This window comes from Natator depressus, chromosome 8, assembly GCF_965152275.1.
Source record: "Natator depressus isolate rNatDep1 chromosome 8, rNatDep2.hap1, whole genome shotgun sequence".
In the NCBI taxonomy this organism is placed as follows: domain Eukaryota; kingdom Metazoa; phylum Chordata; order Testudines; family Cheloniidae; genus Natator; species Natator depressus.
This window is the reverse complement of record NC_134241.1, coordinates 100,989,360-101,061,448: the sequence shown is the minus strand read 5'-3', so window position 1 is coordinate 101,061,448 and position 72,089 is coordinate 100,989,360. Positions and strand designations below refer to the sequence as shown.

General features: G+C 47.4%; 1 protein-coding gene across 11 annotated transcripts; it reads right to left on the bottom strand.

The window, feature by feature from the left end:
* Positions 1 to 18,166: 18,166 nt before the first annotated feature.
* TMEM275 (transmembrane protein 275) lies at positions 18,167 to 55,993 on the bottom strand. Of its 11 annotated transcripts, none has more exons than XR_012640612.1 (3): positions 38,448 to 38,913; positions 26,662 to 27,483; positions 18,167 to 26,219 (listed from the first exon to the last, which is right to left on the bottom strand). XR_012640612.1 is itself a non-coding variant. In XM_074961804.1 (3 exons), the coding sequence occupies exon 2, from the start codon at positions 27,390 to 27,392 to the stop codon at positions 26,844 to 26,846; it is 549 nt and encodes a 182-aa protein (XP_074817905.1). In that variant the 5' UTR covers positions 27,393 to 27,483; positions 38,448 to 38,917; the 3' UTR covers positions 18,167 to 26,219; positions 26,815 to 26,843. The 11 variants fall into 11 exon arrangements, 8 of the variants coding, with proteins under 8 accessions (XP_074817905.1, XP_074817907.1, XP_074817903.1 ...); XR_012640613.1 differs by having other exon boundaries at positions 18,167 to 26,216; XR_012640614.1 differs by having other exon boundaries at positions 26,678 to 27,483.
* Positions 55,994 to 72,089: the final 16,096 nt, after the last annotated feature.

The window sequence follows — 72,089 nt, the reverse complement described above, 5'->3', positions numbered from 1 at the left end:
GCTGGCAATGCTCCTATTTATACAGCCCAAAATGCCATTAGCCTTCTTGGGCACACTGCTGACTCATATCCAGCTTCTCACATCCAGCTTAAACACAGACAACAATGCGGGTCGTTAAAGAGGCTCCGATCCCAGTCTTTGACTCAGACTCCTGCTATGTATTCGATTGTGATGCTAATAAAGCAAAATCCTTTACACCAGGTATTTCATCCAGTAAACTGATATTCTGCAACTAGCAATTAAGGCAGCTCATTAGCGGGTGTACTGTAAAAAGGGGAGGGGAGGCACCGAATTTAGCCTAGAAAACTTTTTCAATGGTCTTACTTCGTTAATCGTTATCTTGATGACTCACTGTCACTGTCCTCAATGCTTCCAGAGCTCCACTGAGAAAACTGACAGCTCAACCAACGGGAGCTTTGCAGCTAATGATGGTTTGACATTTCGATTTACAACAGTGTCCAGAGCATCTCGAAAGACAGCTTTCCCTTTGCGCGGCTGCTCCTTGCACATTTCCACTCTGTGCCCCTCATCGATAGCCAGACGGCTGCTACTTTCAAGGGGTGTGAGGGCACAAGATGGACCAGGACCCCGTGGTGGTAGGCCCTACGATAATGTAATTAATAATAAGTGGGTAGTTATACACACACAAACATTCTCTCTATAGGTCTACGTTTCAAAAGCTCTCAGGCCGGCTCTTCAAGCATTCAGCACCCACAGTTAAGGTCTGATTTTCCAAAGAGCTTAGCACACAATGCAAAATCTAGTCCCAACTGTGCGTGCTGAGTTTTGTTGAAAATTCCAGCCATAAATTTTAGTCAATAGGCCAGATTTATCATAGAATATCAGGGTTGGAAGGGACCTCAGGAGGTCATCTAGTCCAAACCCCTGCTCAAAGCAAGACCAATCCCCAACTTTTGCCCCAATCACTAAATGGCCCCCTCAAGGAGTGAACTCACAACTGTGGGTTTAGCAGGCCAATGCTCAAACCACTGAGCTATCCTTGATGTGACCTCAGTGAAGTTACCACCGGGAGGGATTTGACCTTATGAGTTTACCCCAGCTGACTTTCCTCCTTTTACCAACACGTAACTTTCATCACCATTTATAGCATCTCTGAGTTTCACTTTCTGTTTGTTACAGATTCGGCTTCCTAGAATTTGATGCCAGAAGAAGTGAGCATTAGATCAGCGAGTCTGACCTCCTGCCTAACACAGACCCTGAAGTTTCACCCAGATTACCCCGGACTGAATAAGGTGCAGAGTTTTAACCGTGAGGGTAATTAGTTAACCCTTGCAACAATTTACCAAGCATCATGGCGGATTAACCAACATCAGCCATTTTTAAATCAGGACTGGATTTTTTTTTCCCCCTATAAAGGTCTGTAGTTCATTCAGGGAAGTTCTCTGGCCTGTGTTACACAGGAGATCAAAGCAGATGATCATAGTGGTCCCTTTTTGCTTTGGGATCGACTAATCTATATTGAGTCCAAAGACTTCAGTTAAATTAAAGCATTGCAGTCAGCAACTCATGGGAGGGACACAAATGGGGGGCACCAGGTAAAGGGGGGGCTTGGCAATCATGCCTTATTTCAAGGTAGAATTTGTCTAACTTCACCTTCCAGCCACTGAATCTTGTTATCACAGGTGCCGGCTTCTAATTTTACCCGGGAGTGCTCCACTCCTGCTCAGCCCCAGGCCCTACCTCTGCTCCACCCCCGCCTCCACTCCACCTCTTCCCCCAAGGGCGCACCCCCACCCTGCCTCTTCTCCACCCTCTCCCCTGAGCATGCCCCATCCCCGCTTCTCCCCCTCCCTCCCAGTGCCTCCTGCACACCGTGGAACAGCTGTTCTGCCACATGGAGGAGGTGCTGGGAGGGAGGGGCAGGAGTTGATCGGCAAGGGTCACAGGGGGTGGGAGTGGGGCGGGGAGAGAGGGGAGCTTGGCTGCCGGTGGGTGCTGAGTACCCGCTAATTTTTCTCCGTGGGTGCTCCATCTTGCTTGTTATACTTTTGTAGGCAAGCAGTTATCTTCTCAACATGCAAAGTACCTAGGCACAGAGGTCAAGCTGCTTCTCAACTCTCTCTTCAATAACTAAATGTTGAGCTTCTAAGCTTCACCTCACAGATTCATGGACTCCGAGGCCAGCAGGGACCACTGTGATCATCTAGTCTGATCTCCCTGTGTAACACAGGCCAGAGAACTCCCCCACAACAATTCCTGGAGCAGATCCTTTAGAAAAACATCCAGACTTGGTTGAAAAATTGCCAGTGATGGAGACTATACCACGCCCTTGGTAAATTGTTCTAATGGTAAATTACTCTCACTATTTAAAATGTACACCTTATTTCCAGTCTGAACTTGTCTACCTTCAACTTCCAGCTACTGCCTTGTGTGATTCCTTTCTCTGCTAGATTGAAGAGCCCATTATTACATATTTGTTCCCCATCTAGGCACTTAGAGGCTTATCAAGTTACCCCTTAACGTGGGCAGCGGGTATCATAGGCTGAAGGAGTCTGAGCCTCCCCAAACAGCCAGGTGTGGCCCTGCCCACACTCCGCCACCAGTCCCCCTCCTGCTCCCTGCTCTGCGGGAGGCTCTTCCCCTGGCCATGGCCCCCTCTGGGACTGGTGCTGGGATGGGCTGCACTTCCCGCCCTCCCAGCGCTCTGGGGCCAGGGACAGTGACGGGGAAGCACTGCCATCCTCCCGGTGCTCCGGGGCCAGGGCCGTGCTGCCTGGCCTCCTGGCGCTCCGGAACTGAGAGCGCTAGCCTGGAGCAGGGGCCAGCAGCCACAGTGGGGGGGCTTTGAGCTCTGGCAGGGGGTGCAGAAGGGGTGGGGCTGGAGGGCTAGCATCCCCAAGCCAGCGGTTCTCCCACCGCCCATGCCCCTTAATCTTCTTGAATGGTGAGCACCAGAATTGTGCACAGGATTCCAGCAGCTGTCGCACCCGTGCCAAATACAGATGTAAAATAACCTCTCTACTCCTACTTGAGGTTCCCCTGTTTATGCATCCCTGGATCACATGAGCTTTTTTGGTCACAGCATCACTCTGGCAGGTTCACGTTCAGCTAATTATGTACCATGACCCCCAAATCTTTTTCAGAGTCACCACTTCCCAGGATAGAGTCCCCCATCTCGTAAGTATGGCCTATACTTTTCTCCTGGAGGTATACATTTACATTTAGCTGTATTAAAACACAAATTGTTTGCTTGCACTCACTTTACTAAGCGATCCGGATCTCTCTCAATCAGTGATCTGTCCTCTTCATTATTTATCACTCTCCCAATTTTGGGGTCATTTGCAAACTATCAGTGATGAATTTAAGTTTTCTTTCAGGTCATTAATAAAAATGGCTAATAGCATAGGGCCAAGAACAGATCCCTGAGGGCCCTCCCAGAAACATACCCACTCAGTGACAATTCCCCATATACAGTTACATTTTGAGACATATCAGTTAGCCAGTTTTTAATCCAGTGAAGGTGTGCCATGTTCATTTTCTGTTGTTTTAGGTTTGTAATCAAGCTGTCACTTGGTACCAAGTCAAATATCTCACAGAAGTTTCAGTATAACATTGTGTCAACCAAACTTATACATACTAGCTTTGAATGAGCTACCTGCTAAAAATAGTACCCTCCGTCCCTGCTTTCCAAAGCAATGGCTCCTCGCCTGCCGACATAACCTGTGTTCTTGGTTCCCAGATGTATTACCTTGCATTTGGCTGTGCTAAAAACACTTTCATAGAATCATAGAATCATAGAATATCAGGGTTGGAAGGGACCCCAGAAGGTCATCTAGTCCAACCCCCTGCTCGAAGCAGGACCAATTCCCAGTTAAATCATCCCAGCCAGGGCTTTGTCAAGCCTGACCTTAAAAACCTCTAAGGAAAGAGATTCTACCACCTCCCTAGGTAACGCATTCCAGTGTTTCACCACCCTCTTAGTGAAAAAGTTTTTCCTAATATCCAATCTAAACCTCCCCCATTGCAACTTGAGACCATTACTCCTCGTTCTGTCATCTGCTACCATTGAGAACAGTCTAGAGCCATCCTCTTTGGAACCCCCTTTCAGGTAGTTGAAAGCAGCTATCAAATCCCCCCTCATTCTTCTCTTCCGCAGACTAAACAATCCCAGCTCCCTCAGCCTCTCTTCATAAGTCATGTGCTCTAGACCCCTAATCATTTTTGTTGCCCTTCGCTGGACTCTCTCCAATTTATCCACATCCTTCTTGTAGTGTGGGGCCCAAAACTGGACACAGTACTCCAGATGAGGCCTCACCAGTGTCGAATAGAGGGGAACGATCACGTCCCTCGATCTGCTCGCTATGCCCCTACTTATACATCCCAAAATGCCATTGGCCTTCTTGGCAACAAGGGCACACTGTTGACTCATATCCAGCTTCTCGTCCACTGTCACCCCTAGGTCCTTTTCCGCAGAACTGCTGCCTAGCCATTCGGTCCCTAGTCTGTAGCGGTGCATTGGATTCTTCCATCCTAAGTGCAGGACCCTGCACTTATCCTTATTGAACCTCATCAGATTTCTTTTGGCCCAATCCTCCAATTTGTCTAGGTCCTTCTGTATCCTATCCCTCCCCTCCAGCGTATCTACCACTCCTCCCAGTTTAGTATCATCCGCAAATTTGCTGAGAGTGCAATCCACACCATCCTCCAGATCATTTATGAAGATATTGAACAAAACCGGCCCCAGGACCGACCCCTGGGGCACTCCACTTGACACCGGCTGCCAACTAGACATGGAGCCATTTATCACTACCCGTTGAGCCCGACAATCTAGCCAGCTTTCTACCCACCTTATAGTGCATTCATCCAGCCCATACTTCCTTAACTTGCTGACAAGAATACTGTGGGAGACCGTGTCAAAAGCTTTGCTAAAGTCAAGAAACAATACATCCACTGCTTTCCCTTCATCCACAGAACCAGTAATCTCATCATAAAAGGCGATTAGATTAGTCAGGCATGACCTTCCCTTGGTGAACCCATGCTGACTGTTCCTGATCACTTTCCTCTCATGTAAGTGCTTCAGGATTGATTCTTTGAGGACCTGCTCCATGATTTTTCCAGGGACTGAGGTGAGGCTGACTGGCCTGTAGTTCCCAGGATCCTCCTTCTTCCCTTTTTTAAAGATTGGCACTACATTAGCCTTTTTCCAGTCATCCGGGACTTCCCCCGTTCGCCACGAGTTTTCAAAGATAATGGCCAAGGGCTCTGCAATCACAGCCGCCAATTCCTTCAGCACTCTCGGATGCAACTCGTCCGGCCCCATGGACTTGTGCACGTCCAGCTTTTCTAAATAGTCCCTAACCACCTCTATCTCCACAGAGGGCTGGCCATCTCTTCCCCATTCTGTGATGCCCAGCGCAGCAGTCTGGGAGCTGACCTTGTTAGTGAAAACAGAGGCAAAAAAAGCATTGAGTACATTAGCTTTTTCCACATCCTCTGTCACTAGGTTGCCTCCCTCATTCAGTAAGGGGCCCACACTTTCCTTGGCTTTCTTCTTGTTGCCAACATACCTGAAGAAACCCTTCTTGTTACTCTTGACATCTCTTGCTAGCTGCAGCTCCAGGTGCGATTTGGCCCTCCTGATATCTTTCCTACATGCCCGAGCAATATTTTTATACTCTTCCCTGGTCATATGTCCAACCTTCCACTTCTTGTAAGCTTCTTTTTTATGTTTAAGATCCGCTAGGATTTCACCATTAAGCCAAGCTGGTCGCCTGCCATATTTACTATTCTTTCGACTCATCGGGATGGTTTGTCCCTGTAACCTCAACAGGGATTCCTTGAAATACAGCCAGCTCTCCTGGACTCCCTTCCCCTTCATGTTAGTCCCCCAGGGGATCCTGGCCATCTGTTCCCTGAGGGAGTCGAAGTCTGCTTTCCTGAAGTCCAGGGTCCATATTCTTTGCTGGATTGTGCCCATTTAACCAGGCAATACAGCTCATTCTGTAACGGTAACATATTTACTACCCCACCACTCCTTAAGCCATCTTCTCATTTCACCAGCAAATAGTTTATATCATAGTCTAGATCGTTGATTAAAATATTAAATGGCACTGGATCAAGAACCAGTCCCTGGAGGACCCCACCAGAAACAGCCCTGTTCATGGATGTCTCCCCATTAACTGCTATATTTTGAGATCTGCCAGTGAGCCAGTTTTTAATCCAGCTAATGTGTGTCCAGTTAATTCCTTAGCTTGCAAGTATTTTTAATCAAAATGTCGTGTGATATTATATCAAATGCCTTGGAAACAATCTGAGCACACTATATTCACAAAGTTACATTTGTCCTCCAGACCTGTAGTCCTTAAAAAAATACGCCCGCCCCCGGGCCATACACACACACCAAGTTTGTTTGAAAAGACCTACCTCCCATGAAGCCATGTTGACTAGCATTCATTATATTTTTGGCCTCTAATTCTTTGTTGATGCAGTCCCAAAATCACCATTCCATTATTTTACCTGGCTTTATAGAGCCTTAAATACATCCAAGCATCACAAAAGCATTCCACATTAATAGAGCTTGACATGTTTAACAATGGAGCTTGCTTTAGACAATGTTCTCGATTTCAGCAATCACTTGGCTTCAGAATAACCGGCTACTTTCCTTTTCTCCTCTTCTCCTTTGCCACAAATTCCCTAAGCTCGTTATTCTTGGATGTCAGACCAGACTAATCGCTACAACCATGAAATCAAAGACAACTGTAACATTTCCAGTGAGGTGACTGTAGTCAGAGAAATTAATTCTTTCAGCAGACATCTCCTATTTAGACAAAATATGGTTTTAAAAATGAGAGCTGAGTTCTTAATTGTGTTGTCTGAAATCTCTCTCCATGTACTTAGGTGAGTCTTATCACTATCATATTTTAAGAGCATTGTCTCAGGAAAACAGGTTCGAGAGTAAACTCATTCATTTTCATGCAAAGAAAATCTGTCTCTGGGCGATTTACTGACCACTTCCAGTTCCCACCAGAGTGAGCAATGGGGGATGTAGCTGTTTTGTAGGTGTCAGAGCGTGGACTGGTATGTTTAAGAATTAGGACAGGTCAAACGTTTCCTGTTGAAACGGTTTTTCCTCAGAAAACTGGGGTTTTGACTACATTGTTTTTAACATTAGAAATGTCTACTTGCCACAGAAAATGTCAATTTTTCCAGTCGAAAAAACTAAAATTTTGGCATTCAAATCATAATTTTCCACAGAAAAATGTTGTTTCCGTCAATATTTTTCACAGGAAAAATATGTGGGCTCCCCCCCATCCCCAAACCAGCTCTAGTAAGTCTTTCAGTCCGTATAAGAACCCTCTGTCTTTATCGAATGGCAATAGCAGGAGTGGCAGATTTGTTATTACACACAGGGCTGGTAATGTTTTGCCTTAACCGCAAGTTCGACTTTCCTCTCACGTAATGGGGAATATTTGAGTTAGAGCAATTTCAGGCCAAGTTTAGATCAACAGTTCATAACCCTAAACATCTCCTGCCATCTGTCAAAAGGGCTGGTTGTGTTTCAAGTGAAATCTTCTCTAGGGAGATCGGGGCAAAGAGGCACAAGAGGTGGGTGCTATTGACTTGGGCTCCAGTCCTGCCCCCGTTTTGTGTCCATGGCTCACTTTATGTTGCCACACAAGTAATTACTCATGTGCATAAAGTGAAGCCACAGTTCTTGGTGCATGGCCTTAGGCAAGTCATTTAACAGGCACATGCCTCAGTTTCCCCATCTGTACAATGAGTCTGACAGTACCTACCTATACCAGTATTGGGAGGGATAACTGGTGTGGGAGGGTGGAGGGGAGGTTATGATTTAAAGCCACAGCCTGTGCGAGGAAAGGGTATTGACGGGTTTCTCTGCAGCAAGGTCTTCAGGGGCATTCAGGCTGACTCAGCTGCATTTCCTCCAGGGTGCCCATGAGTCAGCAGTGGCTCTGGCCCCTGATGTAAATAGCATTGTGGAAACTGTTGAAACCTAAGCTCTGGTTTAAACATATCCCTGCCTAGGTGACCGTGATAATGTGGTTGCCATGAGTCCGGTATCACACTGGATTAAATGGGAAGTGCAGTGGTGTCTTTGAGAGCCTGATTCTCCATCACTTGGCACCTCATGGAGTCATTCACTAACCTAAGAGAGGCAGTGTGGTCTAGTGCTTTGGGAGTCGAGACCTGGGTTCTAGTCTGGCTCTGCCACTGACCTGCTGTGCACATTCCTTCTCTGTGCCTCAGTTTCCTCTCCAACCTTTTGCCTGTCTTGCCAATGTAGAGTGTAAGTTCTTTGAGGGCAGGGACTGTCTTTGTTATGTGTCTGTACCTCGCCTAGCACAATGGGCCCCGGATCTCAATTGGGGCCTTTAGGTGCTACTGTAATCCACGTAATAATTTACACCTCTGCAAAGCAGATTTTAAAATGGTGTCACTGTGATGGAATACATCCCTGTATTCACACCCTACACATTATTGCAATAATCTTTGTACAAGGTATGCCTTGTGAGGTATCATTTGAAAACTCGTAACTTGCAGGTCAGTATTGTCAGAGGGCAATGTATGCAGCAGCATTATGTGTATAGTTATGAAATTCCCCTGTATAATGTTATTAGCCCATGTTCAAAACCCGCTTAGCCCTGCCCAGGCAAAAGGCGTCAGACAGATCTGTCTGGAACAAAGGAGTGTATTCCTGTCTTAATTTGCATTTAAACAGTAAACAAACAGGAAGGGGCAACAAAGGAAGCTCACACTCGAGAAAAAAAAACAGCAGGGGACATCCTTCCACTCAGATTCTGTGTGTCCTGGTTCTCAGCGGGAAATGCTTTTCAAAGAAAACTAAAAAACGATGACAAGGAGGGGCAAACACCCCAAGAGTCCCCCCACACTCTCCCTGTCCACCTCATTCTCTGCCACGTGAGAAGACAAAGGAAACAGCATGTTGGACTCTGGAGGAGAGTCCTGACCTGAAGAGTTTGGACAGTAAGACTCCTAGAAGCATGGGGTGAGAAACTTTGCTTGAATCTAATGGAGTTTAAGTTAGGGGTTAAAAGGTGTTTTATCTTCATTTTACTTGTAATCATTTCTGACTCTTATGCCTCATTACTTGGGCTCACTTAAAATGTCTCTGTAGGTAATAAACTTGTTTTATTGTTTTACCTAATCCCGTGTGTTTAAGTCAAAGTGTCTGGGTAAGTATTTAAGTAACAAGCTGTTGTGTATTTATACCCTTAAAGGAATAACAGACTTTATATATTTAGACTGTCCAGGAGAGAGCTGAGCAGTACTGGACATACATTTTGGGGGGCAAGATCTGTGACTGGGGGCATGTTGGGGTCACCCTGCGGTATAACCCAGGCTGGCAGGCTGCAGTTACACAAACACATCTGGGTGTGACCTGCATACTGGTGGCTGGGTGTGAGCAGTCCCGGTTGGAGGTTCCAGCTGCAAGGCATTGCAAGACAGCCCAGGTAACAGGGCAGGGGTGACACAGCCTCCCCCTAACTGGTCTGGATTGTACCCTAGTACGTCATGGTCACCTCCCCACAGCGGCTCCGCACGGGTACAAACAACTCATCAGAGTGCAAGACAGCGGAACGGCAGGGCCTATGTTCACTCAGAATGGTCAGAGCATCAAAAGGAAGAGGTAAATCAAGGACAGTAAGAGGGCTACCATCCCTTCACCCCAAGAAGAGGGTGGCAAAGAGGTTCCCCATCCCCAAAAGGGCAAAGGAAACGGCCACATGGGACCAGAGAACTGAAGCAGCGAGCGGAATGGTGAAACCGACTCAGCCGCTGTGGCGGAAGAGGAGCGGGAGGGTGGGCTTATCGGCAGAGGGCTGAACATATTGTCAGGAGGCTAAACAGCAGATGAGCGGGAGGGATGCCACGGAAAGAGAACAATTCCTAGAGCTAAATGAGTCAGGGAGAGAGAGCGGGACTTAGAACTCAGACTAAGCCTGCTGTTCGCCAAGTGAGGTCCATTCCCGTCTCCGAGGGGCCGATCCTCCTCTGCCTCCTTGAGTGTGCAGGGCCATTGAGCGGACCAGTAGACCATCTCAGGGGGGTAGAGGATCTACTCCTAGACGTGTTCTTCCTCTGCCCTAGAGGCAGCCATGGGAAAGGAGTAACTGCCCCCCGGGATTTATTCACCAAGCCTGACAGGAGGAACTGGACTCAGGATGCTGGTTTGGGGAGCAGCCCTGTCTCCTCTCTTTATGCATGTGTAACACATAGCAATGTCAACAGAAGCTGTGTGTCTTATGAGGCAAATCCAGAGCCCAGCACGCCGTGTGACTAGGCAAGGTAAATGAGTGAGGGGTAGAGGGAGGTGCATGGTGCACTGGACATGACCCCCGGTCCCCTGGAGCCAACTCCAGTGCCGTAGCCTCAAAACCTTCCCTTGCTCTCCCACAACGTTTCCAGCCATCACACCAGCCTCTCTCCAGCTAAGTGTGATGTCCTGGGTCTTGAACCCTGGCCTGGGAGTGCCCAGACAGCTGCCACATCCTGGCCTCCACCCAATGGCTCCTGAAGTGTGGTTGGCTGAGAAGCTACTGGGGCTACAGCCCCAGCCAAGGCACCGCACCGGGAGCTCTGATTGGAGGGTCGCTCGGCTCTACCGGTTGGTCCAACTATGCTATGTAAACCAGGAGGAGGAACAGGAGGTTTGTCTGAGCCACAAGGGGGTTTCCTGTTTGACTGCATTGGACCCTGCTTCGTACACCCAACCCTGTTCCTGGTTCCTGCTCTGCTTCTGGCTCCTGCCTTCACCCCTGTTCCCACGGTGCTCCTGCTCCATGCTTCATCCTTGCCTCTCCTCCCACCCTTACACCTCGCCTCCAATCCTCAGTGGCCAGTCCTGGCTCCAACCCCAACTTCTGACCTTGACCTTAACCCTTGGCTCTGGCATTTGGTATCTGAGCTTGGCTCGGACCCTCAGCTTCAATTCCTGGTTCAGACTCTGGCTCCACCCCGACTCTGGTAATTGGCAGTTAACTCTGGGGCTGACCCCTGGCTTCGTCCCCCAACCTGGACGCCTGCTCCACTCACGAGACCCAATTCCTGCCCTGACTATTAGGCCAGACCACTTACATCTTGGTCCGTAACACTAGGCCCCTCAGTAAGTCACTGCCAGTCTGGTAAAGCTGGGACAAGAAACCAGCGATCCAGGCTCCCCTTCCTTCTGTTTTCAGCACTAGACACAAGCCCTTGGACACAGGGGACAAAGAGCAAAATCTGGAAAGAAAAATTCCCTGTAAAAATGGAACATTTTAAAGAAATTCATGAGCCCAAGGACTTTCATGCTGCCTTGTTAAACAGTGAACTCATCCCGTGAACTCTTCTAAGGAAACAACATCACCTGAGTTTGACTCTCCATTTGCCAGCTCCAGGGCAGTGTTCTTGCTGCTGATCAATGGTTTGTTTGTTTTCCCCGGTGAATTCAGTGCTCTGGTGAAAGGCAGCTACCACGCAGCCTGGAAACTAAATCTCTCTATCTGCAGAATAGCTATGCAACCAGTCACCACCCCTCCTATTTCATGCAGAATCCAAATTCTCCAGGGCTGCTAGCATGGTGCCCTTCCAGAGCACTAAGCCCATCTGAAAAGCTAACAGTCAGGAGTGTGTGCCCAGTTACAGCGAAGGGATAAAGCCCCAGCCTGTAACAATGAGCGGGGAAATAGCAGCCCCTAATGATGGAGTCACGCTTGCTTGGCTCAGGCTGGGATCAGAAGGTTTCCTAGAGATCATGCACTTGTTGTAGCAAGATAACAACGCAGGAGAATTTGTCTGAGAAGAAGCTTTCAGGCTTCCGGTGCAGCAGCAGAGAAAAATCTGCTTATACCTGATTTCAAAGAAAACTTCGCCTCTGGCATTGGGCCACAGAGCCGAGCACAAAACAGTGTTGTCTAGCACAGCATCTTTGGTACCAGAAAATAAGGTCAAGATTTCAGCATGAGACCACCTCCGGCAGTTTTTTAGGAGGACATAAAGCCAGAGGATTAAAGCAACGTGACTCATTACAATCATCCATGTATAATGATCTAGACTCCAACCTGACTCTCCCGTAGATTAAAACAGGGGGGCTGGGTTTGAACCCCTATATTCAAAGCAGTTGGGGCTTGGTTTGGAGGCAAACCCAAAGAGGCTTGTTTTCTGGGCATGGTCGGAAGTGCTGCAAATCTTAACGCGCCAAAGAAAAGCTACAGCCCGGCTGTCCCCCTCATATGGTGGTTCATGGCTCTGCTGCCTTTCCAAAATACATTGCCCTAAAGAATTCAACAGGCCCAAGTATTTTCATTTGTACCCTGAGCTCCGACATTTTCAGGGCGCTGGGAGCTGGAAACCAAGCCACACTGGCAAAGCACAGAATAAAGAGCTCAGAGCAAATATGAATGGTGGGAGATCTGCCAGAGTGCAGAAATGGCTCCCAGAGGAAATGGTTCTAACCTCATCTCCTCAGACATTTCAAATTAGATTGAAAAGCACAGAAAATTATACTGTCGGGATCAGGACTATGTTGGCCTGGAGTTGAACTGAATAAACTAGCAGATCTTGTCCATCTGGACAGAATATCCAGCTTCTAAGACCTATTATTATTTACTTTGAGCCTCTGTGCGCTTTTTATGCACCTAGTACATCAGACGAAGCACTCAGTCACCCATTAGTCAGCTAAAAGTTTCACGTCTCCCTTAACTGCTAGGCTTTCAGAGTATTAAATTAGAAGTCAAGGGGGCATTAGCGAGTGAGCCACCAAATTGTAGGCCAGGTTTAAGAAATTGCTGTTCCCCTATAATCTCTTAAAAGCCATCAGCTACCCAATTCTCCCTGAAAAAGTGTTCATATTCCAGACATTTTAGACTCTCTTTCTCATTTTCAAATGATTCAGCAACGGCAGGTGAAGTCAGAAAAGCAGCGAAAATCACAGGCCAACTTCCAGCTCTGGTGTAAGGGGCTCACATTGGCTTTAATGGGGCTTTTTGCACTTCAGATCAGCAGTGTATGTAATAACTGAAAATAATTCCTCTAGTCTCCAGGGGCTTGGCTACCAGTAAGCCCTCTGGACAGTATACACCCATCACACAATAAATAGCCACTGAATATTTTGCTGCTCCAGTAACCATTTGTTCCATGGCATGCACAGAGGAGCCTGCCTAGATCTTGCTGAACTGGGGATAATGTATTAAATGTATCTTAATTAGGGCTATCGAGCGATTAAAAAAAATTAATCGCACTGCTAAACAAGAATAGAGTACCATTTATTTAAATATTTTTGGATGTTTTCTACATTTTCAAATATATTCATTTCAGTTACAACACAGACTACAAAGTGTGTAGCTGGTCTCTGCAGGCCAGCAGAGACTCGGGGCATGTATCCCTTCCCCAGCCCCGTCTTCCTGAACACAAGTTATCTGGGGCAAAGCTGGACTTCTGGAGATCTCGCACAGTACTGAACATGGCAACGAACCATACGTCATTCCAATGACATCCCAGGGACTGGACCTGGTTCTATGACTGTACAGCCCCTAGCCCAATGAGATCCTGCCCTCTAGACAGTACTGTAATAATACATTCTTCTTAGTAATGGCAGTTCTGGTGCTGTAGCCCTTACCCTGGCAAGACTCCACATGAAAGCCTCAGGAAGGCCTGGAAGTCTGCGTGACCTTTCTCTAACGCAAGCCCTGTCAGGAGAGATGCTGGGTAAATTGTGAAAACAATAGGAATCCACGAATATTCGTTTGCATTTTTTTAAATGCATTTAAGAGCACCTGAGAATTCCAGCTTCATGCACGCAGCTGGGAAAATTGGTCCCTAAGACCAATCAAGCCAGTAACTCAAGTAGCCACCGAGACATAGACACTGGGGTTTTCAGTGGGGATCAAACCCCTTCCATTGCAGCTCAGAAAGTAACACCTGAAAGTGTATAGCAGGAAGAGCATCTGTGTTTGGTACGTTTATGTCCCCCATTACTGCTTCACTTTAATGTGTTTATCCCCACTACACCACTAGGATATAGAGAAGTGCTCATGTCCCCATTGCAGAGGGGAAACTGAGGCAGAGAGACTAAGGGACAGGAAGCCTGTGAAAGAACAAGGAGTTGAACCCTGGGTCTACCAAGTCACCACCAGAACCACTGGGCCATCCTCCTTCATGTGATAATCCAGTGTGACAGATGACCAGTACCAAAGCGCAGCCATGCACACATTTGAATGAATATTCATGCACATTTACCCTCCCCCCCCCATCATTTTCCAAGCCCTTAAAAATATATTTGGGGCAACTGGTGTAAACTGACATCACTGGCACTGTCCCAGTTTACGCCAGCTGAAGAGCAGGCTGGTGTAGCTCTTAAAGAAACAGATTCCACATTAATCACAGTGCAGCCTGTGAAATGCCTCAGCACGACAGCCTCTCAGAGGGGATTTTCCCCCAGGGACGTCAGACCAGCTAGTGGATTCTTCATCTTAGGACGGATCATTAAGCGCATTTGAATGAACACCAGTGTGCGGGGGGGGGGGGGGGGGAGGGAAGCACCAATAGAGAGCAAGAAATCTCGGTAGGCTGCACCGAATTCATTCTTACCGGGCAGCAGGAGCATCCGTCAGCCGTGCCAATGTATCTGCATGGTTTGTTCTGCGGACACGTCTCTGATGGCTGGTCTTGGTACTCTGCGGGAAGTGGTTACCACAGCACCTGCAGGTCTTTGCTTCACTAGCCCCTGCCATAGACTGCCTGCCTGCCCTTAAGTCTCTGATTTTATACCCTGGAGAGGGTTCCCCGCCTACATTGCTCTTCAAGGGATAGTGCTATCCCATTAGAGAGGCAGACTGATAAATGGTTTTGTTCTTCAACGATTCGGGTGGAAGCTACCTCCCCCATGCTGCAGTGACTTCCCTTTAAATAGAAAAGTCCCTAGACTCCCTTTCAGAGGCGACACCGCTCCATCCACCATCTCCGGGAGACATGAGGAGCTCTGGCATATCCCAAGCAGAGGGATGAAGTTGCTCATGAACTAGGGTGATGAGACACTTTCGAGTGGGACATCTCAGTTGGAAAACAGGGCAGGGGGGAACCAGCCTGGATCCAATGTGGCTGGCTGACAAGTGGAGCTGATTAAAAAAGTGTCAAAAATGTACCTTCTTTCATTTTCAAAGCATGGAATTTTTCCACCAGCTTTATTGGCTGGACTGAGATGGTTCTGAAGACATCCTATGAATCTTATCATAAAAGCTCAGGTGGAACCATGAGAGAAGGACAAGAATGATGGACTTGTGGTTCAGGTTGTCAATTAGGACCTGGGAGGTCACTTCCTAGCTCTGCCCCAGCTTGGCAAGTCACTTTGTTTGTCTCATCCTTCAGTTCCCCAGTGGGACATTGGGGGATACTAATTATTTTCTCCCACCCTTTGTCTGTTTAGCTTGTAAAATCTTTGGCTCTTCCTATGTATCCAAAAGAGGGGGCCCTGACATCAGCTGCACCTTTTAGATGATATTGCAATGTAAATAATAATACCGAGATGGGTGGGATTGGAACAGGTGCTCCCACATGGCTGTTGTCCTGAAAGAGGGATGATCGCTATTGATCAAGACCACAACTTGTATGGAGCTGCACTAGCTATTTGAATGTACACGCTCAGGTTAAACGATCACATCATTTCAAACGTGTGTCCTCACTCAGGGACCAAATCCAGAAGTCTTTCCTCAGGTAAAACTCCCTTTGGAATAAGACGCAAAGGGTCCCTTTGATGGATAGTGTGTTATAAAACATTTCTCTGGCTGTTTCCCTTCAAGCTAAGGAAGATGGTGACATCTGAGCAACTAGACCAGATCAGCTGTGAATGAGAATCTCTGAACAACAACAGCTTCCAGGTGTAAGGCCCCACAGGTCTAGGACCCAGGCCTGCAGAGCTACCAGGCTGCTGACATCTCCAGAGTGCCACCCAGCAGCAGCTGTAACCAGTTTGCACTCCACTTCCTGGCCACTGGTCTGGACACAGACCATGGGAAGTCCCACCTCAAGGTTTTGACAGATGGCAGCCTTGTGGCTCCTGATTGGCTCTCTGCACTATATAAACGCAAAGGGCACTTCAGGAAGTGTCCAGGAAATAGTGTGGATCTCCTAGAGTTGCCATGACAGTTCCTGCTTCTTGCTCCTGAATTCCTGGCTTGGACCTTGGCTTGATCCAGACTTCGCCTCCTGACTTGGACCCTGAAACCTAACTTAGACTCTGATCTTTGGTATCGACCCTGGCCTGGAACCCGACTACGAACTCCTCTGCTCCTCCCGGCCTCAGGTTTGCCCCTGCTCTGACCCTTGGTCCTCACTGCCCTGGTCGGGATCTTGACCCAGGTGCCACATCAGCACATGCTGCAGTTCTGGGATGAGAGCTGGCTGCTGATGAGAATCAAAATAACGAAGCGATGGTTTTAATCATGGAAATGTTTCTTTCCCCCTTGATGTAAAGTCAAAATGGAATCAAGCCCATTGCCTTTGGGACCAGGCTGAGCTGTGGGGAGGAAATATTGCACGGTGGTTTTGGTAAGGGTCGGAGATAATATTTTCAAAATGTGGTATCTGAAGTGAAATGGGTTTAAGTGCTTTGCTGGGTCAGGGCCAGAATGCTCAGCGTCACAGAAGCGTGCTCTGTCTCTCTCTGTATGGCAGTAGTTAATAGACACGGTGGCAGTAGAGGGCACTCAAGAATGGTTCATAGTTCCTGGAGTTTGTAGGGCACACTGCAAATGGCATCCTCTCTCCAGCTCTTTACCTCTGGTCTTAACAGTCAGCAGCACCTTGTAAGACCACAAGCCAAAGTGCCCAGATCATATTTTGGTCCATGTTAGGTCTTAAGAAAAGACAAACAATGGAGATAACTCAACACCTTCTATTGGACCAAAGAGCGTAGGATACATCTGCTTTCAAAGCCAAAAGAATCTTTTCTTCAGGCATTGGGTGTTTACACAAATACCACAGGCCAAGAATTTTGAAGAGAGAGAAAATCAGTGAGATTTGCTGGGTGCTTTTGGAAATTAGGTCACTTACTGAAGTGCCTAATCAGGATTTAGGCTCCTCTCATTGAAGATCTTGACCAAGGGTGTTAACACCCATGTCCTGACTAAATTCCAATCTGGGTGAAAACTAAACGCTGCTGCCCTACGAATCACTCTGCAATTTCAGTTGAATTCCCTCGGCTTCTTTACATCATGACCTCCATTGTTGGGCAACATTGCTGCATCTCATTGAACAGCTGCTGCATTCCTCCCCCAAGACAGCTGCATTTCAGCAATGGATCATTACTATTAATATTTATTCATATGAAGTGGATCCCTACTCTAGATAGCCTGAATCTCTCCAACAGAGGTGTAGTGAGACTTAGAGCTCCCTAGATGAAAAGCACTGTAGAATAGCCAAGTGTTATTTGTAATGAATAATAAATACTGGGGTTTCGGGAACCAAATATACAAGTTCCTTATTTATTTCTATTCTCTTGACTTTCAGTACATACCAGCATAAGGGAATAATGCCGAAGCAGCAGCTCTTCTGAACAATCAGGTTAAATGGAATATATTGATTTACTTATTTTAATATTTCTATTTTATTTTCCTGCATGGAGAGAGACTCACCTGGAGAAAGGCTGCACTAAGTTAGTGTTTCTAAAGGCAGCTGCCATTTGGAGAAGAGAGGGTGAAATAGCTGTGAGCTGAAGGGCCTGGCAGGGCACCGGAAGCTGCTCCGTAATCTCAAAGCTGTTCTTCTCGCCTGCTTTTATAAGTAAAATCTTCCCAGAAAGTTTCCTTGGGCAACTTAAAAAAAATCCCTTTGCATTAAGCAGGTTGGGATTTTACACATGGAGCTCATTTCACAGCTCCTTCATGCCTAGGAAGGTGAGATTTCCTCCCAGCCAAAATCCTTTGGTTGTGCCTGGTGAAGAATTTCCTCAACTAGGCAAGTTTTCAACCCCCAAATCTCTCTATTCTTCCCCGGCTCTCTCCCCCACCCTTCCCCAGATGCCTGTGTTGAGCTCAGCACAGAAGGAGCTTAGCAGAAAGGAGATACCACCCTCCCAAGCAGTGCATTCACATGTACACACACACACCACACGTATCCTCATAAATATAGTCTGTTCACACACAAAGACAGCATACCCTTCACCTATGTGCGTGCACACATCTCCGCCCCGTTGTTAATCTGCATGCTCACCCTCATGAATATCACATGCCACATTCACATATGTAGGTAGCTGTGGATTTTCTCAAGGTCCATATAAATTGCTGATGCTTTGAATCCCATTAAGAGCTTTTAGAGTCCATGGCACCCTGTGGCAATAAGGCCCACAGGTTAATTATCTGTGGTATAAAATTATTTCCTTTAATCAGAAGGCACAAAGCCCATACACAGTGCTGTATACAGACACGTTCCATGGGTAAACACACCCAGCCACATATGTATGCCCCGTACAGCCTATTCCTGTCTTCCCCAAAGGATTAATAATAATACACTAAGTGCAGTTATACAGCACTTTACATCTTCAAAGGGCTACACAAATATTAACTAACCGCATTTCGCATCACCCCAGGGAGGTAAGGAAATTATGATTATTTCCATTTGATGTGTGGGGAAACTGAGGCAGGGAGCTGTGCTGTGAGTGGAAAGAGGCCACAGGGTGACTCCCTGTCAGAGCTGCGATTAGAACTCAGGAGTTCATGATGCCCTGTCCCATGCTCAAACCACCAGACTCTGTTGACCCTCGGAAGAAAGCGCCAATATTTCCAGAGGATGGATAGGATATCACCTTACGCCATGGGTTGACAACCCCTCAGGAGGACACTGTATGCAGCCCCGTTGATCTCAGTGGAGTTGTACAGTGTGACTCAGGGCAGAATTTGTTCAGTAACATACACACCTAGAGTCAACAACGGGAACAAGACCCAGCCATAACTCCTGCACAGGACCCAGTGGCTCACGGGTGTTAACCATGAGCTCACCTGGGGTCTTGAATTTATTTTCCAGATATCTCTATTGCTCTCGTCATCACAGCCCCTCACAGGATGAAAGAGATATTGACAGAAAGCAGAGAACATCTTCAGAAAGGAGTCTGAGGTTAGATATTAGGGAAAGCGTTCTAACTTATAAGGGTCGGTAAGCACTGGGACAGATTACCTAGGGAGGTTGTGAAATCCCCATCATTGATGGTTTTTTTAACAAGTTGGACAAACATCAGGCAGGGATGGTCTAGGTATACTTAATCCTACCTCACTATGGGGGGACGGACTAGAGAACCTCTTGAGATCCCTTCCAGACCTATATTTCTATGATTCTGTGATTCACCCTCTCCTTGCAAATCAATTGCTTCCAGCAATTGGGTTCAGTACTTGACTCCATCTGCACTGGGAGCCTTGGAATGTGGTTGTTTGGGGAAAACAGTTGTTTAATCGGGAGCATCATGCAATGGTTTCAAAAGAAGGAAGATTCGGACACATCTGATCTCTTATGGAAGTTTGTTCCTGCACAACTGTTAATTACCCGATAGGAAATGAACAAGAACATTGCAATCAACCTTCACATCAGCAAGTCCATTGCAGAGCACACAGAGAAAAAGGTACTGATCTAGTGGAAGAGACGCCATCAATCCTCGTGGTACTATAAAAGATTGACGAAGAACTTGCTGCATGGGAGGAAAAGGATGGAAATGGCAGACTCCTCCAAAAGGAGAAAAGAGCAATCATCCATATTTTAATGTGCCTCTCTTTTCCAGATTCCACATTTCACGTACATATAAATAATAAAAAAAAAAATCAACCTTCACATCAGCAAGTCCAACTGGAATCACACAAAAAAATCTCCTTGTCTTCTGCAGTGCAAGAAGGATGCACAGATTTACAAATGATTTATTCACAGCCCATCACGGAGGCAGACAGACGGACGTGGACAGCTGAAAAGCAGGACATTAAATGCTTCAGAAGAACATAGCAGCGATGTCCCTCCCTCCACCCCAACCCCACAAACAACATGTCTACACAAACAATGTCACAGCTCACTACAGAGTGCAGCAGCTAGATAACGACAGGTCATTGGGTCAGAAACATATGGGCCCTCAGCATGAAGGTACCATTAGAACGTAACATAAGAACGGCCATACTGGGACAGACCAATGGTCCATCAAACCCAGTGTCCTGTTTTCCACCAGTGGCCAGGGCCAGGTGCCCCAGAGGGAATGAACAGGTAATCACCAGGTGATCCATCCCCTGTCACCCATTCCCAGCTTCTGGCAAACAGAGACTAGGGACACCATTGTCTCACTGTTCCCTTGTCCCCCTCCCCATGCTGTTTGTTGCATTTGCCTTTTGTCTTACACCTAGATTGTAAAGTTAACTTTACCATGGGGCACGGACCATCTCTGCATTACATGTGTGTACAGCTCCGAGCACAATGGGACCCTGATTCTTGGGTGCTTCTAGGCACTACCGCAATATGGACAAATAAGAAAACACTAAGCTGCTCATGCTTCTATTGACGTCCATGAGAGTTTTGCCACTCGCTTCTATGGGATTAGAAGCAGGCCCTAACCGGCTTCCATTTTATTGCCCGTGACACCTTGTATGGTACATTTCACAATGCTGATCTTGATCCGAAATACACCCTCCAATGAGATTATTCATTTTTTGAAAATGGGAAGAGGGAGAAGTATAATATACTGGTTGATTTTGTAATTTGTCTGCCCCAAGTATCTGGGGCAGACAATCCCAATAACTGTATTGATCTGAACAACAAGACAACCCCATGAAATACATTTAGGCCGTGGGGTGATGTTCCAAGAAGACTTGGTAGCTTGGAGTTTGGGATCCAATCAATTGCAGATGGATATTTTGCCTTATTAAATGTATCAACAGAACAGCAACCAAAACTGATGGAAATGTTTAGCCCAGACTATCAGATCTCATGTGCCAAAGGGGAATTTGCTGTAGAGATATTAAATACAATCAAGTGGATGTCTGAGATCTTACCAAGGACATTAACTCCAAAATATATCATATGGCGCTAGGCCTGAGCCACAAAGCCACATGCAGATTCAAACATTCCCAGAGCTCAGGAGTGTTTGGATCCACCCAGCTTTCTGTCTTGGGTGCTTTATCTGGCCCCCATCCCTGTAGCAGCTGAGCACCTTTCCATCTTTAATGTATTTGTCCTCACACACCCCTGTGCTTTGGGAAAGATCTATCGTCCTTACTGTACAGATGGGGAACTGAGACACAGACAAGCTACATGACTTGCCCAAGGTCACACAGGAAGTCTGTGGCAGAGCAGAAAATAGAGCCCAGGTCTTCCAAGTGCCACATTAGGGTCCTGACCTCTGGACCATCCCTTCCTATCTGCAACAGCCTGCTATAAGGGCAGTTGCTATAGCAAGACTATTGTTGGACGGTAGTTATGCGGACCCTGGTGTTGGAATTATTCCAGAGCCGACTGCAGTCCAAGTGCTAAGTCAGTGGCCAGACTAAATGAAAGCGGCATAGTATTTCCAGCATGCTAGGCTTTTCTGTATATCCAAAGCTATTGAAACTCATGTGGCTTCTATTGACTCAATGGCCTCCCTTGGGTCTCTATCAGAGGCCTACGGATTTGTCCCCGTTTCCACTGCTATCAGAACCCACCCCATGTATCACGCCCTACCAACCTTATGATGGTGACCGGATGGGCCTGTCCGTGCTTGACACCAGATAAAGAAAGTTCCATGCTTTGCACCTGCTAATCTGTTTGCTTTGTCTCCTTCCGTCAGCCCTGCTGTAATCTTGCTTAGTTAATCCATTCACAGAGAAAACGGATCTATTTTGAATTCTGCATGCAGCTAATTGCTGCAGGGGGAGGAGTAATCTGCCAAGAGTCAGTACGGTCTAAATTAAACTGCCATGGAATTATGCCTTGATGTGGTTGACATCCAGTTCTTCAGTTCACGCCTACCGCTGAATGACGCCCAACTATCATTGGCTGAAAATCCTAGTCAAAACTCTTTGGGACCAGGACTGTGTTTTATTCTTTGTTCTGTAAAGTGCTGGGGTCCATTCATAACAATTGGCACATGCCTATTAATAATCCAATTAACAAGAAATGATAGGAAGTGGCTCCCTCCAATCTCATCCCTGCTCTTAGAATGATCTCCAAATCAATGTTCACCAAGGTCCTGATTCAACACTCATTAACTCCACGGGAGTCTTCCCAGTGGCTTCAGTGTGCTTTGAATCGGGCCCCAAATACCTCCTTTCTCTTCTGCCTAACAACTCTTGAAGTTACATAGGTGCTGACTTCCTTGAAAATCCCGTGAAGTGAGGGACCCACCTAGGCTGCTGCCCGTCCCCTCTAGAGAACAGAGCGATGGCAGGAAAAACACAAATGGGTCTGTTCCCAGGGCCGATCGGTTTTGTGAGAGAAAAGTGCACTGTGCTCACCTTAACCCTTCGAAAGCTGGCGTTCCCCAGCCCAGGCCAACCAAACCAATGCCCAGGAGAATAGGGGCAGCGGGACTGCAGATCCCATGGGAGTTAGCACAGACTAAGGAATCTGACTGTCACATTCCAACCCTGACAGCAACAGGCTGTGCTAGGGGTTCTCAGCGGCAGCTCTGAGGGGGTGCCTGGGACACGTGCATGTTCCTCCCCACGATCGCAGCATGGGCTGTAAGTGAACCACTACACAGCACCTGTAACTCACATGCAGCGGTTACAGTCAATTTCACCAGTAGAGGGCGCTCTCTTCCCCTTTGCTCTCTCTCCCCTTCCCTCCTTACTCTACCTCCTGCTCATGAAAAGCCTGATCCATTGACGTGTGTGGAGGGGGCCTTGCATTGAGCATGATGGGCTTTGGATGAGGCTCGACGGGCACCTGTTGAAAACGGCTTCCCTGCTGGCTTGCGAAATGCAACGTAGGCAGCCCTCTTGGAATCCCATGGCTGCAACTTGCGCTGCCCCCTACTGGTGTGTGCTGTGCACAACATTGGGGGACCGGCAGCCCCTCGGCACGGCCCCGTCATCTGGAAGAGCTAGTTTGCAGCGCTAATAGCTGGCTGCATGGCACAGCATGGTACATTTCTTGTCACCTTGGTTTTGTTGGCTTGCTGTTCTGAGCAGGACCGTGTCCCGGGGGGGACCACTGGCACAACTTCCTTTGCCTAGGTGTACAAAGGGAAATGGATTCAGCTCCACCTGTGACCTGAAAATCCTCTCTTAGCTGAATTAACAGCACTGAATAGCACCCATATTTTAGCGGCACTGGGGATTGGCATGACCACACGATAAAACACCAGGAAAGCCACCAGTAATTGATGCAACCGGAGGAGGACAAAGGAGGGTGCAAATTGCAGCTGGGTTGCTAGCCATGTAACAGGCTGAAAGTGAGGCTCTGCAGGGAGAGCCAGAAATAATTTGAGGATGGGATGGTCTGACACGCAGCAAATGAAGCTGGCTTTGCGGGGCCAGCATGGGAGATGAAGCCCTCCATCATCTAAGTTCTGCACATTTGGGTTCTTCCCTCTTTGGAGCAATGCGACACGTTTCAAAATAAGGTCCCGGAGAAGAGAAACTAGATTGAGAAGGCAGGAGAATGTAACAATGAGCTTAAGGAGAAACAGAGGAAATAAAAGGGAAGGGGGTGTAGGGGTGGTGTTGGAAAAGCTCTGGCCTCTGTGATAGTCCCATAAATGTGCAGATGCCATAATGCTGGATTTGCTCCTCATTTAAAACTACAGCAGCAAATGCTCCTCCAAGGCCACTGATCTTAAAGCCCCAGGTCCATGCCTGAGCGCTGGACTCGGTGACCTTTGAGGTCCCTTCTAGCCCTACATTTCTATGATACTATAGTGTAGGAACAGGATAGTGGTCCTTTAAGTAATTATTGAACCCTCATTGTCTTCCATATTTCTATAGCTACCAGACCTCTGCCACAGCATAGGTATGTGTCTAGGCCTGACATGTTATATACGTTGGATCACTTGGTGGTTACCTGTTCTGTTCATTCCCTCTGAAGCACCTGGCCTTGGCCACTGTCGGGAGACAGGACACTGAGCTAGATGGACCCTTTGTCTGACCCTGTATGGCCGTTCTTCTGTTCAGTGGAGCTGGCTGTGAATTTTTCAGGGAACGTTTTTTCCATAGGAAAATGCCGATGCATCAACACTTAAAATTTTCATGGGCAGTGGTTGGTTTTGACAAATTTTTCAACTTGATTTTTTTTAAATAAAGGTTTGAAATTGTTGCAAGCTTTCATTTCGGCATTTCCTAAAACAAACGATTCCGGTTTTCCCATTCAAAATGACTTTTTGTATCGAATTTTAAGCTAATTATTATTATTTTGGAAGTATAAAAATGATCACAATCTAAATGAAATATTTTGATTGACCAACCAGTTGTTGGGGGGGGGGGGGTTCAGATTGTGAAAATGGTTGAGATTTTTACTTTTTGTCCCATTTCAGGACAGATTTTTTTTTTTGAAAACTTTAAAATGTTCATGGAAAAACCCGTTTCCTGACTCACTCTAACATAGTAAATGCAGTTATTTGGCCTGTGTCTTTCCATATTAGGTATGTTGTGTAAAGAGCAAAAGACAAGACACATCACTATCCCTCACTGAGAAAGGAGGTCTTAAGAAAACTCTCAGAGATTCCATGAAATGCTTCCCTTAGGAGGGAGATCTGGCAAGCTCAAAATCCCATGGAACCTGGACATTAATGCAATGTTGTCAACTCTCAAGATATTACTATCTGTCTCATACTATTTGATGTTTTTCTGAAAGCCCCAGCTCCTGGAGTCATGTGAATATGTCAGAATCTCAGCTTTCTTTTCAAAAAAAGTCTGTCTCTTTCTCTTGGTTATGGCAAAAAAAAAACTTGAGAACATGTCTCTCAAAGGCTTAAAGCCCAGAAGGTGATTAAACAGAATCCAACATTAATTATTTGTTAAAATAATCTCATGCTGTCTGAGCCACTCTTGTGATTTGGAGCAGGTGTGACTCCTGATTTTTGAACATTTTGGGTTGGCAATACTGTCAGTGAGCAAAAGGAGCTACAACCCCCACCTCTAAACCATCCTGCAGACCCTTCATCTCTAGAGTACAGCTCTGTCATCCTCTGCTGCACCGTGCTCTGCTGACCTCCAAGAAAAATGGACTGCAAGGAGCCCAGATTAATGCTGCTCACCGTGGCATTACCTTCCACTGAATTGTGTGTCAGAAGGAAGCAGGCTGCATTCAGCAGCTGCTCCCCAGCAATGTTTTTCTACCTGCTACAACATCTGTCCTATTCCCAAATCCAGGAAGCCCTGAGCATCCAGAGTCAGATGGAAACCTTTCATACACAGCAGCAGGCAACATGGACACCACTTCCTCCCTTCCATAGATTCAGGGTCCTCTCCAGCAAATATCCCTTCCACCCTCCCAATGCCTTACAACACAGGGAACCATGGTGCCCTTATTAAGGGAACGTATTCTCCTCTTACATGTACACACACAGCTCATATCAATGTCAGTGGGATTTACAGTCATTTAAAGAGAGGAGATGCAGATCCCTTTGGTCATCTTCTAGATCAGTTGGCCTGTCTTCTGGCAAGTAGGGCTGGCTGGAGAAACCACAAGCCAGACAGAGCCCATGGAATAACCAGTAACCTGGTGGTCAAGGCACCTGCCTGGAATGTGGGACATGCAGTTTCGAGTCCCTGCTCCAAATCAGGGACTTGCACTTGGTTCCCCCACATCCCAGGTGAGGGCTATTCTGGTCTCTCCCTCACCAGAAATTCCATCCTGGACCTGAGAAACCTTCCTTAAGAAATTTTCACTGAAACCGATGCACTGAAAAATTCCCCACCAGCTTTAACAATAACAACATTGTGGTTGTTTTCATTCCCGAATAAACGCTGACTCTAAGTAGACATGTCCAATCCAGGTCCAAAGTTCCCCTCAAAGGGGGTTCAGATGCATCATCTTATCTCACTCCATTTCTGTTGCTCAGTGGAACCTCTTTCCACATGACTTCAGTTCCTTTTCCAGTAGGTCTATGGGTTGCCCCTTCTGATACTCTCCACCCATCGCAAGGCCTGGCTAAACCAATCACCTGCAGCCTCTACATACTCAAGCACAGCTGACCTTTCAAGCGATGTGGCGTATTAGACAGCAGGACTCAGAGCAGAATCTAAATTATGCAGGAGGAAAGACGGCTGACGCTACCCGCTGCACTTGACATCTGCTGGCTGCTAGAGTTAGAGTGGAAGTCAAAAAAGAAAGGAAAGGTTGAGACAGGATAAAAAGTGGAAGTTACATTTTTGTGTTGCATTTTTAATTGCATTAAAATAAATTTATTCTTCCTCAAACCCCCAAAAGCCTCATCTCAAAGATCTGTAATTTCCCAGCAACTAGGTGGTATCAATATCTAACTACTGCACTGGTCATTTTTATTACATTAAATAACTGCATCCCTTCCAAAAAGAGAGACCTGTAATTTGTTAGCACTCTGTGGCACTGAATTCTAATCATGACTTTACTTTTTTTAAAAAGTTGCACTAAAGAAATGAATTAATTCCAAAAGAAGATCTCTAATTTCCCAGTAGCTGGGCCACATCGATTCCTCGTTACAACATTGTTTCTAATCACATTAAATAAATGCGCCCATTCCAGAAAAAAGCTGGAATTTCTCACCACTGTTTCCAATTACCATGTCATCCCTTTCCTTTCTTAACTGGTTTTTAAGATGTCAGCGTATCAGTTGGCCACACAAAAGGATTTCATAGACTTGCTGCTTCCTAACGGCTGTATCCATCTGATCATGGCATGCCCAACTGTGGTGCCCACCTGGCTGCTAATAACCACTCTGACTTGACTTAGGATGTCATAAGGTCTCTGGGCAAGTTCAGCTGAATTGACTCCCCTCCTGCTGTGTATTTTGCTGCCGGCCCGTTGCCATCCATTGTGAAGAGTTTGCAGGTCTTGGAGTTCTCATGGACAGGCGTGGACTTTCTGGAGGAAACAGGCGAGTTGGTTGGGCTCAACTGCACAGCGGTGGTGTCCTGCACCGTGTGCTCGCTGGTTTCTATCTCGAAGGTCGTGTTGCCGGGTTTGATGAGCCCGATGTTGGAACCTGGCTTGGATTTTCTTGACCCATGGGCGGGTGGTCTCCGGCTACAGATGCAGCAGGCCCCAAAGAACGTGAAAGCAACCACCAGCAGGATGGGTCCAATGATGATAGGGGGGTTGTTCACGGGGAGGAAGGTCCCAAAAGCGAACGCTCCCACCAGGGTGATGTTGATCCCGGCAAGCATGATGCAAAGTCCGCAGGCACAGCAGAGAGCAGGGGATGGGAGCCCCTGGGGCCTGGTCTTTCTCTGGCTAGGTTTCTGGGACAAAGAGGTGCTGCTCTTTTCGCTGAACATGTTGATACAAGCCTCCCAGGGGATCTCGCACCTTACTGAGCACACATGGCATTGGTGAGACGATCGCTGGGCTTGCGCTGCCTTGAATTTCCTGTAGGAGGAGGAAAAGAAGAAAGAATGTAACTGCTCACTCATTATGTGGAGGGATTACCCAGGGACCTTGGGAGAGAGCAAAGGGCACGAGAGGGAGCTGCCTGCGGGAGACTTGACGCCTGGAGCAGGTTTGTTAAATAAGCCAATCAGAGACACTGGGCATGGGGAGGGAACCGGACACAGCTGGGGTTCCTTATAAGAGAGCTGAAGCTTTTCTTGAAGGGGAAGTCAGCTCTGAACAGGGCACCTGCCAGCCAAACCCCAGAGCGAGTTACCTCCTAAGAAGTGCTAACTGGAGCCTGTGGAGGAATCCTCTCACTCACTCAGGCTCTGAGGTCAGAGCCAGGCCCTGGAACAGACTCTTGGGACTTGGAGCTTTGCTTCATAGTTAATTTGTCTGAAGAGGGGGATGGAACAGCTTCCATATGAGGAGAAATTAATAAGACTGGGACTTTTCAGCTTGGCAAAGAGACGACTAAGGGGGAATATGACGGAGGTCTATAAAATCATGACTGGTGTGGAGAAAGTGAAGAGGGAAGTTTTATTTACCCCTTCCCATAACACAAGAACTGGGGGTCACCCAATTAAATTAATAGGCAGCAGGTTTAAAACAAACATAAGGAAGTACTTCCTCACACAACGCACAGTCCACCTGTAGAACTCATTGCCAGGGGATGTTGTGAAGGCCAGAAGTCTAACTGAGTTCAAAAAAGAACTAGATCAGCTCCTGGAGGACAGGTACATCCATGGCTATTAGCCAAGATGGTCAGGGACACAACACCATGCTCTGGGTGTCCTAAGCCTCTAACTGCCAAAGCTGGGAGTGAACAACAGGGGATGGATCACTCAATAATTGCCCTATTCTAGTCATTCCTTCTGAAGCATCTGGCACCAGCCACTGGTGTAAGACAGGACACTGGGCTAGATGCACCATTGGTCTGACCCAGTATGGGCCATTCTTACATTAATAAACCCAGACCCAACAAGGGCGCCTATTGGATGAGCAAGCATGTGGTGTCTGGTTAAAAGGACCTGGAAGAGGGAGGATAAAGAGAAGGACAGGGCAGAGGCACCCTGCCCATAAGAGGGTGCCTGGGGGCAGCCAACTCATTTACAGGCCCCTTTACCAGGGCCACAGAGCTTTCTTACTCTACAGAAACCTCATTTTTCTTCTTCAGCAGCTGGTTTGCTATGACCTCTGCTAATCATCAGAACCCGGATCTTCTCAATGCCTTCTCACTGTGACCTTCTGTTCCCCTGGCTCTTGTCTTTTGTCTTTGACTGATACCATGAGCTTTTCAGGACAGGGAATGCTCGCTTTGTTATCTATTTGTACAGCCCTGAGCACAGGCTCTTTAAACTCTAGCGCTACACAAGTTTATAATAAAATCTGTCACTTGTCCTTTTGGAACAATTTTGAAATTTCATTTTCATGTCTTTCCCCAAGCGCCCCCCCACTTTCCCCCCGCCAAATTCAGTATTACAGTTAATATTTTTACATAATTTCATGACACATCCGTAGTAGTAGTACATAGTATGCCATGTCATATCAAATTATGATGTGACATCAACAATCGCACTGGCATCTCATAAGATTATTTATCAGGCAGTCACATGGTTTATCACATGCCTTTCCAACTTACTACATGGCTATCCCCTCCATATACAAGGCAGATATACACGAGATACATGATGGAGAAGCCCGGGCTGCTCAAAACACTCTAGATTATTCTAGATTGGTTTTGTCTTCTTGTTTCATCATCCGCAAATATGACCACTAATAAATTGGCACTAAAGGAACAGCCCACCAATGAAGGGCAAGCAGCAATCAAAAGCCAAATCCTGCACCCCACCCCACTCACACTCAGTAGTACTTAACTCCAAGAGCAGCTCAGCTGTGATCACTGGAACAGCTCACAAAATAAAGTTCTGATTCAAAACTCATCGAAGTCAGTGAATTTAAGCCAACACTTGCCGTTTGGAGACACACAGCTTGAGTCCCCTAGAGCCTGATTTACTGAGGTGCTGAGCACCTAGAACTCCAGCTGGAGTCAATGGTTGCTGCAGGTGGATGACTGGATGATCATAATGGTCCCTTCTGACCTTACTATCTATGAATCTAGGTGCTCAGCAAATTTGAAAATGTGGCCCAAAGGGTCAAGTCAAGCACCTAAGAATAAAGACACCCGAAACCAGTGGCTACCTTTGAGAAGGTAGGCCCAGATCCTTAAAGGCCTTGAGGTGCCTAAGTCCACCATTTGGGTACCACTGACATTTTCAACACTGCCACAGGGCGCCTACATTTCCACCTATGCCCTGACACCACCCCACAAGCTACTCAGAGCCCTCTCTCATGCTGATGCCCTAGAGGCCCTGAAGTGGGATTCTCAAATGAGGTGGGGAAACATCTGTCTCACCAGTGGGGCCCGATCCTGTAGGCATGCTCTGAGCACAGCTAAGATCTGTTATTTGCCTGCCCCCTAACGCAAGCGGGCCAGATGCAGGCCACCAATAGGTGGGGGGTGGGGTGAGTTGGGGTAGCACAGTACTTCCACAAAAGACAGCTGGGGGCACAGGGAAATGTAGGGGTGTGTGTCAGTGAAGTATTGAGCATGAGCAGGAGAAGAGAAAGACACTTGGTGGCTAGGGCATGAGCTACCTAAGCAGCTGACCTGGCTCAGGGGCGTGACTCTAACAGAGAGCCTGCGGCTGAGGATCCTGAGCTGAAGGAGGCGCCTATCTCTGGCCCCTCAGCCAGGTGCACCAGCCATGGGAGGCAGGTATACTAGGCCAGGGGAGGCTCTGCCGGATGCCCGGCTGCAGGTTTGGTGGGGGAAGTTTTTGCTTTATTATGCCCGTGCAGGTTCCGGGGTGTCTGAGGAGGCGGTATGTGCTGTTCGGCTTCCTGGGTTCATCAGTAATCTCCCTGGATTCCAGAGAGATTACCGATGAACCCAGGAAGCTGAGTAGCAGATACTGCCTTCTCACCGCCCTGGAACCTGCATGGGGCATCATCAAAACTCAGGTTCTTCTTCCGGAAGAGACACTGCTGTGGCTTTTCCCAGGTGGTTTGGGGGCTGGGGTGGGGAGGGGACACATGGCACTCCTCCAGGCAAGTGAGGAGGGGCTCAGAGTTTCTCCAGGAAGGGGGGGAGCTCATTGCTCTGGTCGCATGGGGGGCAGGAGGTCTCGGGGCTCTGGCTGTGGAGGGACTGGGGGGGCCTCAGGGCTCCACCCCAGTGGGGAGGCATGGGCAGAAGGAGTGGAGCTGGGGCCTAGCCTCCCCGAAGGGGGGCTCCACCCACCACCCATTTGCACCACATCAGCTGCTTAGGTGCCTACGAGCCTCTCCTCTTCCTTCCCTGGCATTTCATTCCTAGCTGGGCTAGGCGCCTCCCTGCTTAGATGACCAGCTTCTGAAAACCCCTTCCTTAAGCACCTGGCTCTGCCCATGCGTAATATAGCCTGGGGGCTGAGCACTCCACTGGGCTCAGTGCCTAGGTCCCTTCAAGGATCTGGGCCTAAGTGATGCTCAAGCTCATGTAGGAAGTCTGTGGTAGAACAGGAACTTGAAGCCAGGTGTCCCAAGCCCTAGGCCAATGGACCATCCTTCAGCAGGTAAAGTCACAGTAGATCATTAAAAGAGGCATGATTGGTTTATTTGGATCAGGAGGTATAACACATTCCCACAGGGTGAATTCCATTGAATAACACTGAGTTCCTGCTTAAATAATTCTCCCTTCCTGCAGGGAAGGTGGGGTTGTAATATGAATGGCCCCTAGGCCACAGAACGATATCAGACAAGGGATTTCACTCTCTAGCAACTTGGGTATGACTTGATTCGAGTCCTGGACCCCACCTAGCCCTGCTAAGACAGCTCAGTAGCGAGCAGCAGTGCCCCCTGTGGTCTCTCTTGGGCAGAGCACTGAGGGCAAGAAGTGCCAAGACAAGACTCTGGAGTTCCAGTCACTGGGCAGTTATTGTCAGCTTGCCTGCACTGCGGAGGTGTTGCCTTTGATGTCACACATGGAAGAGCAGAGGCGGATTAGGGGTTTGTGGGGCCCTGGGCCAGAGCAAGTGGGGACCCCTCCCTACCTCTTCCACCTGCAGTCCCATCCGTCCCCCTTCGGCCCCCCGCCCCCGCTGTCTCCATGGAGCTCCTCCTGGGGAAATGGGGCCAGGGTACGGAGGCTTGCCTTGCTCTGCCCCCCCTAGCCCCCCGCCCAGCACTCCTGCCGGGGAGCAGGGCAGTGCATATCGGCTTGTCCCACTCCCCAGAAGGAGCGCCAGGCGGGTGGGCAGAGTGGGGCAAGCCCCCTGTACTCCAATGCCACACCCTGGCAGGAGCGCCCGGTGGGTGGGCGGAGCAGGTCAGGGTTTGGAGGGCGCATTTTTCTGGGGCCCCCCCCAAATTGTCTGGAACACCCAGGCACAGGCCCCATTGGCCCAGTGGCTAATCCGCCACTGTGGGAGAGCACTTCCTTTCAGAGGCTGACTGCAAACTCAACAGCACCGTGGTCTCTCAATCTCACCTCCTTTGCTTCTGAAGTTCTTCTCCCTTCTCTCGTTCCAAATCATCTTCATGGTGGTAAATCTGATCTTGGACAGAGCCACTCCGGAGGGGCGGGGAGAGAGTTTTAGCTGCTTAGTCAAGTGGAACACATGGCAACACCTTGGAATTTACACTATTTCATGCTCTTAAGGGATCCCTGGAGTCTTTGGGACGAGAAACCTGGCCTGAGTTAATCCCTGGAGAAGTACTTTCTGGACTAGATCTGTGACTGGGGAGCACAGTAACGAACATAGTACAAAGCAGACTTCGACTCCAAGACCCAAGAGTCACCATCATAATATCATCGTGGCTGACCAAAAAATTAGTAAAGAAACAAAAACACCCACAAATCTGACTACTGTGTCACCCAAACATTTGCTGCATTACTACACATCTGCAAGGCCAGCTGAATGTTTTTACTATGGTTTCCAGGCTGTGAAGTATTCCTGAGCCTCTTGCAGAGACAAGCTCCTCTTTTATGTCCTATACTATAAATGAAAATTCATGGCTTGCTTTGTTCCCCCACACAACCCCACAACCATTGATCCTGCAGTGAGAGTCCCCTTCTCTCAGCGGGACACCAGCGGGAGTTGAGGCACCTTGCAGGACTGAGCCCATCTTCGTTTGCAGAGGTCTGTTTACCAATGATTATCTACCCCAGTGGTCTGCAAAGATGCCCCAGCCACAGAAACCCTTGGTGGAGAAAGAACGACTGGCCCCGTTCAATACCCGCAACACGTGAACTTACAAGAATATCAGCGGGATTTCCATCTCGACAGAGGATTCAATGGCTGGCCCTATTTTCTCTGCAATCCATTTAAGTGGGTGGACTGGTGTTTCCACGGGGGCATTCTGCATTGCCTGGGAGTAGCTTGCATTTCATATATGTTCAAGCTGTTTTGTTTTGACAACTAACAAGGCTTGAAATCAAAGCTTGTCTCTTTCCAGTTCTGAGGGACTTTTCAGGATCGGATGGGTGAGGGAAATTCAACGGACATGGGGGTGGGGTATGGATGTTCTCACCTCTAGATTACTAGCTCAGATTCATCCCAGATTGCTATCAACTGAACATCAGGTGCTATGAGAAGTACGTTGGTGGCTTCAGTTCACATACAAACAGAATTTACCACTCCTCCAAGCCGCAGACTGGTCCAGACTAGAGCTGGGTGAAATTTTCAGAGAAAAAGGCAGATTCAGCAAGACCAAAACATTTCACAAATATGTGTCAATGTCACCAAATTGTTCTGGTCAGGAAAAAAACAAAAATAGTTTTAAAAAGCCCCACAAAAGAAATCGGGGGGGCGGGACCTGACATTTTTTAAACAAAACATTTTGACTTTTCAATTCAAAATGACTTTTCATTTTGAAATTTCCTTTCATTTTTGTTAATTACAAATGTTTAAAATGTTCAAAGTCAAAATGAAAATGTTGGTGACACGTCAACCCAGGCACTTAATCCCGCCTGAAATGAAATCTGCTTTGATTTTTCTATTTGCCAAAAGTTTGGAAATATTTGGGATTTGGTTCGACTCGAGACAGTATTTTTTTTTTCAGAATTGCCAATGAACCCAAAAAATCCATTATTCACCCAACCCTATTCCAGAGCCTCTACTGCAATAGCCAACCCTTCCTGTGTACCATTGGCAGGGGATCCGCAGACCCTGGATCTGACCCTCACCCCAGCAGTGGCCCCTAGAGTGCCAGGTTATTTAGAGACTCCCCCTCCCCCCCCATTCTTTGAGCCTGATCCAAATCCCATTGAAGTCCCTGGATTTTCAATCACACCCTTGGAGGCACAGAGGCTACAGACGCTCCTGTTTGGCTACTTTATTGGCACCCTCCCCCATAGGGACACTACAAGGCTGCACTTCTAAAGAGCCACAGGTCTAGAAACCAGGTTCGGGGGGTCCTGGGCAGCTGACGCCTCCACATTGCGAGGGGGAGCCCATTGTACAGCTGGCTCAAGTCCTGCTCTTCCTTGAGCTGACAGGCAAGGGAAACAAAGGGTCATGGAGGGGCGTTGCACACATTGCAGGAGAAGGAGGACAAGCTGCTCTTGGACTTGAGCCAGCTCCTGCCGAAAGGAACAGGCGCTTTCCATTGCCTTAAGTGACAGCTGCATCAGCCCGGTCGTTGCACAAGGGTATGCATGCAGCTCTCAGGCAAGTAGCAGTGCCCATACTAATATATTCCTGTGCACCATGGACAATGGGGGTGGAGTTTGCTAATAAATTCATGTGCCCGGCAAGCACATGTGCTGCCATCAACAGGCAGCAGCCCCAGCAGGCAAACTGCTGCTGTTCCGGAGGAGCCTCAGCAGCTCCCCATAAGTAATCACCACAGGAGGATCTCTCTTGTTTTAGACATGCGTCGAGCAATGTACTAGTACCACCGCTGACTCTGTTACTTCCAGAACGAGTGACCAAAGTCACACAGCAGGTGAATGGCAGGCCCTGAATAATGAACCCAGGAGTCCTGACTCCCAGTACCCTACTCTAATTATGAGGCAGAACTTTCCCCCTATGTTGCCTGGTTGGATTTGTAGGTTTCTAACTCCAGGCTGCACATGAAGTGCCAGATCCTCAGCTGATGTAAATCAGGGTAGCTCCATTTACATCAATGGACCTATGGCCAGTTTACACCAGCTGGGGAAACTGGCCTATAGCAATGAGAGTGAAGTCTCCTGGCATGATATCACCACCACAGAACTGCAAGATGACACACAGGGAGGGAAGTGCTTTCGGTGAATCTGTAAGTGGCGTTCGGAGGCACAATGTGACAAATATGGCAAGTTTCTGTAATCTCCTGGACAAACCTGACTGAATTCAGTTTGTGTGTCAGGAGTTTATTGTATTCAAAATGCAAAGGTATTACTGTGGGATCATATGTAGCATCTCTAGAGTGGAGACATGACTAATGTAAACCCTGGGAAGTGTAATAGCTTCAGAGGACTCTTTTAAACAACATGCAAGCCACAAATAAACTTTTAGTTTAGTACGGGGTGGGCAAACTACAGCCTGGGGGCCACATCCAGCCCTCCAGACATTTTAATCTGGTCCTCGAGCTCCAGCCAGGAAGCATGCAACTCCCAGAAGCAGCGGCATGTCCCCACTCTGGTTCCTTTGCGTTGGGGCAGCCAGGGGGCTCTGCACACTACCCCTGCCCCAAGTGCTGCCCCCACAGCTCCCATTGGCCAGGAACCACAGCCAATGGGAGCTGCAGGGCAGTGCCTGTGGACAGCACGGAGAGCCACCTGGCTGTACCTCCACATAGGAGCCAGAGGGGAGATATGCCACTACTTCTGGGAGCTGCTTGAGGTAAGCGCTGCCCAAAGCTTGCACCCCTGACTTCCTCCTGTGCCCCAACCCCCTGACCCAGCCCTGATTCCCCTCCTACCCTCCAAACTCCTCAGTCCCAGACCAGAGCACCCTCTTGCACCCCCAAACCCTCATCCCCAGCCCCACCCAGAGCCTGCGCCCTCAGACAGAGCCCTCACCCACCCAACCCCACACCCCAACCCTCTGTCCCAGTCTGGAGCCCCTCCCGCATCCTGAATTCCTCATTTCTGGCCCCACTCCAGAGCCCACACCCCCAGCCGGAGCCCTTACCCCCTCCCAGACCCCAACCTCCAATTTCGTGAGCATTCATGGCCCACCATACAATTTCCATACCCAGATGTGGCCCTCAGGCCAAAAAGTTTGCCCACCCCTGGTTTAGTTGGTTTCCCAAGAAATACAGAAGAACCCCATTTATCTGGTATCCTTGCAACCACGGCCAATTTGGATAATCAAAAATTCAGATAATCTGGAGAATGGGAACGTGCAAGGCTGCAGTGCAATCTAGTGGCCACAGAGATCACCCACTTCTGGACCTGTGAGAGCCAGTTATTCATTTAATACAGACAGCCAGATAATGGAGGGTCAGATAAATGGGTTTCTACTGTACTTGGGAGGAAGTGAATGCAAATTCCCACCTCCAGACACAGCCCTTTGAAGCTATGCCCTGACAAGAAACCCACTGTCTGCAAGTTACCTGTTCCCCAGGTCCCAGGATCAAAGACCCAAACTGTATAAACAAGTGACACAGATTCATGGGGATCTAGTTCTGAGCTAACAGCTGTTCTGAACTTGTTACCACAGAAAAAACCCCTGGGTGGAATTTTAAGGACTGACTCCTACCAGAACCCTTGTTGGAGTTGGGGTGATCTCTGGTAAGCCTGTTAGCAAGTGTGTAGGATTTATTATTATTAATTATGTGAATATGTTTTCTCAGTCATGCTTTTGCCTGAAGAATAAATGTGCTTGCTTAGAAAAGCTATGTGGTAGCTTCTGACTGTGGGAGATTAAACTGTTTATAGCCTCCAAGGAGAAAAGCAAACTGGCTGAAGCAGTCTGATTTGCTGGGGAACTCACAGTGCAGGCAGGGAACTCTGGGCCTAGAAAATCCCCAGGAGGGGGAGAGACGCATGTTTCCACCCAAGCGAGGTGACAGCTGGGAGCCAGAAGCCTAAAAGTGGGTGCCCTAGCTGGGCCATAGAGGAGGAAATACAGACGCAGTTGCCCTGAACTGTGACAAACAGCAGTGGGCTGGAAACCTTTGAACAGTTGATCATGTGCGTTTACACTGGTCACTTTGCTCTGCCGCCTCCCCTTCCTCAAGCTCTATTAAAACGATGGCACAAAATCAAAAATGATTGGGAAATAAGTGAGTGGGCTTCAGAAAGCATTGCCTGGTATTAGAAAAAGGAATGACCTGATTCAAGATTTCAAGGCCAGAAGGGACCATTCTGATCATCTGATCTGACACAGGCCCTGGATAACACAGGCCATGGGACTGCCCCAAAATAATTCCTAGAGTGGATCTGTTGGGAAAACATCCAATTTTTTAAAATTTTCTGCAATAGAGAATCCATCACGACTCTTGGTAAATCATTCCAATAGTTAATTACCCTCACTGTCAAAAATGTATGCCTTATTTCCGGTCTGAATTTGTCTGGCTTCAACTTCCAGCCATCAGATCAGGATAGACCTTTCGCTGCTAGATTGAAGAGCCCATGAGCAAATATTTGTTCCTTGCATAGGTACTTATAAACTGTGATCAAGTCACCACTCAACCTTATAAATATGCCACCCCTCTAGAGAGTAACCCAGGCAGCCTGGAACACTAGGAAAATAAATCAACCCTATTACGATCAATACACAATATGGGAGCATCCTTATTTTGTTTTTAGATTCATAGATACTAAGGTCAGAAGGGACCATTATGATCATCTAGTCTGACCTCCTGCACAATGCAGGCCACCGAAGCTCACCCATCCACTCCTGCAATAAACCTCTGACCTATGTCTGAGCTCTTGAAGTCCTCGAATCATGGTTTAAAGACTTCAAGCTGCAGAAAATCCTCCAGCAAATGACCCCTTTTCTAAAGCTGTTCTCCCTTATATCAGAGACAGTACCTACATGCACAGAGAGTCTGGTCCAAAGCCCATTGAGAGCCGTAGAAATCACCAAAGCGCCAGAACTTAATAAGCGACCTATTTGTAGACACCCTACAGCTTTTGTAGGCTCTTCCCTTCACCTTGCTGTTTCTGCACTTCCCTTGCACCAGGTAACGTTATTCATTTTGAACGGATCACTCTTCTGAAATGTAAGACTTCACTGTGGGAAGGGAAGTATTAAGGGATCTAGGCAGACCTCTCTGCTTCTTACTCTTATTGTTGTGGTTGTCATCGTGTGTGTGTTGGGGTGACCGTTGTCTAGTACATTTCTGGTTTATTCTCCAATACATATTGATTAAGCTGTAAATGTATAAATGTAAAGAATAACTAACTGCAAAGCAGAATATACAGGAGAGGAATCTTCCAACCTAGGAATGATCAAATACATTCTCTGGAGGATTGATTAAAAATCAACAAAAAACAAAACGTCAAAGCCAGGAGCCAAATCCATCTCAAACATAACTCCAGTGAAGTTAATTGAACCAAAACCGGGACGAATTTATCCAGCGTCTTCAGGGCATAATTTTTGGATAGATCCAAAAACATTCACACAAAAGCTAAGCAAACTCAGCTTGAGTGGGGAAAAAATATCACTCATTCGCACACTGACATCCAGCCTGTCTAGACTGCCTGAAGCAATCCACAGACCCATTTTTGGAAGGTGGGATCCTTCAGGGGTGTGAAAGAAACTTGCTTAAAAGGGTCAGGGGGGAAATCAATTAAGTTCTGTACAGTCAAAATCTTCTTCATCTAGCTGGCAGAATCCAAGCTGAGTGTTAACAAAGCAGGAGTACTCCTCCCCCCCCCCCCCCACACACACAAACACACACAAAGTGCTGTGAAACTCTCCAGCAATTCTCCATTACCTTGGCCGTGGAGCACCGGCGGCTGGAAGCCGACGAGAACCACTTACCTGGGCTTGAGTGGGAACTCAGGGCCGGCAAGAGGCAGCAGGATCCTCCCCCCCGCGTCCTCTGGGTTAAACAACTGAACAGAAGTGCCAGGCTGGAGCAGAGGAGCTGCGGGGAAGCCCCAGGGACCAGCCGCCCGCGAGCAGCACACCCACCGCAGATCCTTCCCACGCGTGGGGCTCTCGCCTGCCTAGCTGCGCCCCCACACGCCTGGGAAACTTTGCCCGGGCTAAGCCACTCTGAGCACCCTGCCCAGATTTCTTTGCTGCTGCTGGGCGAGAGGGCTGGGGGGTGCTGCCCACCGTCCCTTCTCGCTCCTGCGGTCCCCAAAGGATGCTACAGTTCCGCCTCTGTCGAGAGAGATCCGCCTGCCCCGCTGGGTCCTTTTTTGCATCTTCCAGAGGCAGGACCAGGGCTCTCCCGAGCCATGCTGCAGCAGGTTGGGGGGAGGTGGGGGGCAGATCCTCAGAGGAGGCTGGAGCTGGCGGCCTCTGCCGCGGATAACGCTCTGCCTAGAGCATCTCCCCCCCCCCCCCCCCCTGCGCCTGGTAACTCAGGCTGCAACCCCCCCCACACACACACACACCCCTCCGGGACGCCTCTGCCTCCGCCGGGATGCCCGGGAGGGGCTGTCCGCTGCCGTGGTGCTGAAAGCTGCAACCACCCCTTTTATTTGTAAAGCTGCCTTCTGGAGCGCTGCCGCTAGGGGCAGCCTGGAGCTTTTCTCCGGGGGGAGCTTTGATTTTTCATTGCCTAGGGAAAGTGCCTAATTGCAAAGCGTAAGATCAAGAAGCGGGGCGGGGAGGGGCGGGGGGCGCTGTGGACGCCCCAGCGGCAAGGACTCACTTGTAAGACACGCACTCACTTGTGCCAATGCCGCAATCTCTTGCAAGGTACGTCAAGAATTTAAGGAGGGGAAAGGCATTCCTGACACTGATCCCTCGTGGAATCTGTTCTCTCGGTGTGACATTTCCCTCCAGCCTCCCTCCTGCAGTCTGCCTTGCCCAAACAGGAGTGAAGCCCAGATTAGAGAACGTGTAGTGAAGGCTTTATGGGGGGGAAGGGGGGGGAAAGAGTTCAGATGTGGGGTTCTAATTGGCTCCAGCAGGCTTTGTGATAGTGGAAGTATTAAAGTGGGATCAGAGCAGGGAAGTAATCACAGGCTGGTGAGTGATGCGAAACAAGGAAGGAAAACCTTGGCATGCCTCCGAGAAACAGGAAAGGAGACGTGTTTGTCATTTGCAAATGCATCACCATTCTGCATAGTGGGAGCATATTTACTTTGGGGGTCAATTATGTTTAGACTCTGTCTAAACTCAGGATTATTATTCACATTGTGAATAATAGGACCCCATTGTGCTAGGCACTGTACACCCACACAACAAAAAGAGGATTCCTGCCCCCAGACTGCTTCCCCCCGGGTGCAGGAAGTGGTGGTCAGCAATTGGCTCACCTGCACCTATGGCCCCTAAGTGTAAACTAGGACAACCCAAGGTTTGCAATGAATAAACTAAATCAACAGGGGTAAACATCTATTAACTCAATCAAGGCAAATCTCTGCATGCCCTTACCTACACTTCGGGTACATGCACACCACAAATTAGGGGGTAATTGTAGCATGGGTAGGCACAGCTGTGCTAGTTTTAATCTAGTTAGTGGGGTAACAATAGCAGTCAAGATGTGGCAGCATGGACCCCAGCATGGACCCCAGCATGGGGCAGCAACCGGAATATGTACCCAGGGTCCCCACTGATCTTGTTCCGGATGGTTAGCCTGGACTGAATCCTATGCTGTCCGGTCTTCACTACTATTGCCATCTGCACTAGTTGGAGTAAACCTGGCCGAGATACGCCCACAATCACACCTTCACTTGGGGTGCAGACATACCCATTGAGTCAGCACTGCTTCAGCTACACTGAATGCTGAATGTGTATGTGTGTTGTGGGGGTGGAGGGGAAGCTATTCTCCGGTGTAGACAAAGACTTAGGCCCTCAGAATAATACACAGAAGTCTGGAGGTTCAACTGGCATAAATCAGATGCTCTTATTTACTTACTTTCTCACCAGTCACTCTCTACAGCAAGGAAGAAGGCTGTGCATGCCATTTAGATGGAGGAGGATTTAGGTCAATAAACAGACCCGATATTCAGAGCAGGGGAAATGGCTGGAGAAGAATATATTCTTTCCTGACACACATCATCTTCCAGAGTACCAGCTCTGGCTAATGTAGCCAACAGGATAAGAGCAGTCTGCAGAATACACACAACATACAGTGTTCCTTACCCTTACAGTAGCATTTGCCTTAGCTTGCAGCCTAATGGGCCTGATTCACTCTGACATTACTCTAGTTTGTTGCCAGTGTAAATGGCCCTGGCAGATAAAGAGAACTTGGGGTTACGCCCAACAAGGGGATACAGCTTTGGCACTTGCATCCAAGTCAGAAGCATTTCCCATCGTGTGCACAGTGAATTGTTCACCAGCCTTTAGGCTCAAGGTAACTTCTGTCAAGCACTCATGATAGCATGCATCAACCACATGGTGACTCATGATTTCAATGGAGTTATGCTGGTATGAAATTCTATGGCCTGTATTATGCAGGGGAGAATAAATACTCATAACGGCTCCTTAAGAAACCTATGGAAACTGAAGCATTGTGTGGTGAATCAGGTCCAATATTTTCTGCTAAGTAGTAACCACAGTCATTTTAACTGCAGAATTTATATTAAACTCAAGCAAAATAATGGCCAGTCATCTCAAGTACCAAAAGGGATTTTTTTTTTATAATTCCCACTGGAAATATCAAGAGAGAGAAACCATCAGTTACAGCATTTTTCCTTTCTCTTGATAAATTTACCTTAGGTAAATCATGAGAAAACAAGAGTCTGAGAAAGATCTTTTCAGTTTCTCCCTGGGAGGGAGAGTACTCTGGTTTGTCTTTAGCATGGGTAACAATGGCACATAACATGACTCAGCTGGTGTGACAGACAGGATAGCACAATGGCACCCTCTACCTCTGACAGATTAAAACCAGATCCCCCCTTCCAAAAAGGTCAAAAGGGCCCCCAAACCCAATAGCAGATGTAAGATTAGGCACTGATGCTTGGTGCATTAAATATTTGGACCAGATTATGACCCATGACGCTCTTGTTCTGTAAGTGTCCCGGGTGGTAAGTTAGTAAGTTCCTCAGTTAGTAACACTGCAGGGGAAAATATCAATGTACTGAGCTTACTGATGTCATTCAAAACTTCTGCTTGTGACAGACAGTCTACCACTGATGGTTGCTTGTAGCTGATTGCTATGAATATAGGGAGCCACATTTATCTGTGGTTTGGCTCTGCTAAGTAGAAATTACACCTGGGAAGAATTTGGCCCTTTATAGTTCATTTATTTAAAAGGTAGCCAATAAACCAGTGTGCAGTTCTACAATTGCACAATCCGAAAGATGATCATGCTGAACAAGGCTGCAGTCATTTGATTTTGCAGTGGCCGCTGCGTGACCTTCCATCGCACTTTCTGCTGAATGGGCCATAAAACCAGTAAAAAGGGGACATTTTTATTAAAAGCATCAGATACTCGAGGCACCATTCAGCGAAGATTCAGCGTTTCACACATCTAGCCATGAAGATCTCATGGGCTGCATTCCTTTGACTACAGAAAAGCCAAGTCCTAATTCAAGAAGTAAAATGACAGGCCAGATTCTCAGATGGCGTCAATCAGCATAGCTCTATTCAATGGAGCTCTGCCATGAGGATCTGGCCCATATACTTTCTTCCCCATATGGGTTGGGCTTTTAAATTCCCCCACAGATTAGCACAGAACAAGAGGACACCCTGTCAGCACAAATGTATGAATAGCAGCTTACACCAATAATACATTAAGACTCAGGAGAGCATAAATCAGCTCAACAGTAAGGTTCTCAGACCTGGAGTGCTTTGGATGCCCACTCCCTTTACGATGAAAAGGAAACCTTGAATTTCCCCCATATATGTCCAAGAACGCTGCTTCCAGGCTGTCGATTCGAATGGCAGTATGCAACACAGAGAGACTGATCCTCCTCTAATTTAGGCCCAGGTAAAGCAAGATGCTCCAAGCACATGCCTAACTACATGAGTAGACCCATTGAAGTCGTAAGCCACCACAAGCATTGCTACCCGTCATTCCAAGTACAAGGTGCTTCTCTGACCTTGCTGATCTCCAAGCACTGTGTAGACACACACAGTGCTCAGAGAGTCCATATTCTAATTTTTTTTAAAATAAAAGGCACACCCTTTCGCTCTTTGTCTGCCCAAGGAGAAAGAGCCCCATGTGACAGACGTCACTCATGTCCCTCAGCTCACTTCTGGGAGGTGCTCAGATATTCCAGAGATGAGGGCCACATTAGACTAGAAATCACATCCTCTGGAGTTCCTCCTCCAATCTAAGTGGGAGGCAAATCAGGCCCACTCTGTGCTGCTAATTACACAGCTCTCCTGCAGCAATTCACTTGCTAACATAACTTCACTCTGGTCCACCACACGACCATTACAGCAGTGCTAGGGATTTCAATACCATTTAGATTCAAGCAGCACTCCGAGGCACCGGAAAATGATTTCACATGAAGGTGGAGGGTAAAGGAGGAACTATGCACCTGATGATTCTTCCCTTCATAGGCGCTTATCTTGTTCTGTTTATGGCCCCAGTTCAGCAAGGTGATTAACCAGGTGTAACTCTAAGCGTATGAGTAGTAGACTCATTAAATTCAGGCTTATGTCCTAGGACCTTGCTGAATCAGGGCTTAAGCAACAACTCCCCCCCCCCCCCCCAAAAAAAAAAAAAAAAACACAGAGAGCCTGATTCACTGCCTCCTTCCATCATTTGTACCTTTGCAAATGACCCATTCTGATTGGGCGGCGTTTTACACAGATGACAATGAACACACAAGTTGCAGAGCAGGAGTTCAGGGAGAGTATCCAGAGAAAGGACAGGACACATTGTTGTGACACCGTAATCAGCTAACTAACCAGCCAACAATCAGTGGCTGTAGATTGCAAAGGATTTTTCAGTCAGTTCCTGTGGTTCCCACCCAGGCAGGATTCCCAGGACCCAAATTGCAGACTGGTTTTTAGGATCCAACTAAAGTGGCCAAAGCTCAAGACAAAATTCTCTCGTTCAGCTGGTTGTTCAACCTGAAGCCGAGCAGAAAGCTGAAAATTGCACTTGGGTTTTGTGCTAAAACCCTGGGCAGGCCCTGGGTTTGCTCAGAACACCAGCAAGCCTTCTGACAGACCTGGTGCGCCCTGCCTGTTTGTAATGAACGCCAAGCTAGGGAAGCATTTGCTAGGAACGCTTTGCGCAGCTCTAAACCGGGCGGGAGAAATTCATCCCTGGCGCAACCTCACTGGAATCAGCGGAGACACATCCGCAATGACGATTTTCAGAACTGGTGTGTTTGGGGCGAAACTCGCTCCTGGGCAGAAGGCGACCGTACTGCATCTGTGTAACCTGCGGCTCTGCCTATGTTACACATCCCAGTAACATGAGCGTATCACACGCCTCACTTATAGAGCCTGGCTCTTTAGCTCAGGCTGTTCAGACCCATACAGTCAGTGTGGGAAGTTCCTGATTCAAGCCCTGGCACTGGCTAAAACCGTGGGATCCATTTTACTTAAGCCCTCAAAACAGGGCTTAACCAACGACTAGGTCTTGAGCTGCCCCTTTATACAGGATTGAATTTTGCCCAGGAAGCATATAAGTTACAGTACAGTTAGCTGATGCTTCAGAGCGCCCAGATATCACTGAACTTGAGACAGACCCACACAGGACCCAGTGCTCACCTCACAGACACTAGGGTAATATTGGAGACTGGGCGCTGGGTGGTCAGGCCTTGCGGTCAGAGCAGGAAACAGGAAGTGGATCCAATCTGAGATCAAGACTCTGTCAGGAACCAGTAGCCACTCCAGGAACTATTAGCCAAGCCAAGGGCCAGAGCCAGAATCAGAAACCCATAGCCACGTCTTGGGTCAGAGCCTGGAGTCAAGAACTAGAGTCAGGGTGAGAAAGCTGGAACCAGGAGCAAGGACTGAGCAGGAGCAGGACGGGGGCAAAGCAAGGAGCAGCGGGCACCAGGAGGCTCGCAGCTGCGAGCATGAACACATTGAGCCACCAGAGAGGAACTGCCGCTGCTGGGCTAAAAGCCAGCCAGCTGCCCTTCCGGACCCATCAGCTAGTGTAGTCAGTCGGGTAGCCTGCTGAGGGCATGTTGTGTTGCCAGGAGACTGGCTGCTGGCCCTGATCCCTAACAGGTAAGTAGGGAGTGAGTAATGCCAGTGTAAGGGAGATCACAATTTGCCCATGCTTTTAGTTTCATATACACACATTTCCTATGCAGGGGGGCGGGGGGAGGTAGGCACACACCCCCTGTGGGTAGTGGCACAGGAAGCTGGAGAAGATATGCAGCTGGAGATTTCAGAGCTTCCCAACTCAGACGGACACCGGCATGAAGTCACCTGGAAGAGAAAAGCTCCGCCTACCGAGAACAACAAGCCATGTAGAAAGTCAGTTTTTCAAATAAAGTGCGAATGAAGAGCAACCGTGATCACTGAGCAATATTCGCCGTGAAGGGAAACATCCGAGTCCAGTAAAGTAAGAGAGACAGACCACTTGCAAAGTTATGGTCCAATAAGGGCATTAGATAAAGGTCAGGGCAGAAATATCCCTCGGCAGATTGACACAAGGCTTTGGAGGATGCACATCTCTCTTCATTTACATTTTAATTACTACTTAAGGGAAGGAAATACTGGAGTGGGTTTGCTTTTGCAACAAATCAATTATAAATACTACCAAGCCGGGCTAAACATTGGGACGATGACATTATTGGTGCTCTTCATCCCTGTCGTCATCGCTTATTGCCACGGATTCTCTGCAGCAAGCCTCTGGAGGAGGAGGAGGAGTTCATTTCTCTTGCAGTATTTTGTAGCTGGTGGGGATGCAGTTTGCTTTGCATCCGAGCTGTGTCCCTGAGAAGAGAGATGGTTCAGATCCCGCCTGAAGACGCACTTTGATCATGACACTTCCTGATGGCAGCCTGGTGATCATGGCTAAGGAGACAAGCTGTGATTCTTCCTTTTCCCCCCTGCCTTGCCTTTTCCTCCTCCTTTCCTTGCTCCACTTCTCTCCCCCCTTTAAATAATCCATAGCCTGCTGTCCCCACCCCCTTCTCTGTGTCTAGGCTTCACCCTTTCAGGGCAGGGATTGTCTCCCTTTTATGTTTGTACAACAACTCAGCACATTGGAACCCCAGTCCCAGCTGGGGCCTTTTGGTACTACCAGAATATAAATATTGAATACAATACCACTGGGCTGGGACTCTAGAGATCTGGCATCAATTCCCTGCCCTGCCACAGACTCCCTGTGTGACCTTGGGCAAGTCAATTAATCTCTCTGTGCCTCAGTTCACCATCTGTGCACTGGACAAAGACATTCTCTGTCTTCAGGGACCATCTCTTACTACATGTCTGTACAGCCCCTAGCACAATAAGGCCCTCATCTCAGTTGTGGCCTGTGGACACGACTAGAATACAAATACTGACTGGGAAATTAACCAAGTTTCCCTATATCCTTTAGTGATAACACCAGGTCAGTAGCATGTTCCCTAAGTCAGGGGTTCTCAACCCTTTTCTTTCTGAGGCCCCTCCCACAACATGCTATAAAAACTCCATGGACCACCTGTGCCACAACTGGTTTTCTGCTTATAAAAGCCAGGGCTGGCATTAGGGGGTAGCAAGCCGGGCATTGCCTGGGGCTGCACGCCACAGGGCCGCCACAAAGCTACATTGCTCAGGCTTCGGCTTCCACCCCAGGTAGCGGAGCTCAGGGCCCTGAGCTTCAGTCCCATGCGGTGGGGCTTCGGCTTTCTGCCCTGGGTCCCCATGAGTCTAATGCTGGCCCTGCTTGGTGGACCCCCTGAAACCTGCTTGCAGACCCCCAGGGGGCCCCAGACCCTTGGCTGAGAACCACTGACCTAAGTCACTACCTGTTCTTACATTGGAAACGTATCTGGCATATTCATGATGAAGTTTTGGTCACTGAAATGGAATTATTGATGGAAACTGGGACAGAGCCCAAACCCAGGCCTGCAGACCTGACGCCCTCACCACGATCTACTCACACATACCACATACTTGGGAAAGCTTGAATCCAGATCCAGAGAACTGTTTAGGCCCCCGGGAAAGTGGATGGGTTAAGGCACTGGGAAATGCTTTGCCCCTACAAATGTTTGGGTTTTTTTTTTTTTTCATACTGTCTGCAGCTCAGTGCATTTGCAGAACCACAGAGGCAATCAGAGGGTATTTCTGGACTTACTGCCTTTTTAGCTTCATCTTTGCAGTTCAATGTCATGAAGATAATTCGTTTCTATTAAAACCCTTTCCCCCCCCCACCCCATCCCCTTTTTCTTACTCAGAGAGCAATAACTTTCCCCTTGCAAAACTGCCTCTGAAAGGTGCATAAGGCAAATATGTGATGTTCTTGTCTTGCACATTTGTTGGGGAAATCTCTATGCAGCCACCTGCCCTGCTACAAAGAGAAAAACGATAGGATCGTCCTTTATGAAGCTTCCTCAGAAAGGAAGGATATTAATGGGTCAGTTATCAGCAAGAGGCAAATATTTTTAATTACCTCACCAGGAATTCATGTGTTTAACTCTCCAGCGTTTCCACTGGTGACCTCATTAGCAAGCAGCCAGATTTGAAAACCTGGCCTCAAGTGACTCAGCTTCATCTCCCTGTGAGACATTGTTTGGATGGGTTAGTTGATGACTGCCACTAACTGACTGTTGTACTGACTGCTGCCCAGAGAAAAACAATTGTGCAGATGTAACAATGTGGCACGCCCGTGAGAGTAGTCACGCCTCGTCATTTCACGTACCCCGTAGATTATATAGGCCAGTTTTGATTCTTCCCTGTTTGCAAGACACTCTAGGGGCAACTGATATATTATGCTGCAAATCAATAAACAGACATCAGAGCACCTGCTACCATTCAGAGATGGTTTTTTCTTCCCATACTTTAATACACAAAGACTATTAACATCTTTTATCTGCGGGCACATTCCTGAGGTAGCTTGGCCTTCACAAAAAGATGCACGGCTAAAGTAGACTCTTGCGTGGGGGGGTGACCACTGTGTTCTCACTTAGGCCCCACTCCAGCAAAATATTTAAGCCTCACTTTAAGCCCATGTGTGTAGGCCCATTGACTTCAGTGGGATTATTCACTCAAAGTTAATCATGTGCTAAAGTGCTCTGCTTGACTGGGGCCTAACACTGGTATAAATCGGGGTACCCCCATTCAAGTCAGTGGCGTGAGTGATCGCTGAGGCAGGGCCGGTGAGTATTTCAACAAAAAAACTTCAAAAACAGACTCCAATGAGAGACTGCTGAATTGGAATTGATTTGCAAACTGGAAACCATTAAATTAGGCTTGAAGAAAGACTGGGAGTGGATGTGTCATTACACAGAGTAAAACTATTTCCCCATGTTTATTCCCCCCCAACACACACACTATTCCTCACCCATTCTTGTCAACTGCTGGAAATGGCCCACCTTGATTATCACTACAAAAGGTCCTGCCCCTCCCTGCTCTCCTGCTGGTAATAGCTCACCTTTCCTACAGTGTGTATGGTAACACCCTTGGTTCATGTTCTCTGTGTATATATAAAATCTCCCCACTGTATTTTCCCCTTCATGCAGCTGATGAAGTGAGCTGTAGCTCATGAAAGCTTATGCTCAAATAAATTTGCTAGTCTCTAAGGTGCCACAAGTCCTCCTGTTCTTTTTGCAGATACAGACTAACACAGCTGCTACTCTGAAATATTTCAGTCACGAGAGCAGTCAACAGCTGCAGGCCTAGAAGTGCGACGCATTTGTGTGAACGACTTTGGACTGATCTTAAGGAAACCCCGGTGAGCAGGCAACGAATGGCTTTATGGATTAGCCATGGGAAGCAGGGCCTTTGACCACTACAGCAACTGGGAATGATTAAACCTGACGGGCTAATGTTTAAGACCACATATCAGAAGTCTAGACCCAGGGCCCTACGTCAGATGCCTGGCCGGGGGGGAGGAGGGGGCGCTGTGGTACATGACTCTCTGCCATTTGGAGGGTGGGTCATTTGCCAGGATTATAGAGCTGTCTCTCACTTAATCATTTTCTGCCAGTGCAGGGGCCTCACGTTTACTTCCGCCCCTCCTCCTCTGTAATGCCTTGGTCTAATTTCAATTCTTGGGGTTAGTGCGTGGGTGCTCGCCTACGATACACAGGTGGTCAGACTAGATGACCTGGTGGTGCCTCCTGGCCTTACGCACTGGAACGCTCATGTAACATGACTTTATCTCTTAGAAATCAGCAGGATAATAAACAAGAAGCCCGAAACTGAGAGGGAGAGAACAGGCTGCTTCCTAAGACAGCGAGGCTCATCTCCCCCAGACATGCTTCAAGCTGGCACTTTTCCGACTGATGCTCTGATCACACATTTTCCCAAAGAACCCCCTGTCCCAGAAGCAGGGTCAGGCACTGCCCCCCCCAACCCCCACCCCCAACCCCTGATACTCCTCAAAAGTGATATCTTGACATTTCACCACAGTCCTCACTGCATCTCAGCACGAGGACGGAATTCCCCATGACAGATATTCCCTCCAGGCCAAGTGTGAGGTACCTTTCTGTGACAGGGAAGGAGTCCTGTTCTTTCCTTTCCTGTACCATACCAGCTCTGTGGCTCAACTGCAGCACACCAGACCCCCCCAAGACACACAACTACCTTTAGTTGCATTCTTGGAAACCCTCGCTTCGAGGAACGCCAGATCTCTTATACACTTTAACACAGCTGGTGCTTCCCTCTAAGGAACACCCACATGCCCTTCATCTGTCAGCCAGGGGCCAAGGTAACAATATTTTTGCTTCCCTATTGTGACACCTAATATTCTTTTCAAAGGGCTGAGAATTTACACTTAAAAGTTTGCAGTTCTAGAGTGGTGATTAAAAGCTTGAAAGACAGCCAGCACTGAAAGCAGAAGAGTCAAGGTGGCACAACCGATGTCCCTTAGGATGTCTTACCTTGGATGCAGAGGTGGTCTCTCCAGCTTTAATTAAGCGTGCAACACCTCTGGGATTCATTGGGTGCTCTATCAGTAATACGGCTATGGAACTTTTACATCAGCCAAGGATTCCTCTATGCTGGGGAGAATCCTTGTCTTCCTGGAGTAGGGAAAAAGGACACTTAGTGAGGATTGACTATCCATCATGGCAGGATACAGGCAGTCTGACCCAGGGATCAGAGCAGAAGTTGGGAGTCAGGCCTGCTCAGACACCAGGAGGTCAGAGTCTGAGACAGGCCAGAGGGCAAACCCAAAGTCGAGTGTCAGGAGGCAGGCAGGGTCAGGTTACCAGGAGATCAGAAGCATGAGGCAAACTTGAGAGCAGAACCATGGATCAGTAACCAGAGTCAGGCCAGGATACCAGGAAGTCAAGCCAGGGGAGCTGGAGTAGGAGCAGGAAGCACAAAACACATAGTCCATGGCAAGGTGGATCCCAGTTGCATGGACAACCTCCTGTTCCGGGTTTATATAGAAGCTGTGAACCAGTCAGGACCCGCAGCATTCTGCCAGTCAGATCCCGGGACTGGAGTCCTCTGTCAGGGTTCAACTTCTATCCTAGAAACAGTTAACAGGTCACTGGGTGGAACCGACTAGCTCCTAGGAGCCCTGCAGACTTGTGTTCCAGACCCACAGTCCCTGGCGCTATCTGAGTCTAGAGATCAGAATTACTATTTGTATCATGGTAGCTCCTAGGTCCCCCAATCATAGACCAGCGCTCCATTGTGCTAGGTGCTGCACAACCACAGAAAAGACAGGCCCCTCTACAGGAGCTTATAATTTAAGAGACAGCAGATGGATACAGGCAGTTGTGGGAGCATGAGGAGACAATGCTGGCCACCACTGGTCATAGAAGCTGGCTCCACTGCTCCGTGTTTGAATTCTGTTGATCTGTCAAAGACAGATTCCCCCCAGGGTGGGTTTAAGACCTATCAGTATATAAACTTTAATCAGCTGCTGTTGGAACTCATTGCAGGCATGGAACGAAACCCATGGGCCTGAGTTGGATTGCCCTTGCATCGGTGTGACACGGCTGTAACTCAAAAGACTTGAGTTGAGTCACACCATTTGCGCCAGCGTGAGAGAGCTCAGAGTCAGAGTCCGAGGTTACAGAGATCATCAGCATTCAGTGGAAGAATATAACAAGCAACTGACCTCTCTAACCTAAGCCCTAGGAAGTCCTGGCTACAGAAAACATCATTTTAGGAACTGTCCCGTAAGGTGGTGCTGAAACCAGTGTATGGCAGTGTGTGTTTTCAGGGAGTTATAATCCAAAGACAAATTCATCCCTCTTAGTGGTTTGCAATAAAGAGATTGCAAGTGCTACACGCAGTGTGATTTTTTCTAATATAGAGATATTGCCCAGTCTGTGTGCGACACTCAGTCGGGAGAAAAAGCTTATCCTCTTGGAAATTTTTAATCCCAAAAGGTTCATTACAATAAATATACCATGCAAAATATATGTCCCCTCCATTTTAACACATGTAAAGAGAATATTCTGTTTTAAATTAATATATTTTATTAAGTGCAGTATTTAATAGCAGTTTGATTTTTTTGACGAGTTAAAATATTTCAAAGGGAAGAAAAAGCCCAGATAAAAGTGATCTGTTGCAATGTCAAAAACCACAGAGGAAGAGAAATTGACACAATTTAGAACCAGACTTTAGAAAGCATTTCTTTTTAATATACTAGGGCTGAATACTGCTGGCGGGGAAGGACATTTTGTAAATTAAGTTAGAGCAAAAGGAAAAATATTATTTAACGGTAAAGGCAACTTTCAATGGAAGGATATCAAATTATAGTGAAAAATTCGGTCCATTTCCTCAGCTGGTGTTAGCCTTGTGCTGTAAAGCAGCAGTTGCTGATACAAAGGGTTTTGTTTTAAAACTCTATCTGAAAGGCTCCACAATCCCCAGTAAACTATTTTCCATTGTATCTGCTTATTATTCATAAACAAAAAAAGAATTATCTAATAATTACCATTAGCCAGGGGTGGGGGGACTTCTGCTAGAACGATACACTTTTCAAAGCAAATGAAATTTCAGTTCCTAGAATTATTATTTGTATTGCTGTAGCATGTAAGAGACCCATATTCCATTGTGCTAGCTGCTGTACACACCCGCAAAGAAAGAGTCCTTGACCTCCCCCCCCCCAAAAAAAACAAACTTATTTTTATGTGTTTGGAAGAAGCAGCTCCTGTTATACTCCTCCCCATCTGGAGCTCTGTGGGACTGTTTCATGAAAGCCCTGCCTTCTGAACAAGCTACAAACAACACTATGGGTATTTGACATCCCATGCTGACTGCGGCAGACACTGGCTTGGACCCAAGACCCACTGAAGTTAATACAAGTTGCTCCACGAATAAGGACCACAGGGCTCACGCTTGCAAACACCGACTCTCTGGCATAGTGCATGTCTGTGAAGCCAATACCGATCATACGGCCCTGATCCAGGAAAGCACATTGATTTCATTGGGAACAATCACATACTTAATTTAAGCACATGGTTAGGTGCTTTGCTCGATTACGTGAAGTGAAGGCCCCATTATTGGGTCTGCATTTGAGGATTTTAAATCTTATTTTCCCGGCAGCTGAGCCTGGGGAGGAATGGCCTTGTGTTTAAGGCACAAGACTATAAACCAGAAGAGCTGCATGCAGTTCCTGGCATTGCCACAGACTCCCTGTATGAGCTTGCGTAAGGCACTGACTCTGTGCCTTGGTTCCTCCATCTGTAAAAGGGGGCTAACACTACTTACCTACCTCATCTAGGCGCTGGGAGGACGAATGCATTAACATCTGGGAGGCGCTCAGATACTATGGTGACAAAGGTCAACAAAAGAGATTAAAGCAGTTGGTGCCTGACCTCCCACTAAGGCCAATCAGTGAGCTTTGGATCAGATCCTTAAGTGTGGAAAGGGAAACCCTGTTTGAAATATGTTGGTCTGCAAACCCCTCGCCCAACAGTATGTAAATGGATAGGTCAATAGCCCAAACATGAGTTTATGTTTTCCACCCAACAACAAATATAGGCCTCATTACTTCAAAATGAATTAATGACGTTGTCCTGGAAATTCCCTGGTGAGTTTTACGCACCAAAGACTTAGGCAAATCGCTTTCCTTTTCTCCGCCTCAGTTTCCCCATAAGTATAATTATCCTCATTACACATCCCTCCCCCTGGAGGGGTGAAATGCTTGTTCCGTGCTTTGGCACTGCCTAAAGTGCCCAGGATTACGTATTGTTTCATTAAACAAATAAGACACAAATATTTGTATCCCATGTCTTGGCTCCCAGATTTACCCGCAAGGAAGAACACCGGCCTTCTGTGAAATAAACGAACTGGCTTGTATCTAGGGCAAGCAGCACAGACAGGGAGACAAAGAATGGAAGCATCTGATTTAATGGGGAGTTGATAAGTCCTACAGAAAACTGCTTTAGTAAGAGCCAAAGGACCTAATAATGTCAAAAACAATTTGCAGAAATTTTCTGGTCCCAGAGAGACCAAGTCCCAAAAATACCTTGCTGTGTTGTGGCTCCGGAATGAGTCCACCAGCTGCTTTCTGCAAAGCCCAAGCAGCTGACAGCATTATTAAGGTGGAACAAACCCATGGAATTGCTCTCTTGAGTTTATGGCGAGTCCCATCCTGCTCCACGCTAGAGTCAATGGCAAAACTTTTCCTTGTCTTCAACAAGCACAGAGCTTTATTCCTCCTTACTGAATTTTAATGTAATTCTCAGCCCAACCTAATGCAGAAACTGAAGTCCCCTCTGACACTTTGCTGAGTGTTAAATAAAGAGCTCACTGAGCGTGGTCTTCATAGCCAGGGAATAAGATGTCTATACTTCCCAGTGTGGTAGATTAATATCGGGGACGATGTTAATTGTCCACTTATAATGCCCATCTTCCAATTGGTCAAATCCATTGTCCTCTGATACCAAGATTGGGAGACTCAACTGACAATCATCAATATGGGAGGAAGAAGTTTTGTTCCAGTCTAAAAACATTCTCAGGTTAACATGTTAAGAAATTCCTATAACTTTCACTGGATTATCTACCAAACTTGATTTATACTGGTTCACAATTAATTACGACAAGAGATTATTTTACTTGTATGTTTCTGGTGTGTTTAATTGGAATTAGACATCTATCACAATTGTCTTACTCTAAATTGTTTTGCAATGCCCCCGCTTTTCTTTGTCTCACAGTGGCAGCTGGATGTTCCAAACTGAGATCACGGCCCATTGTGCTAGAAGCAAATATACTGAACATCACTGTAAATGGGTCTGAGGCTAGGGATCTGAGGCTAGGGGAAAAAAAGAAGTTAAAAATTACTTAGGTTGGATGTCTTAAGTCAGCAGGGGACAAAATACATCCTAGAATATTTAAGGAACTGGCTGAAGAGATCTCTGAGCCATTAGTGATTATTTCTGAGAACTTGTGGAGGAAGGAGATCCCAGAGGACTGGAAAAGGGCTATACAAAGGGGAACAAGGACAACCCAGGGTATTATTGACCTGTTAGCTTAACTTCAGTACCCTGAAAGATATTGGAGCAAATAGTGAAACAATTGTTTTGTACCCTAGAAAATAACAGGTTTCAGAGTAGCAGCCGTGTTAGTCTGTATTTGCAAAAGCAAAGGAGTACTTGTGGCACCTTAGAGACTAACAAATTTGTTAGTCTCTAAGGTGCCACAAGGTCTCCTTTTCTTTTTAGAAAATAATAAGGGGATAAGTAACAGTCAACATGGATTTGTCAAGAACAAATCAAGTCAAACCAACCTAATATCCTTCTTTGACAGGGTCACAAGCCTTGTGGATAGGGGCAAGCAGTAGATGTGACAGATCTCGCCTTTAGTAAGGCTTCTGATACGGTCTTACATGACCTTCTTATAACCAAACTGGAGAAATATAGCCTAGATCAAACTACTATAGGGTGGGAGCACAATTGATTGGAAAACCGTACTCAGAGACAGGTTTCAGAGTAGCAGCCGTGTTAGTCTCTAAGGTGCCACAAGTACTCCTTTTCTTTTTGCGTACTCAGAGAGTAGTTACCAGTGGTTCACAGTCCAGCTGGAAGGGCATATCAAGCAGCGTCCTGCAAGGACCTGCTCTGGGTCTGGTTCTTTTCGATATCTTCCTACCTTATAAAGTTTGTGGATGAGACCAATCTGGGAGGGGTTGCAAGCACTTTGGAGGACAAGATGAGAATTCAAAATAATCTTGACAAACTGCAGAAATGGTCCGAAATAAATAGGATGAAATTCAATAAGGACAAATGCAAAGTACTACACTTGGGAAGGAACAGTCAGTTGCCCACATACAAAATGGGAAATGACTGCCTAGGAAGGAATACTGTGGAAAAGGATCTGGGGGTTATAGCGGAACACAAACTAAATATGAGTCAACAATGTAATATTGTGGGGGAGGGGGAAGCAAATATTCTGGGATGTATTAGCAGAAGTGTTGTAAGCGAGACCCAAGAAGTAATTCTTCTGCTCTACTCAACACTGATAAGGCCTCTGTTGGAATATTTTGTTCAATTCTGGGCACCAGACTTCAGGAAAAATATGGACAAATTGGATAAAGTCCAGAGGAGAGCAACAAAAATGACTAAAAGTCTAGAAAACATGACCTATGAGGGAAGATTGAAATAGTTGTGTTTGTTTAGTCTGGAGAAGAGAAGACTGATGGTGGACATGATAACAGACTTCAAGTCCATGAACGATAAATTGTTCTCCTTTTCCACGGAAGACAGGGCAAAAAGCAATGGGCTTAAAGTGCAGCAAGGAAAGTTTAGGTTGGACATTAGGAAAAACTTCCTAACTATAAGGGAAGTTAAGCACTGGAACGAGTTACCTGGGAAGTTTGTGGAATCTTCATCACTGGAGGTTTTTAGGAACTGGTCAGACAAACACCTGTCGGCGATGGGCTAGATAATACTTAGTCCCGCCTCAGCGCAGGGGTCTGGACTAGATAACCTATCAAGGTCCCTTCCAGTCCCTACAGTTCTATGATTCGGTGCTATACAGTCACGTGTAGTCCCGGCCCAGAAGAGTTTACAAACTAAATAAACAAGAAGGAGAAAGATCCCCATTTTGTAGATGGGATACAGAGAGCACAGAATGATTAAGTGATGTGCTCAAGATCATACTGAAGGTCTGTGGCAGAACTAAGAATTAAACCCAGATCTCCTGAACCCTCCTCCAAGCCTTAACTGCTACTCTTGATTGCACATCTGTCAAATTTTCCAACAAGCCCCTTTGTGCTTCCTTCCACCCCATGCCACAGGCACAAGGAAAACCCCTGTAAACATCTACAAGGCTACCTCTATCCTCCTTTAACCTCTCCTCTGCTGGGATGCCCACAAACAAGTTGCCAATTGCGCAAGGAGTGACTGTTGCTTACCATGCTGATCAGCATCATCTCATTGTTTCCTCCTGCTCCAGCTGCTTGTTGTATCCATCTGTTAGCTCAGCTTCTGCTTAGCTTGCAAGCCCTTTCAGGCAGGGACAATCTTATTGTGTGACTGAGCAGGCTGTTGGCCTGTCCCTGCAGCCCAGGAAGGAGACACACCATGGCCAGAGCATAGTTCAGGCCCTTTTCTCAGGGCTTCAGCTTTATTTCTTCTGCCTAACCTCCTACAGCCGCACATCAGTCATCCCTTTCCCCTAACCCGGGCGTAGCTATTTCCTACAGGACACTTGTCTGAAAGTCTTACGCTGCTCCAGGAACACCCATTGCTTCCTGTAGCTCCTTTTCCTCCTTCCCTTTCACAGAGGTTTTTGTCCCCAGAGCTTCCCTGTGATCTCTCCCCGGCTGAGTCACTTGCTGATGTTGATCACCTGATCCCCAGCTGATCTGTCTGAGCTGGAAGGGAGCTGATCTGCCACAGGTGAAGCTGGGCCCAGCTCTCTTAGGGATATGTCTGAACTGTATCGGGGCACAGACTTTGGCTAGCAGGCCTCATGCTAGCACACTAAAAAGAACCATGTAGACATTGTTTTGATGTTGTGACGCAGGTTGAAGCTCAGGCTCTTGAGCACACCCCCTCCAGGCCTGAGAGCTCACCCCCTCCAGGCTTGAGAGCTCAAGCTGCCATGTCTACACTGGGATTTTAGCATGCTAATGTCAGCCCCGCTAACACAAGTCTGTGGACCGGGGCTGGGAGATGAGCCCAGATGCAGCATAAACATCCCCTGAAGGACCAGCCGGTCTGTGACACCCTAACGCAATGGGATGCTCAAACAGGGCCCTTAGGTACAGCTGCAATGCTCAGAATAATTAGTGACAACAGCAACAACAGAGCCATCCTCCTGCCCTGAAAGGTTTTGCTGGGGGAGCTGCATTAGAAAAGGAAATCTATCATCTTTCTCTTCTTTCTTTATTGAGCCTTTTGTAAGAGTCAGGACCAAATACCTCCCTCCAGGGCAATGAAATTCCACCAAGGGAGGAATATTGTAACAGCTCCTTGTCATTTTACAATCCGCGTAACTTTATGCCAGGAGGACTGAAAAGATGCTCATGCTTCTTTATGGGATTTCCTCTCCCCTGAATGTGCCTGTACACCGCCCCACAGCCTCCACAGGAGATGGGTAATGAAGAGGATAATAGGATGCGAAAGCACTTAAGGGATGTAGCTTTCCTTAAGGCACTGTGGATGGGAGAGGCTCATTCGTGCTTCAAACCTCCCACTCCCATAAAAAAACCCTAGATAGATTCATGGAGGATAGGTCCATCAATGGCTATTAGCCAGGATGGGCTGGGATGGTGTCCTTAGCCTCTGTTTGCCAGAAGCTGGGAATGGGCGACAGGGGATGGATCACTTGATGATTCCCTGTTCTGTTCATTCCCTCTGGGGCACCTGGCATTGGCCACTGTCGGAAGACAGGAGACTGGGCTAGATGGACCCTTGGTCTGACCCAGTGTGGCCGTTCGTATGTTCTTAGCAACACAGTGAGCCCATCTGCTGTAAAGGCAGATTAAGTCAATAACTATTTGGGGTAATTTATGCCTTTTAAATTTAAAATATATTATCCAGACCTAAGGCCTGCAAATCGTGATGCATGCTGTGCCAATGCCTGCATTTATAGGGTCACGTCACCTATAGCTGCTCTATCCCCTGCTGCACGAAGCTTTCAGAGTTGGCGTTACCCAGGGCCCCATCAACAGGGCAACAGAATGTTTCATTTGTTATCCTAAGGAAACACAGCTGACTTCCTAGCACAGAGGGAGCATCATTCAGGGACGTCCTAGTTCCCAATTAGATCTGCACTGGGGTCAGCATACATCTGAAATCGAAAGCCCGAGCTCGGTCCTCTCAATGGACCCATTGCACAGGGCACAAATGCGGCGCTGTTTCTCATCCAGCACCGCCACCAACCAAGTGTCACAGCTTCTATACGGCTGCCTCAGAGACTTAATGCGAGAGGCTATAATCCTGAGGCAGATCTGTACTTCCAGACAGTTCCACATGAAACCTCAGCACCCAGGTCCCTTCCAGCAGGGCCGTCCTTAGGCACATGCAACAATCGCAGCTGCGTAGGGCACCTGAAAATTTGGGGCACCACTGGGTCTTAGTGTCCACCCACCCGGCTTTCCTTTCCCTGTTCTGACCCTTCCTACAGGCTCCAAGTGTTCCTCAGGAGGGGATCGAGTAGTTAGAAGTGAAAAAGCCTCCAACCTGCCAGACCTATTAGCACAACCCTGAAACTGTTAAAGAGCCATTTAACAGGCATTTGCCAAACCCCAGGTATATACTGTCAGTTTCTGAATTTACTGACAAAAGCAGTTGTGTATTACTGTAATATTTACTCAGAACATGTCCGTCTACAGGACCTTAGTTTAAAATTTGCTTTAAAAATATTTCATTCGTGTGTTGGTGAAGATTATAAAATCACATCTCTAAAAAATCCTTGCATAGATTTTTAGATGCACAATCATCTTTAGCCTTAAATGCTTGGATCTTCAGACATATAGATTTTTAAATAAATCCTTCAAAAGACCACCCTTATCAAAAATACACATTTTAATTACTATGGTAAAAAAAACTTGCTTCCAAAGTTTTCCTGTCCATTCCTTTCTCCCTTCACCCCCTCTTCCCTTCACCCCCTCTCCACTGAAGAGGTCCCTTAAAGGGACAATACCCCTTTCCTTCCAGATAGCTGGACAAAGAGTTTCCCTTTATTTACTTCTGACTATCTGATGAACTAGTTCTAAGAGAACCCTCCAACAAAATCAGTACCTTCGTAAGATATAAAATCCTTTGTTATGCCTAAAATCTTTGGAAACATATTTTTTAAAGTTGATGAAATTTCATAAACATGTCTATTGTTATGGAGATCACACAAAGTAAATTATTGTTCCCTTTTTCTAAAAATTGTTCCCTATTGTTCTAAAAGTTGTTATGAACACACTAAACCTCTGTGACTGATTAATTTAAAATAATGTCTTTGTTTCAGTGAGTTAAATATGTAGTAATCTGGAATGATTACTTTTTGAAGGCTTAAGAGTATATTTAAAATATCAAATCAGCTTAGAAATACTGATTAAGAAAACATAAAACAGAGAAGAGCTGCATCATGTATTCCGTAATATTTAATGTTGTATTCAGCAAGACAGCTGACTCACCCTTACAGCATAGTTTTTGCAAATAAATGTCTGAAACTTCAGGGCATATCAAAAAACCTGTGATTGACATTTTTTATTCCCAAATTTAGTGCTTTTAATTAGGTACCTTCTGCACGTCCATTCCGCGTGAGGAAGAGGGTACGGGGGCCTCTGTGGGGAACTGTGACTCTCCGCCACCATGAGGAGGGCTGGGTGTCTTGTTATCCTTTGCTGCCTCGCCCCTTCCTCCGTCCCCCCCGGGGCTGTGAGCTCGGGCTGCCGTCAGGCATAGGGGCACCAGTTTAATAATACTGCGTAGGGCCCCATAAATCCTAAGGACAGCCCTGCCTTCCTGCTCAGAAGGACATAGGAGGAATTGCCATCTATCAGCCAATCCGTGGTGCATTTGATCCAAAAGCCTCAGCTGCCTCAAATCTTCACTCAGGGCCCAGGAATGGCCAGTCCCAGCTGTTTCTCAGACAGGTACACACAAGGCTTGCCCCAGCAGGACGCTGGTCTAGTTTTGCTCTGGAGACATGCTCCACCTTTTCAGCGCTCTGTGCTGGAGTTCTTGAGACCCACTCAGTTTTTCCTCTGTGACAATGAACTGCAGGGGAGGGGCATCGCATGGGTGCATGTAATATTTCCAAATCACTACTAAGGATTGCCTCCAGATTGATACTTCCACAGGACACTCCAGAATCAATGCCAGAGAAGTTCAGATAATGTCAGTAGGCTAGCTCAGACTTACCTTTAATGGCACAGGGGACACGGCCCAAGAAGTTAACCCTCTGCTCTCCAGGGGCAGTGTAGCCCTTGAGCTACTAAAGTCTGCATGAGCGCTTAACAGGTATGTTCTGCTCTAGACGACAGGTCAAAGGTGACAAGAATCAGCAAGGTCAGCTCCACACAGCTCCTGCAGGCACATACGTGGGAAAGCAGCGAGGTCGCTCAGCGTCTTGCAGGGTTGGACCCTCCCTGCATTTACAGCACAGCACCCAAAATCTCAGACAGGTTTGTCTCCTTGAAAGTGTTTCAAAGCCAAACCGTTGGAGAGAACAACATTCAAATATGGAGCGAGAGGCTGCCAATGTGATATGAGTTAAAACCCCACTCATGTGATTAGGTCCCAATTCCCCTGCACCCACCCTGGGCAAGTAATAATCCCTCCATGCTTCAGTTCACCATCCTTTGTCTGTCCTGTACTACTGTACTTTGAATAACGTGTGGTGTGTATAGAGACTGACAGATTGGATGAGTCGGAGGGCTAACTGGGTGGGAAAGACAGACCCTCGCATTAAGTAGGAGATGAGCTTGATTTGTCCCCATCACTTACAAGTGGCAAAGGTAGTCAAGGGGGAGGGGAGGTGGAAAACAGCAGCTGTTGGTTCAGAGAGAAGAAAAAAAATACAATAAAACTCCCCTGGACAGTGCTTGACTTTTTGCAGTGTCTGTTCAGCTCTATTTGTTAGATGGTGCTAATAAAACCCAGAATACCAGCCAGGAGAACACACTGGAAACATTATGTAGGAATTTATGAGTTTACTGGGTTTTGTTTTTAACTTTTAACGCTCTGTTCCGAAACACCGATGAATTTTTGATGCACTGGGAGACGTGGGGAAAGCCAGACAAACGAGCATGGAGCCTCCTTAGGCAGAGCCCATCTGTGGGCTTCACTGTTTACAAGACCAGAAGCTGGATAAATGCTTCATGTGAGCTCCACTGACTCCATCAGAACAAAGGGAAGCAATGTTGGTTAAGCACAGTGCTTAATTTGCAATGAAAGAGGCTCAAGCAATTTTTTTACATTCGTAACGGACGCAGCAAGCCCAGAGGTGCCGGGGCTCAGCCCTGGCCCAAATGAAACACTGGTTAAGCAACAGGTGTTAGTGTATTCTTGGGATGGTTGGAAGGGACACAAACGTATCGACGACCAGCAAAAGGCCTGTGGCATCACTAAAGTCCCACCCAACTTGCCACTGTGTATCAGATTAATTCAGTTGCGATGGGATTTAACTGGCACCTGGGCCTCATGATGGGCCTCTTCACAGGGCTGACTTGCACCCTAAAAGTGCAGTTAACTTGTATGAAGATAACTCACAGAGTTTAAAGGCAGAAGGGACCATCATGAGCATCGCTCGACAGGATGTTTAGGATATATAATGCGTTTGATCTGCAGCTCGTGTAAATCAAAGTGAACGGAGCTACGCCAGTTTGCACCAGCTGAGGTTCTGAGCCACAGTGACTATAGCTTATACAGGGTCCAAAAAGTTCATACTGTCTATTGCAGGGTGCCCGCTGTCTGGAGTAGCTCTCAACCGGGAGTGCCAACCTCAGGGCAGACTGTCAGAAAACAGGGCAGACACCCCAAACGGGTGGTGTGTTCTATAATTAGATTTCAGCAAGACAGTGACAACTGTGGACTCCTGGATCACTATGCCAGTCTCACCATGGAGTCCCAGACAGTTCCCTTAGAGTCTCCAATCTATCCTGCCACCCAGACAAACTGGACTTTGTGATAAAATGGTCACTTGCACCAAAAATCACATCACATTCAGGTGGCTTCCAGTCCCAAGAGACCTGTCACTTTTTCCAGATCAATAGATGCTGTAGATCTTTCACCAAAGACAAGGCAGGCAGCCCATTCCATAGTAAACTAACTAAAGGTTTATTAGCTAAGAAAAGGCAATGAGAGTTATTGAGAGGTGAAAGCGGGTGAAATATACATACAGGTGAGTCACAGTTTGTAATTCCAAATAGTGGCAGAGATGTAACAAACTGCCAGTTTCCCAAAAGTCTTTTCAGGGTATCCAGATTGTCTCTGGGGATCTCTGCATTGTATCTGGTTCACTTCCCTGTAAGAGTTCAAAGAGTCCAGAGATCCAGGATCTTTCCTTGAATCCATACTTATAGTTTCTTCTCACAGAAAACAAGCTAGCAGTGTCACTACCCACATGGGCTTTTCCTTTGATGACAGAGAGTGAGGAACGCAATGTGAGTCTTTGGCCTCCGATCATCACACACAGCGACCACTTGCTTTGAAATTAGCATTTTTCTGTTAAAATTTTTCAGCTGCATTCCACAAGGCTTCTTTCTTGTTTGATGGGTTATTTAGTTGCAGGGATACACACAATGTAAATGTTTGCTACTACATTATAACGGGATACAGATAAAGTGAAAACAATGCTAGTAACACCCCACTCGTTTTCATTAAATTTAAACACCAAATACACTCATACATTTAACAATCACTTCGATCTAGTCTAATATACAAGTGAATTGGCCTGGGGCTTGGGCATCTGCCAGCATCACTAGTCTGACCTCCTGCACATCGCAGGCCACAGAACTTCACCCACCCACTCCTGTAATAGACCCCCCAACCTCTGGATGACTTACTGAAGTCCTCAGATCATGGTTTATAACAATGCAAAGCAGTTGCTGTAATTGGGTGTTCATTGTTTTGCTCAGCTATTATAAAACACATGGTTTGGTACCGGACTGACAGAGCAACAGTCCCAACTACTAGGAGCCAGGAAGGAAGGTGATCTTAATCTAATCTACCAAACTAGGAAAATCTAATAATGCTGAGCTCTTACGTAGCACTCTTCAGCAGGAAAGGGAGGTGCTATCATTGTCCCCATTTTAAAGAGAGGGAAACTAAGGCACAGAGCGGGTACATGGCACATAAATCACAGATGGATGAGATGTACTAGCAAGCTGGGCTGGAGGAAGAGTTGAGAGAATAATTGATTTTTTTCAGTTCAGGGACTGAACCGAACGATAAGGAGATTGGTTTGGTTCAACCCCAAATTGAATTTCTTTCTCTGAAATGAAAATAACTTCTGGTTGAACACAACATTTTGTTCAACCCAAAATGAAACGCATTCAGGTTTTTAATTTTGCTGCAGGCCGTTTTCAGGTGTTTGCTCCTTTTCCTTGTATATAAAAGCAACGTTTCTACATGAAATGCCATTGCTAAAGGAAGATTTGAAATGCATCCTTTGAAAACGGCTGAAACAAACCATTCTGACTTTTTCAAAAAAAGATTTTTTTAAAAACGATTTATCTAATCCATGAATCATTCTGATGCCCCTCCCGCCCCGAAAAAAAACTCTACATTTTCAGCAAATTTACTACTTGCTCAAAAAATAGATTCGGTGAGCTCCAGCTGGAGGTAACCACAATAATAAGATACACGCAGTTCTTAGCCGGGCTGCTGCTTTCTCCAGGCAAGGTGCATCCTGAGCAGCAATCTGGGTGACGATTCAAGCCCTTGTTTAAAGGAAACTATTTGCTGCATTCACCCAGCTCTGCTCTTTAGAGAAGCCAAATGAGAGAACAATGTTGTTTTGTTACAATATTTTTTTTTCATGTGACCTTTGCTTTGGGTTTGCTGCTCGCATAACAGCAGGAGACATCTGGGTTTAATATGAGGTGTCTACAAACTCACCCAACATGGAAAAAGTGATTGGAATTAAAGGCTGGCAGAACAAATAAATCAGTCTCAGCCTCTCCAGAAACAGAAATGCGCTTTTGTAACAGTCCCCAGACCAGCTAATTTTGCCATGAGGAAGTAGGAGGGGAAATCATTAAAAGGGAATTGGGAAAATACCTGATAGGTTCAGTTTGTTGGTATTCTAAATGTAAAATCATTGCTCTTCCAAAGCATCTTTATGAGACAGCAAAGCTAGGTGACATTTGGGGCCCAACAGAGGTTCTGAGTAACCACAGCTGCTACAGGCTTGAAATGAATTGTGGATGCTCCTGCTCTCTCAAAGCAGGGCCCTGTACGCCATTATGTGCATCTGCAGCAAAGAATTCCAGGGGCAGTAACAGCCCCGTTATTATATTCAGCCCAGTCCGTGCCGTGACCCAGTCTGGGCACACAAACACCTCTCTGATCACACTCAGATATGAGGTTTATAAATGGGGCAGGGTGCAGTTTTCACCCAGCGGGTGAGAACTGACTGTTGCCAATGTGCCCCATGGTAAGGTCAGGGGGTTGAGGGAAGGGTAAAATTCAGGATAAAGGGGTGCTCTCTCCATAGGCACTGACTCCTCCAGCCCTGGAGCACCCACGGGGAAAAAATAGTGGGTGCTCAGCCCCCCCACACCCAGATCAGATCCTCTCCCTCCCCCAGTGCCTCCCGCCCACTGCGATCAGCTGTTCAACAGCGTGCAGGAGGCGCTGGGGGGAGGGGCAGAAAGGGGCAGGAAGAGGCAGGGCAGGGGTGGGGTTTTGGGGGCAGGGGGTCGAGCAGCCCCCGGCAACTCAGAAAGACGGCGTCTCCGACTCTCTCTCTCTCACCTCCCGCCCCAGAAAATGCTACCAGAGCCTTGAAGACAAAAGGGATTTCCAAAGCACTCATTCCATTTCGTGCGATTAGCTACCTCTTAACTGCTTGGGCAAAGTGATCTGCTAAGTATGTGTCTTTCATCCCTGAAAGGACATGGCTTTGTCCACCAGAAAACAGAGCCTGTGCCAGCAACTGCTTTCTCATCTCGTTACTGTGCTCTGCCCGTTGGTTTAATTTGCCCAGACTGTAATCTATTCAGCAAGATGCCCTGAATGCATCATGTCACAGCTGGGTATTTTGCAGGTGCTGCTCTTTGCAATGAGCAGAGATAAATCCATCAACACCAAGGTTTGGGAGACATCCAGAAGGTTCTGGGACTGAGCCACAGGAGCCGGTGAGAAAATAATAAATATCAATGGCACGTTTTATGAGCAGCTCTCTGCTGTAACAGTCCAAGCACCTTGCAGACAGCAAAGCCACAGAACACACGACACACAGCGAAAGGCCGTGTACCATTCGGGGGGGTCCCGATCCTGAAAACATCTCCCAGCAGGCATTCGGCACCTCACTGCATCAGGCTCTGTCTCTTGCCATCTTCCTCCCACCTGTGGATGGTGAATCCAAGTAAAACTGATGATTCCTCTCCCTGCTGCCTGCCTACAGCAGAGGCTACCTCACTGGATTAGAGAGGTTACATGTCCCACGCCTCTCGGTTTTGGAGAAGGAGAATAGGGGTTGGGGCTTTTATAGGGAGCATATTATATTGCTAAATCTTATTATAGGGCAAGTGCGGCTCTTGTCTTCCATTCAGAATAAATATAAAGAAGCCATTGTAACCACGGGGCTGAAACAACGGCAGGAGCACCCAAACTCGCAGGCCCGTGGAAAAGCTGAGCAGATGCTGAGTCATGCAGATCCCGAGTTTCAGATGCAGGGGACAGGGCTTTGATTGGTGGAGCTAGTGTGTATTCACGCACACCAGAGAGAGGCAAGACAAAACGGAAGGAAGTCGGGCTGGGAGAGACAGCCTGGACAAGGCTGGTGTAGGACCCTGGAAGAACCTAAAGGAGTGCCTTCTGGGGCTGGAGTGGTTTGGGGTTTTAAGCAAAGAGACTATCCCCTGTTTTGGTTCCTCCTGCATTCGCCAAGTTTGTAAATGAACAAGACAGGATCAAAGAAAATATGAGATTCCATCATCAGTTTCTACTCCTCTCTGGAACATCCCACAGAGCCCCAAGCTTTGATTAGCTGCTCGGGTCAAAAGGGGTAACGATATGAATAGGTAGACCGAGGGCTCACAGATAGCATACGGGGAAAGCGAACCACACCTACTAGATTGTAAGCTCTTTGGAGAAGGTACGACACCTTGAGCCATGGGGTGCTGGGCCATGACTGGGACTCCTAGGTGCTACCTCTATACAAATACTAAATACTACTCCCAAGGAGTAAGGGGGGTGCTTCTTTGTATATGTTTTGATGTGGGCCAAAACTGGAACCAGGTACCCCACCAAACTTTTAGGGTTCCAATGAAATGGGACCCAGATCCCAACCTGCCCTGCCTTTGGTTTCAGTTCTGCAATGCAAAACTCAGCCTATGAGGTCTGGCCAAATCCATGTTTGCATAGAGGAGCCATCATCATATTTCCTCTCCCCCACCCCCGACACACACCCCCTCATGTCCCTACCAAACTTTGTGGGTTATACAAATGGGAACTACCATGTGCATTGCTTTGTAAGACCCACCTGAGTGTTCACAAAACCGCCTCCAGCACTGGGTTTTGCCAGTCTCTCTGGTCTACACATTTAGTAAAGTAAGCCCCAATAAGGATTTTTTTGGCTTCTACCCCAGTTCTTGCTGTTGCATGTAGAGTCCAAGTCATGGAGAGTGGTGATTGGAGAACTCCACGACCCCCTCCACATCACAGATCCATGCCCTGTAGTAACTATCTTTGCAGGACCAGAGACACGGACACTGTGAGTGGGCTGTCACTATGGCAGCAGGGCAGCTCAAACATATTAGCATACAAACATAGCAGAGAAGGGACACAGGAGAGGCTTGGCTTACTTCTCCTTACCAAACCCAGCCTTCACTTTTGGGGGAGGGGAGGTTTCCACTTCCTATAACCCGCACCCAGTTCCCTTGTGCAAGGCTCTCGTTCAGGCTTTGCAGAGGATCCCAAGACGTGGCCGGAAGAGTCCCTTTAAATCGGCCTTGCTGCATCATGATCCTTCTGCGGGTGCTGGGCCTTGCGGGTTAACAGGCCACGCCAGGGCATGCATGGTGGGATTGGCAGACAGGGCTTCATGCACAGCGATCATGCGTGAAAGGAACAAGGGAGGATCTGGTTTTAGAAGGCAGCAGGGCAGGAATTAATCACTCCTGGGGCTGGCTATCTTGGCCCTGATTCCGAGGTGGGGAAGTAGCAAGAATGCTGCTGTTGACACATCTCTCCCAAAATGCCTGGCTGGGTAGATGATTGTTTAATGCTCCTCTTTAAGGTGGGCTGATGCTTCTGCTTCTGAGTGTTGCTAGAACAACTTGATAGCCCCTTACCTGGCCTTAATCAGCTTTAATTTAAGTGCATGCTTTTATTTGTCAGAGGAAGCAAATGTTGGTACCATAAAACATTGATTCAAACTTTACTGCCTCTGCTCTGTGCAAAGGGATACAAATAATGCCCATGATTGCACCAATTAAGGGCTCAGGAAAAACCCTAGAGTTTGACTTTTGTTGTCAAGGTACTTCTTAGAGGCCAACCAAAGCAGATTGTTAAAGGCGAGAGGTTACGTCAGATGAGGATCCATTTCAGGTGTGGGGAGGGTGGAAATAATCTGCACCTGGGAAGGAATGGTGTGTTAAATTTTGGGAAAATCCCTTGTGAGTGAATTTAATGCTCATGACCAGTGACAAGAGGAAAGGCCTGGAGACTCACGCCATGCATCCACTGAGGGGGATCAGTTGGGCAACAGGAGTGTAAGGTTCCCAGCCAGGGTCACTCAGACCCGGAGAAATCAGGTAGGGAGGTCTAACACACAGCCCCAGCAAGAGGGCTTCATACCACATTTCTAACCTAGCATTCCTGTGGGATACGTGAGACATGTAGAAGCCAGGATAGGGTGCTGTGGCATAACAGATACAACGGGCACTCATCTGGGATGATCTGTATAAACACATTTGCGGTTCTACCACTTATGAGCAATGGGACAATGATTATTTACTTTACAGTAATGCCCTGAGCTAGGCACTGTACAGACCGGGCCTGATCTAGCTCCAACTGAAGTCAATGGCGTAACTCGCATGGACTTCAGAGTAGCAGCCCCACACTTAGTCACAGACAGTCCAGAACAGCTTACTCTGTGAAGGGACAAGGCAGAAAGGAGGTACAGCTAGCCCCCTTTTACAGCTGGGAAACTGAGGCAGCAGGAGGCTAAATGATTAGCTCAAGACCATGCACAGACTTTGTGGCAGTCAGCAATTAGACCCAGATCTCCTGAAATCCAGTTCAGGGCCTTAACCACAAGGCCTTTCTTCCTTTCTAATCATCCCAAACGCATACTGAAAAAAACTTTTGCCCCACGCTAAACGCATGTGTTCTCTGTTGTGCTCTCCCTCCACACAAACTTACATGTGTTGTGGGTGCCCATATAAACACGCTCTCTCTCTCACACACACACACACGCACCCCCCCACATACACTGACTGCATGTAAACACCCAGCCCCACACATACTTTGTATGTGCACAGAGGTTTCCATTTCCACTGTCTTTACGGAAGTCTTTCGCTGGAATCTAGTTGTGTCTTTTCTTTGTTTCAATAACAATCCAAGCTGTACCAAGTTACTCACACGGGGGGAGTCTTAGCAGGGGGCAGACAGATGGTATCACTGTCCCACAGATAGCATGAGTGCTTTGCTGTAAGTACTAATTTACTAACACAACATTTTATTAAAGAGCAGCTGAGCTCTCTCTGGAAATTTTGAAGAACTATTTTCTTCCTCTCTTGACCTTGCCTGTATTTCTCCTCCTGCTGCCTTAATTGCAGAGATTGCTTACAAGAAATTCTTCCCAGAACGCCTCCGTTGCTTGTTTCCCCACCTGCAATCCGTATCCTCGGTCTGTGACACCACCATCATTTCCCCAGCAACCACTTCCCCTTCGTGGGGGGAGGGATAGCTCAGAGGTTTGAGCATTGGCCTGCTAAACCCAGGGTTGTGAGTTCAATCCTTGAGGGGGCCATTTGGGATCGGGGCAAAAATTGGGGATTGGTCCTGCTTTGAGCAGGGGGTTGGACTAGATGACCTCCTGAAGTCCCTTCCAAGCCTGATATTCTATGATTCTCTCTGACAGCCACAGCCTGCTTTCTCTCCTCCACATTGTGATTTCACGGATATCCCAGCAGAACAGCCCAAGGAAGCATGGCGATGCTGCGTCAAGGGAGAGCCACAATTCCAAACAAACGCCCGTTCATGGGCATTGCCAAAACCTCAACCCTGGAGTCTTGCACCATCTTCTTCCACACCAACACCTGGGCGCCTCATTAATATAGACCAAGTTTCTTTCCTTTCCTTCACATCCCTCCTAAAAATAACTCCTGTTGCACCCTGTTGATGGGTCTGATCCTGACTGCAAGGGAAGCTGAAAGGTGCTCAGCACCTTATAGTATCAGGCCCTGTGTGCAGGGCTTAAATCCTCAGAGTATTTCCCAGAGCCCCCATGGTACCCCCAACATGCTATAAAAACTCCAGGGCCCAGCAAGGGGGGTTCTGGGCTTCAGTCACTGGGCTGGATGGGGTAGAGCTCGGCCTTCTGCCCTGCGGCAGGGTGGTGGAGCTAGGGGCTTCTGACCTGCAGGGCGGCAGGGGTCTGGACTTCAGCTGAGGGGAAGCGGGGTCTCGGGGCTTTGGCCCCTTGGGGGTGGGGCACACCAAGGCTTGGGGCTTCAGCCCTGTGGCGGGGGCGCCGGAGCTTGGGGCTTCAGCCCCGTGGGTTTGAAAGTATTTACTGGAGCTCTGCTCCAGACAGCTCCAGTGGAATTTAAGCCTTACCTGTGAGAGCTAACATAGAATCATATCCACCCACAACTCCTCTGTCTCCTACTTCGCAACTATTTGCATCACCTTGGACCAAGATTGTGTTAACTGTGCTACGTAAGTGGTAACCCTTAGCATTACACTTAAAGCATTAGGGAGGCAGTGTGGCCTAGTAGATAAACACCGGACTGGGACTCGGGATACCTGGATTCTATTCATGGATAGGCCACTGGCCTGCTGGGTGACCTTGGGCAAGTCACTGTACCACCCGTGCCTCAGTTTCCCCATCTTTAAAATGAGAATAATGATAGTGACCTTTGTAAAGCGCTCTAAGATCTGCCAGTGAAAGGGCCAGATACCAGCTAGGGATTATATTATTATTAGTGTATGATAATTAAACCAACCATATCACCTCCAACTTCTCAAACCCCTTCACAGCTTTTGTCTCCTTCCACATCAGGCACCGTCTCTTTGTCTTCATGGTCAGTGCTCTACACAGCAGACACGAAGAGGCTGAATTATTCCTTCGCAGCAATTAAATTCTTTGATGACAATGGCAGAGAAAGGGAACATGCATTAGCCTTACCTAGAGATTGCGGCATCTGACTGATGGCCAGTCATGCCCCTGTAGCAGAGACTAGAGTGTTGGTGAATTACCAAGGGCTTGTTTAACCATTAAGCTCAAGGAAGCATCCTGCAGGATTTATGCAGCTTCCTTGGACTGAGATTAAGGTTCAGCGAGCAAATTCCCTTTGGATCCAGTGTACCGCACCGAACAGCACACCAGACAGGGGGCGCTCAGTGGTGGGGAAGGTATTTTTGGTGTCATTTGCAAGCCCATAAACTAGTGCATCGTCTTCATAAATACAGCATCAAGTCACGTCCCTGATAAGGATATAATCATATCAGCCTGCCAGAGCTATTAATACAGATCTGATATTTACACAGTGCCCTTCACCCTCAAAAGTCCCGAAGCCCCTTTGGATCTGTATACAAACACCCCCGTGGCCAGGCTACCTACAGCACCAGAAGCTGGTAACTTCCATACTCCTAGTATTCCACTTCAGCTCAAGTAGCAGGGGCCTGTGTTTTAGGAGCAGAAGGATCTCTGCCCTATCCACTGGTGCCATGAAATTTTAAACGACCAGCCACAGCACAGTGACAGCCGAGAAGACTCAGGGAGCCACAGATTTGCTACGACAATCATCCCATGATTGCTCGTGCCGTACAGAATAGGGAGCGAAATCTCATGAGCTCTCGTTGTCCGAAGCAGAAAAGCAAGGTTGAGGAGAGACGCTTTAGAGACAATAAAAAGAACAGGAGGACTTGTGGCACCTTAGAGACTAACAGATTTATTAGAGCATAAGCTTTCGTGAGCTACAGCTCACTTCATCGGATGCAATGCTACTGGCAGTCCACTGCAGCTAGAAGCCACACAGACCTGTGCATTATTGCGGCACCGTTCTTTCTGCAAGTAAACAGAGCCCTTGTGTTGCAAGCCTGTGTGCATTCCCTCCCTTGAGCAGCCGGTCCCTCATAGCCACAGAGAAGGGAAGAGCAGAATTATAGAACAAAAGAACCTTGCCCCTGAGAGCTGATGTCTTAATTTAGTTCCATGCCGCAAGAACCTAATGCCTGGAACAAGGAGGTGAGCAGGAAACAGAGTGAATTCTGTGCTTATATCTTGCTGAAGCTTGCGTGGCCAAAGAGTAGAGAGTCAGTTCTGGGATCAGGTGGCAAAGAGTTGTAAGGAGATCCTGGCTGGCAGGAGCTGGGAAGTCTGGTCAGGCAGCCTGGATAGCACACAGGATGGGAGGGGAATGGGCTTGAGCTAATGCTTGGAGCCATGCTCAGTCCACTGCATCCAAATATCCCCCCAGCACCCCATAAAACAGTACAAGTTCAATACTGATACAACGAACGCCAAAGAGGCATGGAAAGACAGGAAGTGCCGAGAGAGTGTTGCCTGCGGGCTAGAATATGGGATGGACAGCCAGAACTCCAGGGATCTATTCCTGGCTTCACACATTTTGGCGGTGTGGCAAGTCACTTTCCCTCTGGTCCACTATACTTCCTTGTAGCTAACACTAGTTGTAACCACTGTTCTTATGACAGTAATCTCTGGAGATCCCAAATGAAGTCAAGCCCCACTGTGCAAGCCTCCCTACACACACACACTCATACTCTCTGCCCTGAAGAGCTTACAACCTAACTAAAGTAGGTAGACAAAGGAAGCTTTATCATCCCATCTCAAGGTGTTTTTAACAGAAGAGAAACTGAGGCACAGGGAGATTTAATGTCTTGACCAACTTCACAGGGGGAGAGTTTGCAGCAGAATGAAGTACTGAACCCAGGTCTGACCCCAGTCCAGTGTCTTACCCACAAGGCCTTTCTTCCTCTACAATGAGCATTCTGAGGTTTATTTAGTGAATGTGCGTATAGAGTGCTTTGAGATCATTGGTGAATCACACTAGAGAAGAGCAACGTCTTATTCTTTGGATTACTATTTTTAAAAGATGATGATGGGAGATGCTTCCTTGGATTAAAATCCTTGCATGTTGTACTTAACTGCTGGAAACAATGCTCAGAA

Bases quoted from the DNA above. Each gene is read 5' to 3' on its own strand.
- TMEM275 (XM_074961802.1), bottom strand. From the start codon at position 27,392: ATGTTCAGCGAAAAGAGCAGCACCTCTTTGTCCCAGAAACCTAGCCAG.